At 44.0% G+C, this 72,089-nt stretch overlaps 7 non-coding genes across 7 annotated transcripts; 6 read left to right on the top strand and 1 right to left on the bottom strand.

Moving 5' to 3' along the window:
- Positions 1-27,468: 27,468 nt before the first annotated feature.
- Positions 27,469-27,543, bottom strand: Trnas-cga. The gene has a single exon. It is a non-coding gene; the product is annotated as a tRNA-Ser (tRNA).
- Positions 27,544-27,762: 219 nt separating this feature from the next.
- On the top strand, positions 27,763-27,837 carry Trnas-cga. Its single transcript has one exon. It is a non-coding gene; the product is annotated as a tRNA-Ser (tRNA).
- Positions 27,838-28,063: 226 nt separating this feature from the next.
- Trnas-cga lies at positions 28,064-28,138 on the top strand. The gene has a single exon. It is a non-coding gene; the product is annotated as a tRNA-Ser (tRNA).
- A 226-nt stretch (positions 28,139-28,364) lies between these two features.
- Trnas-cga lies at positions 28,365-28,439 on the top strand. The gene has a single exon. It is a non-coding gene; the product is annotated as a tRNA-Ser (tRNA).
- Positions 28,440-28,966: 527 nt separating this feature from the next.
- Positions 28,967-29,041, top strand: Trnas-cga. Its single transcript has one exon. It is a non-coding gene; the product is annotated as a tRNA-Ser (tRNA).
- Positions 29,042-29,267: 226 nt separating this feature from the next.
- Positions 29,268-29,342, top strand: Trnas-cga. The gene has a single exon. It is a non-coding gene; the product is annotated as a tRNA-Ser (tRNA).
- A 226-nt stretch (positions 29,343-29,568) lies between these two features.
- Positions 29,569-29,643, top strand: Trnas-cga. The gene has a single exon. It is a non-coding gene; the product is annotated as a tRNA-Ser (tRNA).
- Positions 29,644-72,089: the final 42,446 nt, after the last annotated feature.

Here is a 72,089-nt window from a genome sequence, read left to right as displayed (position 1 = left end):
TTACAGCACACAAAGCAATTAATGCAAGCTCCTCAGTTACTGCACACACATTTGCTGCAAAAAAAGAGAGTTACTGTACATGCAAGAGTCACTGTGCGTGAAGGAGTTACTGTGTATCCACGAGCTACTGCACAAGTGTGGCTTACACTGCACATTAGAAATACTGTGCATGTAAGAGATCCTGCACACACTATGGTTGCTACACTAGCTAGAATTGCTGAATGTGCAAGAGTTCCTGCACATTCCAGTGTAATTCTACATGCAAGTGTTACTGTGTACAGAAAAGTTGCTGCAAATGCAACAGTTACTGCACACACAACAGTTACTGATTTCGTTATAGTTATGGCATGTGAAAGAGTAACTATGTGTGAGAGTTACTGCATGCACAACAGTTGTTGCACATACAAGACTTTCTGTATGTACAAGATTTACTGCATGCACGAGCGTTACTGCACATGCAAGAGTTACTGCACCCATGGGAGTTACTGCACACACAAGAGTACAATTATTGTGCATGCAAGAGTTACTACATCCACAAGAGTTACTGCATGTCCAAGAGTCATTGTGCACAAGGATGACTACGCACACAAGGCTTACTCACTAGGTTACTGTATACCAGACAGATATCCAGATACAAAGAGGAGTTGACGAGTTGATATCACACTATGCATCAGTCTCTGAGTCATCACTTCCACATCACAGATGCAATAAAATTATTTCGTCTTTACTCCGAATCACAGCAGCAATGCTACCAACACAAATTGTGTTTCATTTTCAATGCTTTGATAACTGACCAACGATGCATAGTCCTTCCCTTCATTAATATCGATGCTATAGGGTCTCATATGTTGCCCCATAGTAGCATAACGCACACTTTTGTCACGACATTTATACATTCACAATTTCAGCTGATAACTTTCTGTAATGAAGAAACATATTTTACATCTTACATCGTAGCACCTTGGTTAAAAGTATCTCATTTTCTGTCACGTAGTTACCATCTGGTAAATTTCAAAGTTATAAATCGCCACGAACGCATTCTGTCATTTTGCCGTTTCCAGCACTTTCTATGGACTCCTGACCATTCGACTGTCATTCTGTAAGATCTTGTCTGGGATATGCAGTGTGCGGAAAAACAATGTGACCAAAGGAGTAGGCAGAAAGACGGCATCAAAAATAATAATAATAATCTGAGTATGGGAACTAGATGTCGCAGTTGAATATTTACAGCGCTATGCCAGCATGAAAGTGGTAGTCTGTTTCAACCTTTGTTACAACATACTTAGTTAGGTGGACGCTTAATTATTATTTACTTCGAGCTTTTTAAGACATCTTGAAACATAAAACATGGACATGTGGTTGTTTCTAAAGAAGTGCTGTCTGGAACGTTGGCTGAGTATGTGATGTTTCAAGTTTTTCTTGATATAATCCTGGAGACTGGTTAGAGTGTGTTTACGCATACATTTTTTTTAATTAACTTTCATTTTGAGTAAAGACGTCAGTACGTCAGATTTTAATTGCGTTCCTGTAGCGCCGTAAATATGGATTTCCAACCGCGAGTTGCTGCACTCGAATTCATGTCTTTCATACTGTCTTTCCTCCCTACTCTTTTGGGCAGATTGATTTGTAGCACCCGGTATAACGATGCCGGATGGCAAACCTTGCTCAACCACCACTGCCTAAATTATACACTTTTTTCGTACGGTACACATACGTCATTGAATGTCTTCCAGCCCGGTCCTCCGCCTATATTTCGCAGCGTCACTGCAAGGCCAGCACGCGAAATTCAGAATCACGAAAGCACCATCTGATCCGCATAATTACACTGTACTGACTGAGCACATTTACACGTTAATCACGAAAGCCGATAGCAATAATGTAGATGCTGAATTTAGTTTTAAGTTAATCTTATGTCTCCTTCAACTGACACAGCATTGTTGCTGCCTCAGATACTGATTGTTGCTACCAGCACTGCGGAATGATGGCAGTTTTTAATTTTCTCGTGAGTAATGGCAGTTTTCTGAACTAAAGAAAAACGGAAAAATAATTCACATGCAGGTGTTCATCATCGAAATGAGAGTGAATCCCTACTTGGTGCAGCGACTTAATTTTTTATATCTTCCCATATGAGAAGCTCGCGTATCCCTACAGTTGCGAGATGCGTGTCCGTTTCCACATGGGAATCACACTCCTAGTCGCTGGCCAGTTGTACCATTTTAATGGATCCGGAGGGTGCTGTTTCGTACTCCGCACATTCATGGACAGCTTTCTGACACAGCTGCCTCCTGCTGATGTTAACTTACATGAGAAGGAGGCGATTGTATGCGAAAACCTTACGGAAAACACGTAAAGAAATCGTCTAAAATACCTTCAAAATATTTTTATCCAAGCCAGTTAACTCACGTGATACTGTTTTATAATGCGCACCTGGATGACATGCGTTGTGCCAAGCGGTAAAAGGGGGAACGTGTTCACACTCCATGGTTTTGATGTTTGGAGTGGCTAGAAATATCCCTCTCGATTGAAGACGATATCTTAATCATGTATGTGTCACCAGCTATCGCTTGTCTAGACACAACAAAAAAGATAACAGTATGATCTGCTTTTTATCGATGTGAAATATAAACTCAGTGTGAGAACCAGTTTTACTTCGTGGCAATGTGTCCCGCTGTTCTCCCTCTGTTTCTATAAACAGCATTCGTCGAAGGGCAACAGATAAAAAACGATGCGTCGAGGGCCTTTACACAATGGAGGAGGACCGCATCCAAGTCGAGAATTAATTCACTGAAAAGGCGATGAAAAGAAAAAGAAACTTGTGTCAGCGATATCATTCGGTCGTATCGCTGGGCAGCAGCGATCGGGAGAACGAAGACCACCAAAGCTTTATTTTACGGTGCTTGACTGCGTTATACGCCCCTAGTTCTCGTATGTGGACAAACACCACGCTTCATGCGATGGACTATAGAGATGCAGAAACAGACGGCGCATGATTCAATCCCTGCTTGATGATATCTGAAACCAAATAGATCATACAGTTGTAGTCTCTGTACCTGGAATCAAGAACTGATTTCAACAACTGATCTCGTTGTTGCATTAGTGTCACGCATGTAGTAATTCAGTTAACCAAATTTCCCCAAGAGTCGCAGTATTAGTCCGATAACTATCCTTGTTACGTTTGGCTAGGTGTAACGACAGCAAACGTTTCAAACACTGTCCCGACAATTCGTTTTTTACACAAACGATAGAATTGTATTAATCCGACGATTTTCTGTTCTTGTTGAACTGTGGCTCATTTAGCTGGCCGTTTTCACAGGAGACCGAATATCGGTTTGACCGGAAGCACGTAGTTTTCTGGCCATTTACTGAGGAGTAAGTGTGATGTGTTTTATTATGCTTTGTGAAGTAATATCCGTAATGTCTGATTTTTACAGGGAATAAAAGGCTATGACTTCTCCTTAATCGAATACGGCTAACGATATAATATCGAGATAAGAAAGACGTGCCAGGATACGTTACTCGTAGAGGGAATTCATAATACTGGGCTAGAGATTAACGTTCTGTTGTGTCAGAAATTTTCGCCTTTCGTAGAGTTTTAGTTCTGACGACCGACGTAGCCTACATCCCTACTTTCATCAAAGCAAGGATTTTGGAATATGATGGCTGCATAGCTTGTGCAGTCATTTAGCTCGAAATTCTCCCTTTTGAAAGAGAGTGACCAAATTTTCCCCGGTGCTTCGTCACTGGGCAAACAGTAATCACTTATGTTACACGGGTGCTTCTGATGGTCGGCAAGCACTCGCACCTGCAGCAGTGTCGGCAACTCACCGCTGTAAACCCAGCCCCGGAAACGCGTATGGAGATGTAGTCACGTACCTTAGAACATTTACACATACAATTCCACTCTTCGCAGCAGATCTCGTTGTGTGATACAAAGCCGGGTCGCCATAAGATGGACGCTGTCGTCGTGTTTAGTACGACCGACTCTGCAACGCCACATACGTGGCCCCTACAATTGACAGAGCTTTTCCTTACACACTTCTCACTGAAACAAGCCCTAATACGCAATTGAAACATTTAAATGGTGTACATTTAATCGATCGTTAGGAACAGGGTGGTTTACAAGCGACAAACGTAGGGATTTCCTTCGCTTTATATTCTGTTCGGCATTAGAATCGCGCAACCTCTGTAGCCAAAGTATTTTCTTTCTAGTTGTTTCTTCCTCCGTGAAGTAGATCTGCGACATCGTTCACCCTCCGGCCTCGTACTTAAGCAGCACCGGAGTAGACTTGATGCCGACAGAGGAGAAATCTGTCATTAGTAGCTACTCAAGGGGAATGTGATGTGCGCGTTTGAATTCTACATGATAGAAAACTACTAGGAACTGAAGTGAACCTAATCTTTGACAACCATGACCAAATTAGGGCAATGACAATTGCTAAGCTGGAACTACTGTCTACTATTAAACACTTTACTTTCTGTTCAATACACTGACTTCATGTGCGAGAGCGTGTCATATACGTTGCCTTTTGGTGATAAGAAACTGTTAGCACATATTCATCCCGGTGCATTATCGTTATCATTGCTGGAAATAGACGACAACGTCAGGCAGATTATGTTACTCTTGTGCCATAGGTATATGTTGAGACGAGAAAGAAGGAAACGGTATCACGTTATATAACGCCTTCTCATTCATTTTTGGTTGTTTAACATTAACCAAAGTAGGTGAAAAACAATTAGAATGAGAGACTTGAAATTCTGATCAACGCACAAGAGAGGGTACATCTTGGTCGACAGGCCGGACTTCCTGGAAACAAATACCCTCGATGGGAGTAACAACAGAAGGTCGTTCCCACGTCGCCTGAATGGGGGACGTCAACGGAACAGAAATTTAGGGGCGCCTAAAGTTTTCTGCTGTTTAGTCTTTGCAACACCAGAAGGCTCAACGACTTCCCAACTTTGTATGTTTCTGCAGGAGTTACTGCAGCTGTGGGGGGGGGGGGGGGATACTAGGAGAGACACTAGCCACCTCAGCTTCCATTCTCGCACCATCGACCCTGTTAGTAGTGTAGGAGTCAGCACTACAGGATGCAGCAACCAACAGACTCACTTGAGGGGGTGGTGTGTGAGGGGTAGCTGTATCCGACCTCACTGTCCTGTATACGACGTCTCTCGTGTTCACTGTCTGCACTGCCAGTTTGGCAACAACAATTTCAGGGCTGTGCTGTGATGGTGAGACTGCAAAGTGTTGGTCCATTGCACACGGAGAACAGGTGGCACCAACCTCGCGAGCTGTAGAAACGAGACCAGCCAATCCCAGTTTCCGATGCTGTTCAGAGGAGACCTTCAACAAAAATACCTCCCTCTGAACATTAGGTCTAAGGTTCGTTGCAGAGAAAGCACGTCCCTACTTGCCCTTATTCGTTCCATGAGTGCGGCAATCAGAGTTCTGTAAATGAGAAGGAATGTTTTGTTTGACTACCATGTCCACTGAACGGATCCTGCTATAAAATTACAACCAGTATTGAATGGACTAGCTTCGCAGTGTATACCCCTCACATGACTATAAGAGAGAAATGTGAACTGTTACCAGCTTCTGGCGGGAGATTGAACACTCAGACGTTTGTATACTTCAGTTCCTCGTTACCAGGAAGCAGCGTACTTATTGAACCATCTCAGTGCTTAAACGGAACCTGAGAACATGGAGGCTAAAGCAACCTATCTACTTGTAGTTGATCCAAAAACTTAACGAAAAAGACATATCAGAATGAAAATAGACAGTATGAACGTGATCAGATGTTTCATCTATTGTATCAACGAGCCAGTCGTGAATCCCCAAAGATCCGGGCTGGAAGGAACCAGTGGGTTTGTCGAAACTGAAGCTGTCTCTACCTTTTCCCAGAACATCCATAGCCGATATTATGAGCGGACTACTCTGTTATCAGTGGACTCAAACAACAACTGACACTGACGTCCTGACGACGATGTGCTTCACACGACGACACGAAAGACACCGAGAGAAAGCTGTCCAGGTGCGTGCGTACTGTGGTGAGGCAGTAAACTGGCGACCACCCCACCCGGCGCTCGATGCGGAACTACCCCTGAACTGAGGCTGCAGAAATATCGTAGAAGAATCTGTATCTTATGACATCACATTTGAAACTCAGATTTCTCTGGTCACGCTGTTGCAGTGAAGGTTTCACGAGTTCCTGGATGACTAATTACACTACTAGCCTGTAGAATGTGGCAGACTCGTCCTTTGGCAAACAGTTTCTCCAAACATTATTCCACAAATATTTCTTTTGTGCGCGTTTGTATGCGTGTTCCAAGCGAGGTATACAGCTAGGGTGCCTGACATTCCCACACTATGACCATACACGGAATGTCGACAGAAACCACAAATCTGTAGCAATAGCCGTGGTATATTCGGCGCCGCGTTTACGAGAGGTAACGATGAAATTGTGGTCCATCTTACCAGATTTAAATTTTTGTGGTTTCGGCAAACCACTGCAGACAAGCAGAGTGGCTTTTCCTTGAACATGGGTTCCGTTGATTCTTGCCCCCATCCTTGTCTAGTGAGAGGACATGTCACTGTTCGAAAGGTCTCGATGACAAGAGAACTTTAAAGTTCAAACTTTCTTCCTTTTCTTCACGAACAGGTCTCGCTGTTTCGTTCGATACCTGTCACAGGCAATATGGTTTCACTGAAGTAGCTACACTTAGTAATCCGTATATCAGCTGAGGGTCCTGCTCAAACTAAGTATACGAGAGCTTAGATTATGTAAGGGCCTGTGGAGACATGTCGGCTGATGCAGACGACCCCAGTTTTCTAAAAATATATATTAGTGCCCAAGAATGTTCATCTCCGCCTTAACCGTTAATTTACGTCTGCCACTTTCCTTATACAGCCCCTACTGGCCTATTCTATGTCAACATCAAGAATTTGTAGTTCCAGTAGGACTGAGGCACGTCTTACGGTGCAGGGCATCGACAGTAGTCATTCATCTGATGTTTGGAGGGGGTGTAATAGGAATATCGGCGACACTCCAGGCCTTGGAAAATGAGACAAGGCAATTTCCAGCTTAGCAGGTGTGGAGTACACTACAAAGATCAAATTCTCACGTTTGATCGGTAAATGGCTACAGAAGTAGTCATCTGTTGTATAATTTTCCTGTACCATTTGTATGTGCAGATTTCATGTTAGTTTCCAGTCAGTGGTTAGTCCTGTGCATTTTAGTGAGTTACTAAACTGGACAGGATGGTTTCATGAGGCAGTAGTTGCGGGGGTGAAAAGCGGCGATTTGTCATACTCAATTGTACGAATCTTGGTATGGGTGGTTTCAAGGTATCTTTGGTAGTACCTGGTTAAGGTGGGGTCGTCAACAGATTGGAGGAAACGGGCAGGGTGATTGAACCCACCCACTCCTACCATTTCCATAAAGAGTATATTTTTATGTCAGCTTATCCACTAAATCAATATTAGCAAATTCGTCATCTCTGCACCTCTTACCATTCTGTGTGTTTGAGCGTAGAGGGTGAGGGACTAGTGTCTGTGCCCCTAGAAGAGCATTGCACAGTTCCTCGTCTGCAGCATAGCGACGTGCAGATGCATGTGCCTCAATGACTCCCCATCACATGTTGTCAGGTGTGGTGAGGTCAGGACTCCTTGGTGGCCATTTCAAGGGAGCCACTGTTGCTGATGAGCCACGACCTGTCCAACCAACTGAGAAATTGTCCCATATACACTTGTATTCGCGAGAGTAGCACTTGGCTAGAAATACTAAACAGCAACAACTGTGTACTGGCCTGCACCCTTTCCAGGAGGATATTGCTGCACCGACAGGCGTTACTCAGCCGGCCCACTGTTTCCATGCTGACAACAAGACAGCGTCCCTGCGCTCCGCGCAGCCGCTACGACAGTGCCGTCGCGCTGCCGTCAGCTTCTTCTCGACTAATTTTCTTGACTGCCACGTGGCAAGCTCACAAGCCCTCTCACTGCGCTCTCAGTGTGGTCTGCTAGCGTCGGTGTGATGGTGTATTAAGAGGTCAGGTGCTGGGCTAACACTGATTCAGACGTATCTGTGATTTCAGTCTTTCTCGGCTTATTCCACTGATGAATTCTTTTCGGGTTATCAGCCGAGTGGTGGCGTGGTGTTCGCCAGAAGATGATGGGTACGAAACTCATTGAAACGTTGCAAGAAGACGACGCCACCACTCGGCTGATAACCCGAGAAGAGTTCATCACTGATTATTAACAAGAAATTCCTACTCAATATTTACAAAAAATTCATGTCGCTCAACCTATTCTTTTCTTTAAAAAATGTAATCATTACAGTACTCTTCATTAAATGTTAATCCTGATCCAGTATTGATGGGAACTAGTTGTGATAGAATGACGTCAAATTTAAGATTATGACAATTACGACATTAGTGAAAGTTACTGCTAAAGCTAGCTAACTGCTCAACATTGAAATTTAAATCCCAAAATCCCTCTTAAAAATGTATATAGTAAACCCGTAACAAAATATATAATCACAAGTTGACATCAAATTTCAAAGCATTTTTCATAGAAAATCAGTTTAATATCAGAAATTATAATACACAGTGTAAATGACGTTGGGACTCCTACTCAAGTTTACACCCACAACTTTCACTCGTTGCACAATTTAAGATTTACTCAAGTACTGTTCGGAAGTACCAGTCGTCATATTTTATTTCACTCCTGTAGTGTGTGCTCTTCTTGGTGATATATTAAAAACATAATTAAATTCGCATGACGAAATTTCTCTTTCTTTGTCGCTGTGTGTTGTGCCTTTATCGAACTTTATATGGTAGACCGCTTTTCTCCCCTCTGTTGCCCATCTGAATGCGTATATTTCCCTTTACTGTTTGGAGTGAAGGTGGAACGCCACATTCACGCTGACGAGAAAGCCGAACAAGAAGTACGAGCTGGTCGCACAGGGCAAGATATGAAAAAAGTATAAACTTTCACTCGCTTACAAACATAAGAAAAAGTGCCAGTGTGTTACAATATGTTTAAATGACGTTCAAGGCTTTATGTGACGAGTTGGCGCATAAAATCATGCCCATTAGCGTACATTCAAATGCTTTTCTTCATGATCAGACCCAGCCTTTGATATGTCGTCAAGCATGTGTTTGCAACCCCTGGACTCGCACATCCACAGTGTATATTCTAATACGGGGAGACATTTTAACTGAAAGTGGCTTGTCCGGTGTCTGCCGACAAAGACGTCGTTTCAGTGTGTATGTTGTTCAGATATACGATTCTGTGTTTATTCGAACATGCATGCATGCATATATGCATGTATGTCCAGAACAACATTGCATTGTACTTCTGAAGAACACAGCAAGTACAATTTTATACTCTCGTCCAAGGAAAAAACTTTGACCAAAATTTTAGTCACATCTTTACTTTTTGTAGATCCTGTGTGACAGGTCCGGGTTGTCTGGGAGAAAGTTTGTATAGTCCTTTGTAATCAGCAGGCCTAGAAATCATAAACAAATTAACTTGTGCATCTGAATGTAACCTATAGATGCTAATAACTGTAAGTAATGCTTTTAGGTGTACTTAATGACATAAAGAATTTTTGGTACCTCCAACCGTTCAGTGCTTAGCTTTTCCGATTTTTATGTAATACCACACAATTCCTTCCGTTACGATTCCTTGAAACTTGAGGATATATCCTACAAACCGATTCCTCCTATTACTCAGATTGTACGAATACTGATTTCTAACCGTTCGACCGAATACTTCTTCATTACGTACTCGATTTAGCCATCTTATCTTCAGCATCGTTCTGTATATCATTTCAGATGCTGAATCGATGAGAGCATGACAGCTTTCTTTCCGCTTGCCAACGGATGGAGGGCATGTGGGCTAATGTTGCAGGGCCAGACCTTCTGCCAGTCACATGGACTGGTCCCCTCTAACTAAAGAACAGGATGCTGCCCGTTGTCGGGAACCATATGCTGGTCTGGCTCCTGCATAGACGCCCCTTGCACGTTGTAGCATCTACGGTATGGGCACATACACCACCCCACCTCTGTATGACCTTGTTGCTAAACAGTGGAGGTGGAGGTGGGATTGGAGTATTGTAGTCTACAGTGTGCAATATTTTTCTTGGTGCATAAAAGACATGAGGGTATCACAGGTTCTCTGTATTCTCCCTTGCACTGATAATGGCCAGGTAAGACTGGCTGCTCTAACGTCTATATGTCTACTGAATCTTTTTTTTTTTTTTTTGAGATTCTTATATAAAATTTTCTAATTTGGTGTTTGTATCTGAGGATATACAGTTAAAACTGAATGAAGCGATTACCAGTGATTGTAGATATAAAACAGAGAAGAAATTAATTTTTGATTCTTTATAGGTGTTTTGTATGAAGCCCTTGGTGACACGTACAACATTTAAGCCTCCAACCATTTCACGCCACACATTTAGAAGCGTATGTGGAGTTTGTGGCGTAGCAGAAATGTGTGATTTGTGTTCTGGAATGGTTTCCGGCAAAGGTGGCGTACACGCAAGGTATTTCGCATGATCCCACGAAAAAAGACCTTGGGTGTCAGGCCCAAAGATATAGGAGGCAGAGAACGCAACGCCGCCATGGCAAGGTCGACGGATTCGTCGATTTGGGAGGTGCAGCTTCAAAAATGTGGAGCGGCTTTGGATTCTCTGCTCTTGCACAACGATGGAAATTCTAAAGTTTATGTTACATTGCCTGTAATGCTTATGACGCTCACATCCCCGCTGTCAAAATTAGGAACAGTTTGAGCACAAACAGGATTTCAGCTCACGCAAATCGCTAACCGCCTGCGGTCACAGCTAGGATATGACGCCAGCACTCGTGGCCGCACTTCCCACACACACACATAAGCATGTGGAGTATTCTTGGCGCACATCCGCAGTGATCTCGTTACGCAAATAAGACATAACATGTCCTTAAACAGCAAGTGAATCGATACTGTGTGGAAACCTGTCTGTGGTGGACTAGTGTGCTGACTACTGTGCTGTTCTCTCCCACGTGATTTACGCAAACTGAATTATAATGTGTAATGGTTACTCACACCTGTCGATAGCCACCAAGGCCATATGTCACAGGCTCCTAATACTACTTAATAGTTTACGGCTAAAATACATCTTCACATCGATGTCCCAATAGAGAATCTATAGTTTTTAAAATGTTCAAGGAAATTTTGATCCTCATGTCAGACAGGTACCCCACTAACACAATCACATAAAGCCCTATTTGGGAGGTAAGATCCGATCAGGTGTAAAATGGAAAGCACAGAGAAAATCCGATGATGCTTTGCACAGATGTGATTGGCAGTGAGTCTAGTATGGTAATTGATCGCATCATGTCACTCTTTCCAGTTCTGACCGCACAGTGAGCACGTAAAGACGACTCGAAAATAGTGTCTGCCATCAAGTATGGGTGCATGCCCTGTGTTTCGCCTGATTTCATGCAACCCTGCCTAACGTACCTGTCGTGCGTTTCCTTCTGCTGTGGCAACGAAGACGCTCCAGCAGCGTTTTGGATGGGCAGTTTTGATCGGCCACCATACATCCCGGACTTGATTCCCTCTGAGTTTTTATCTCTGCTCATATGACCTGCTCGCTTTCAGGACACCCTCTTGGAACAGACAGAGAGCTGCAGACCAGCTCAGAGAATTGGCGGACAGCACAGGTGGCTGCTTTCTGTGACAAGGATGTCGGAAAGTTGGTACAACGCAACGACAAATATCTAAATCGGGGTGCCGAGTGTGTACAGAAGTATCGCGATTGCGTAGCTAACTGTTACAAACAAGACACTTTATATTATCACTGTGGTTTCCATTTCGCGGCCGATCGCACCTACTCTCCGAATAAATGTAAGGGAGGAGGGTATAGAAGGATGGATTGGGGGCGGTTTATAAAATGACTAATAAAATTAAGAAGCCATTATAGTGGGGGGAGGGACAAAAGGGTAACTAATAAAGGAATAAGAATAAAAATGTGAAGTGACTGACTTTTTTTAAATTAAGATACACCTATGGTAACTGGGCACTTTTAAATGTTAAACTAGGATCAAATATAGCATATGTTGGGTCATTGTGTGGGAATGATATGTCCAAAGTGGAAGTATGGCTCAAGTGTGTATCGGTATATTCTCCGTGTGGATTCATGTATCATAGTATTTTATGTGTTAAATAGTTGTGAGACTAAAATTTATTCCATAAATTTAAGAAAATAAAAGGTTTTATTGAGACACTCAGTTTGTCCTTTGGTTATTGATAGAAGTTTGGGGTGAGGTATATTGATTCCTCATTAAAGTAGTATATCTCAGAGGGAGGAAAGGGTACTTCAAACAACATCAATGACTAACTGGACTGCTATATTTATGGATGCAGCGGATGTTATCGACAGATTTGTTACAAGATATGTTTATGAGCAGGCAACTTCATGGTATACTGAGATAAACAGGTACTGCAAAGATGTAACAGCTACCAAAGAAAATAATTTGCTTCTAACCTTTCATATCCTACAGGACACTGAGTCCAAAGATTTAAAAAAAGTCACCTGGTTGTAAGAGGAATTTCTTTGTCCAAGACAATTTGACAGCCAACTGTCATTCACTCAAGATGGTGTACGCAGTAATTAAGCAAAGCAGTAGGCTCTGCCAGAACCATCGACTCTGTGTCTAACAGTGCATTTTAATTCGACAGTATGCCATCTTAGGAAATTTATAACACTTGTAAGTAAGCATTACAAATATAGATTCTTATATGGTCACGTCATTTGTTATGTATTTCACTGTTATTGTCTAACCTACTTTCAAAAGACACTTTATAATGGCACTTTGAAGACGATATCATGATTGTGTAAGTGTAAATGTAACACTGTAAATAAACAACAGTCTAACGGCGGTATTGACTTTAATGAAAAAAGATTAATATATACAATATATACATCATTTAGCCTAACGTAGAAATGGTGCAGAGCATGCAGCGTGTCCTTCTGTGCCGTCACAACATTGCCCTCGTCGATCTCGAGAGACGTGGTACACGCATGAGGGAGACGAGTCTGATGCCGAATCAGATGATACAGAGGAGTCAGCTGCTCCACAGCCCAGCGGACGTGGTTTGGAACGCCACCTCAACCCTCCCACTTGGCGCCGCTTCACTCCTAATGATCGCGCCTTTACACGCCTGACGTCTGCAATACGTAGCAGAGCGTGATGCGCACTTTCTTAAAGGCCACATAAGAGAGAGTTGTAAAATTCTTGCGTGCTCCGAAATTTCCGCGCTCTATCAGCGCAAAGTCGTGTCAACGTTTGTCAGAACCTCGGGTTTGCCCTCCGAACTCAGCATTCCAAAATGGAGGCTTATCACGCAACTGACCAGAGACTATGGTACAACACTTCTGGGTTCACCTTAATACGGTAAGGATCTCCATCTGCGCCGTATTCAACACCCAACGGAATCAGAACATTTTCACCGACAGTCGTGTGTGACGTAATGTGACAGCCACTACACTGTGGTCCGTGAAGTCGGCGGGGATGGCATCGATAGCCAAAGTCCTTTCACACGTCCGTTCAGACTAAATATGTGACACCTGTTGCTAGAAGAAACAGTAAAATAAGTAAAACTGACAGAAGCAAAGAACGGACAATTTAACTACTGAAACTTCCTGGCAGATTAAAACTGTGCCGGACCGAGACTCGAACTCGGTCCCGAGTTCGACTCTCGGTCCGGCACACAGTTTTAATCTGCCAGGAAGTTTCATATAAGCGTTCACTCCGCTGCACAGTGAAAATCTCATTCTGGAATTTAACTACTACCGACAGAAATAATAATTAGGAAACTGGTCTACAGGACGCAACACACAGTTAGAACAACCACCTGTCAAAATAGTATCCAAACATTTCCGTAACAAATGAATCACCTGTTCCTTAAAAAATTCGGATAGATCTAAAGTGCGTCACGTACTGGACGACGCACAAAGGAAAATGGTCACGTGAAGAAAAGTTCACCTTATCCATTTACCATTATCAAGGATTTCAATTCCTTCAATGGAAATGTCCTCCCCAAAAAAACGTATAGTTCACACGGGAGCCAGATTAAGCACATGCAAAAAAAGAGCCAGAAAAATTTACAGGAAGAAGCTAGCCGCAAATCCGATACAACCCTATTAATATTCAAAGGAAGAAGCGTATGAGCCAGCACACTTTAACAAACAAGAAGCTAAATTCGATCTCATGGCTGGCTTAATTACGTGACCAGATTGTGCCAGGGTCCATTTTCGAGTCCGCTGACGCGTCCACGTAGGACCGAGCGGCTAGCCGGGCGGGCTTATCATCACTTACTCAGCACCGATTCAGTCAGTTAATATCGCTCCTCTGAAACACTACCAGCACTTCACTCACTCAAAGTAATGAGTGCTATCCACAAGGCACCTTAACCGGACTCCTTTCCACATTTCTGCACGGCTTTTGATACCGTTGCTCCCAAAAGACGTAGTCACATTGCGTGCCTATGGAGTATCGTCCCTGTTGTTCGTCTGTAATCGTGTATCGCTGTCGGAAAGTCAACATAAGCTCAAAACCAGTTCGTTTTGTACCAGCGCGATGTAGACGAAGGAGTGTCACGCATATGATCTGCGGGTTTGGGGTGGCAATAATTCAGACAAAGATATTTTTGGTTGCGTCGAGAAAAATTCAATTAAAAACTTTCTCCTGCGAATATAAAAATAACTTGTGTATGTCCATCTACATAGCGAGGAACGATAATCATAATAAAGTACAAGAAATTTCATTTCTCATGCACGATGTTCGAGAGCGGAAGTGTACAGAAATAGGCTGGCGGTGGTTCGACAGACCCTCTGCCAGGCACTTTAGAGTCAATTACGGAGTGGCCATGTACACGTGTTGTCCGCCTACACACTTTATCTGGTCAACACTTGTTTGTGGTACAGGCACTGGTCTGATGGTACTTCACCTGCTGGTATATCCTTTGCACTTCTATACAGCCACTGCCGTGATATCAATTTCAGCCTTCTTACGGTAGTCGAGCGTTGGTCCCCCTCTGCAGTTTCAACCTCCAGTAATTCCCTCATTAGAAACTCTACAATTCCTTGAAGTCTCAGTGTGACCTCTCAACCCAACCAATCTTTTAAGCAAGTTACCGCTTAAGTTTCCGTTTTTCCCATGTCAATGTAGTACTTCCACATTAGTTACTCGATCTACACATCAAATATTCAACAGTATTTTGTAGCGCCACTTTTTAAAAGCTTCTGTTCCCTTCTTGCCTAAACTGCTGTTCAACATAAGACAAATAGCTTCAGGAGAAGTTCGTAAGATTTCCATTTACATTCAATGGTAGTATATTCCTCTTTTTCAGATACGCTTTTCTGCTCTTCAAAATCTCGTTTACTGCTATTACTTTTTTATTTTGTCGCCCTTTGTTTCCTCCATCTTCAGTTATTCTGTTGCCCATAGAGCAAAGGTCATGCCTACATAATTTCGTAAATTAATTCGTTCTGCAGCGCCTCATTTAATCTCATTACATTCCATTATCACTCTTTTACTTTGCTAGAAAATCATTTACAACCGGTTTTCAAGATATTATCCATTCAGTTCTATTTCTGTCCCATGAGTTTTGGCGTCGCTGGCGGAACTGTGTCATGCAGAATGCTTAAGGGTTTTGCTTCTCGCCCCAGAACTTTCATTTCCTCACAAAACTTCTCTTCCTGTTCCTTTACTTGTTGCTTAGTAAACAGATAGTTCAGCGTGGAGATAGGCTGCAGCTCTCCATTTCAGTACTGTTTCTGGTTTGATGTGGTATTCCAAAGGACCCCTGCATGGTCTGCAGGATTAGGATCTGTTTGCTTAGTGAACCATTCAAGGCGCGATAGAGTGCTTGAAGGTTCCTAAAAGCAGGAACGTTTGTGTACCGACCTGGAAGATGTAACTGTCCATAGCACACTCGTCACGAATGGGTAGGATGAAGGACAACAATTGGTCACCAAGAATGTTGATATAAACTACCTGATTTATATTCGTGATATTCATGGTACATTATCATAACATCACAGAAGCGTCTGCAACCTGAGCAGTGCCCTCAACACAGGGCGAGTTAAACAACTCACTGGACTGTCAGTGGCCTTGACACCTCACATCATTTGAAAGACGCGACCGCTCAGAGCACACTGCACTCGCCTCCCCCTTCCTTCCCCCCCCCCCCCCCCCACACACACACACACCTCAGTCAGCCTCTGGACAGTTCCTGTGCTGTTTGGTCCACTGGAGACGTGCAGCGTTATGTGCCACTGTGAGCGATGGCCTTCTTATAGGTACCGAGCTCCACATCTCCTCTGTGTGCAGCTATTATAGGAAATGTTCGCTTGGAAACTGGTTGACATGGACTTCGATTGACTGGCAGAGAACTGTTGTACTTAGAATCAAAGGACACACCTCCAACGTATTCCACTCTTCTAAATTTCTCACTACCATGCCCTGCAAAGATAGCCACCTTGTCTATGATGGATTTTGATATCTAAAAACTTTTTGAATTCATGCAGTTGCTCCTGTCACCTAACAATTGTTTTAAAATGTTTATGAATGTTCCTAGCTAGGTCACCCAATCTCTGGGAAAACATTTACAAGCTTCACCAGCACATTTGTGAAGAAAGTAAAATATGAATTAGGAAATAATTAGTTCAGGAAGTTTTTCAATTAACCGAGTACAACACCGATTCTTGGACGCTTCATATAATTCCAACCAGCTGAAGCAAATCTTATAACATTGTTTTCAGGAAAGTTGTACTAAAAAATTAAAGAATTAGATTAGAATAAAACGTTTTACTTGTTGCACCTTATCATATTCACCGTGCCTAGAGATTTCACAAAGGTTCCAAAATTTATGTTCAACTTTATTTGTGTCCTCGTAAAATTTTTGAGAACAGATAGTAAAACCTGGGTGTTCACTCATGTCTTTCTGCAGTCTACTTCCATAACCGGTTTCAGGCTCTGTCTCAGGCTGATACCGATCTTCGGCCTGACATGGCTGCTTGTCCTGTTCCAGAGGTTGCCCCTCAGTCTGCAAGATCCGGGCAGTCGCAGAGGGTGGGCTTACTGGTAGTTGGGAGCTCCAACGTCAGGCGCGTAATGGGGCCCCTTAGGGAAATGGCAGCAAGAGAGGGGAAGAAAACCAATGTGCACTCCGTGTGCATACCGGGGGGAGTCATTCCAGATGTGGAAAGGGTCCTTCCGGATGCCATGAAGGGTACAGGGTGCACCCATCTGCAGGTGGTCGCTCATGTCGGCACCAATGATGTGTGTCGCTATGGATCGGAGGAATCCTCTCTGGCTTCCGGCGGCTATCTGATTTGGTGAAGACTGCCAGTCTCGCTAGCGGGATGAAAGCAGAGCTCACCATCTGCAGCATCGTCGACAGGACTGACTGCGGACCTTTGGTACAGAGCCGAGTGGAGGGTCTGAATCAGAGGCTGAGACGGTTCTGCGACCGTGTGGGCTGCAGATTCCTCGACTTGCGCCATAGGGTGGTGGGGTTTCGGGTTCCGCTGGATAGGTCAGGAGTCCACTACACGCAACAAGCGGCTACACGGGTAGCAGGGGTTGTGTGGCGTGGGCTGGGCGGTTTTTTAGGTTAGATGGCCTTGGGCAAGTACAGAAAGGGCAACAGCCTCAACGGGTGCGGGGCAAAGTCAGGACATGCGGGGACCAAGCAGCAATCGGTATTGTAATTATCAACTGTCGAAGCTGCGTTGGTAAAGTACCGGAACTTCAAGCGCTGATAGAAAGCACCGAAGCTGAAATCGTTATAGGTACAGAAAGCTGGCTTAAGCCAGAGATAAATTCTGCCGAAATTTTTACAAAGGTACACACGGTGTTTAGAAAGGATAGATTGCATGCAACCGGTGGTGGAGTGTTCGTCGCTGTTAGTAGTAGTTTATCCTGTAGTGAAGTAGAAGTGGATAGTTCCTGTGAATTATTATGGGTGGAGGTTACACTAAACAACCGAACTAGGTTAATAATTGGCTCCTTTTACCGACCTCCCGACTCAGCAGCATTAGTGGCAGAACAACTGAGAGAAAATTTGGAATACATTTCACATAAATTTTCTCAGCATGTTATAGTCTTAGGTGGAGATTTCAATTTACCAGATATAGACTGGCACACTCAGATGTTTAGGACGGGTGGTAGGGACAGAGCATCGAGTGACATTATACTGAGTGCACTATCCGAAAATTACCTCGAGCAATTAAACAGAGAACCGACTCGTGGAGATAACATCTTGGACCTACTGATAACAAACAGACCCGAACTTTTCGAATCTGTATGTACAGAACAGGGAATCAGTGATCATAAGGCCGTTGCAGCATCCCTGAATATGGAAGTTAATAGGAATATAAAAAAAGGGAGGAAGGTTTATCTGTTTAGCAAGAGTAATAAAAGGCAGATTTCAGACTACCTAACAGATCAAAACGAAAATTTCTGTTCCGACACTGACAATGTTGAGTGTTTATGGAAAAAGTTCAAGGCAATCGTTAAATGCGTTTTAGACAGGTACGTGCCGAGTAAAACTGTGAGGGACGGGAAAAACCCACCGTGGTACAACAACAAAGTTAGGAAACTACTGCGAAAGCAAAGAGAGCTCCACTCCAAGTTTAAACGCAGCCAAAACCTCTCAGACAAACTGAAGCTAAACAATGTCAATGTTAGCGTAAGGAGGGCTATGCGTGAAGCGTTCATTGAATTCGAAAGTAAAATTCTATGTACCGACTTGACAGAAAATCCTAGGAAGTTCTGGTCTTACGTTAAATCAGTAAGTGGCTAGAAACAGCATATCCAGACACTACGGGATGATGATGGCATTGAAACAGAGGATGACACGCGTAAAGCTGAAATACTAAACACCTTTTTCCAAAGCTGTTTCACAGAGGAAGACCGCACTGCAGTTCCTTCTCTAAATCCTCGCACAAACGGAAAAATGGCTGACATCGAAATAAGTGTCCAAGGAATAGAAAAGCAACTGGAATCACTCAATAGAGGAAAGTCCACTGGACCTGACGGGAGACCAATTCGATTCTACACAGAGTACGCGAAAGAACTTGCCCCCCTTCTAACAGCCGTGTACCGCAAGTCTCTAGAGGAACGGAGGGTTCCAAATGATTGGAAAAGAGCACAGATAGTCCCAGTCTTCAAGAAGGGTCGTCGAGCAGATGCGCAAAACTATAGACCTATATCTCTTACGTCGATCTCTTGTAGAATTTTAGAACATGTTTTTTGCTCGCGTATCATGTCATTTCTGGAAACCCAGAATCTACTATGTAGGAATCAACATGGATTCCGGAAACAGCGATCGTGTGAGACCCAACTCGCCTTATTTGTTCATGAGACCCAGAAAATATTAGATACAGGCTCCCAGGTAGATGCTATTTTTCTTGACTTCCGGAAGGCGTTCGATACAGTTCCGCACTGTCGCCTGATAAACAAAGTAAGAGCCTACGGAATATCAGACCAGCTGTGTGGCTGGATTGAAGAGTTTTTAGCAAACAGAACACAGCATGTTGTTATCAATGGAGAGACGTCTACAGACGTTAAAGTAACCTCTGGCGTGCCACAGGGGAGTGTTATGGGACCATTGCTTTTCACAATATATATAAATGACTTAGTAGATAGTGTCGGAAGTTCCATGCGGCTTTTCGCGGATGATGCTGTAGTATACAGAGAAGTTGCTGCATTAGAAAATTGTAGCGAAATACAGGAAGATCTGCAGCGGATAGGCACTTGGTGCAGGGAGTGGCAACTGACCCTTAACATAGACAAATGTAATGTATTGCGAATACATAGAAAGAAGGATCCTTTATTGTATGATTATATGATAGCGGAACAAACACTGGTAGCAGTTACTTCTGTAAAATATCTGGGAGTATGCGTACGGAACGATTTGAAGTGGAATGATCATATAAAACTAATTGTTGGTAAGGCGGGTACCAGGTTGAGATTCATTGGGAAAGTGCTTAGAAAATGTAGTCCATCAACAAAGGAGGTGGCTTACAAAACACTCGTTCGACCTATACTTGAGTATTGCTCATCAGTGTGGGATCCGTACCAGGTCGGGTTGACGGAGGAGATAGAGAAGATCCAAAGAAGAGCGGCGCGTTTCGTCACTGGATTATTTGGTAACCGTGATAGCGTTACGGAGATGTTTAATAAACTCAAGTGGCAGACTCTGCAAGAGAGGCGCTCTGCATCGCGGTGTAGCTTGCTCGCCAGGTTTCGAGAGGGTGCGTTTCTGGATGAGGTATCGAATATATTGCTTCCCCCTACTTATACTTCCCGAGGAGATCACGAATGTAAAATTAGAGAGATTAGAGCGCGCACGGAGGCTTTCAGACAGTCGTTCTTCCCGCGAACCATACGCGACTGGAACAGGAAAGGGAGGTAATGACAGTGGCACGTAAAGTGCCCTCCGCCACACACCGTTGGGTGGCTTGCGGAGTATCAATGTAGATGTAGATGTAGAACGTAAGCATTACGGCCTGCAATTGTAGTAATATTTTAATATACTAGCTTATCTTGAGTTACTTAAGTACTCCAGTCCACATATTTAATTTCATTACTCATCCGATACTGGTGTGATTTCATTCCTAATTAAAAATGTTCTTTCTTACGGATTACATGAACGGCTCCAGCAGTTGTTCAAAAATGAGATCTGAGTTTTGTCAAACCAATCGTTCACCATAGAGCGACTACCGACCAGAGACCTGAAAATTACATTTCCTGAAATTCAGTCTGTCTACATCCTCTGTTTTGCTCCTCCAAACTCCAATCTGACACCACCATCTTCATTCTGGTAGCGAAATTCTGAAATAGATCAGTTCAGCTGCTCCTCTGCAATTAACAATGGAATTCCCATTGCGCTCGTAATTTTACCGCCCTTCCTTTCAATTTCACCGAAGGCTGTTTTGACTTTTCTATTCCTGAGTCACTCCTTCCGACAATTATTTATCTCTTTTTCGATTTCTTCACATTTCATGCAGCCATTCCACTAGCTTTCATGCATTTCCTGTTTATTTCATTCCTAAATGACTTGTATTACCTTATTCCTGATTTTGCCTGCACGTTTCTGTACTTCCTCCTTTCGTCAGCCAGCTAAAGTATTTCTTCTGTTATCTTCTTTCTGTTTCCTCTCAATTACCTTTTTTTTTTAGCTATGTTTCTCTTTCGAAATTGTGTAGTCCCTCTTTTTATTAATGTCCATTCCTCTTCAATTGAATTTCCTTCTGAGCTATTCATCGGCGCTGTAATTATATCCTCAGAGATCTTCAACCACATATCTTTATTCATGAGCATTTCTGTATCGCAGTTCTTAGCGCATTATTTCTTCCTGCCCAAATTGTTAATCTTTAGTCTGCTTTTCGTCATTACTAAATTGCGATCTGAGTCTACATCAGCTTCTGCGTGTACCTGATTCTAGTACTGATTCCATATCTCTTTTGATTTCGAAATCTCTGCCTGACCATGATGTCATCTAACTGGACTCTTCCCATATTTCCGAGTCTTTTCCTAGTACAGGCCTACCCCTACCACTCGTAAATACTGAACAGAGGCTTCGCTATTACTACCTGAAATCTACTGAATAACTCCATTAGTTTTTGTCCTCTCTCATTGTTAGTGCCAAGCCCATATTGTCTGAATTTTATTTTTCGTTTTCTGTACTGCTTATCGACGTACCGGCAAGAGTCGCCTGCAGTAACGTATCACCACTACAGTGATTTTGGGTTGGGGCGTACGCTGCACCCCCTACTGTGTGGACGCGCACGTGTCCCCCGCTGGTCTCCCTCGCCCTGTGTTGTTGTGACGTCCACAGCCGGGCTGGCGGAAACTGTAAGCGGCTGAGACCGCAAACAGGACATTAACTGTCTGCTAACCGCTAACCGCATGCAATCGCAGTGAAGACATGACGCACTTCCCACACACACACACACACACACACACAAACACGTAAACGCATCGAGTATTCCTGGCGCACATCCGTAATGGTCCAAATACGCAAATACTACTTGAAGGCGAGCAATCACGATCCTGCGTTAGTAGCTTCCCGCAGATCGAGAGATTTATACCAAATATATTAATAAGCGACGGTACTAATCTCCTATTGCGCACAGAACATGTCACTATTCAAGAAGAAAGGAAAAAATCACGGGAAACTGAAAACAGTGGAATATCACCAAGATTGGCAATGTCTTATAAAAGCTCAAAATTTTGCGCGGACTTTAATGCGAGATGCTTTTAATAGTGTCCACAACGGAGCTTTGCCTACACATCTGGTAGAAAAACCCAAAGAGTTTCTGGTCGTATGTAAAGTACATCAGTGGGAATACACAATCGGTGCCATCTCAGTATGATGACAGTGGTTATGTTACTGATCAAAGTGCCGCTAAAGCGGAGTCACGAAATGCGGTAAATATTACAAAATTCGGTCAATAACAGCAGCCGACTTGAGTAAGTTAGAAGTAGATATCCTCGATGTAGAGGAGCAACTTAAACCACTTAATAAAGGCAACTTTTTCGGCCGAATTGTATACCAGTCACGTCCCCTTACGAGTATGGTGCTATATATTTAGAAATCATCTACAACCGCTTACTCGACAAAATTACAGCCCCTAATGAATGGAAAGTTCGACACGTCACACCAACAGTCACGAAAGGAAACAGGAGTAATTCCCTGAATTATTGCCGCATACCAGTAACGTCGATCTGCAGTAAGATTTGGAACATTCACTGGGCTCGAACATTATGAATTGTCTCGAAGAAAACGGCCTATTGAGATATACTCACCACCGATTCAGTAAATATCGTTCTTCTGAGGCACACCTAGCTTTCATAGTAGCGACTGCTATCGACAACGGACTTTGAACTGGTTCCTTTCTTGATTTCCAGAAGGCTTTTGATACCATTTCTCAGAAACGGCTTGTAATCATTTTGTAAACCCATCGAATTTTGTCCTAGTTGTGCGTCTGTTGACTCATCAGTGAGAACACTGAATTTAGTGTGTCTCAGTTTTCTTGGTACTTCGTTCTGCGTTGTTATGGCTCTCTCCTATCACATTGTTTACGATCTGGAAACATTCAGTTCAACGCAGTTGAGTAGCATCTGAAATTTTAGAATCAGGCAAACAACTCTCGACTACGTCCTCCAGCTGATTTACTACAATCAAGAGAAGACTGTTCTGCCACGAATGCTGTCAAGTAAACACTGGATGATTGAACAGTGGAAACACGCTGTATGGAGTGACGAATCACGGTACAGAATGTGGCGATCCGATGGCAGGGTGTGGGTATGGCGTATGCCCGGTGAACGTCATAGGCCGGCGTGTGTAGTGCCAACAGTAAAATTCGGAGGCAGTAGTGTTATGGTGCGGTCGTGTTTTCCATGAATGGGGCTTACACGTCTTCTTCTTCTGCCTGGAACTATCATAGCACAGGCATACATTAATCTTTTAAGCACCTTCTTGCTTCCCAATGTTGAAGAGCAATTCGGGGATGGTGATCGCATCTTTCAACACGGTCGAGCACCTGTTCATAATGCACGGCCTTTGGCGGAGTCATTGGACTAAAAAATCATCTCTGTAACGGACAGGCCTGCACAGATTCCTGACCTATATAGAACAACTTTGGGATGTTTTGGAGCCCGTCTTCGTGCCAGGCCTCACCGACCAACATCGATACCTCTCCTCAGTGCAGGACTCTGTGAAGAATGGGCTACCATTCCCCAAGAAACTTTCCAGAACCTGATTGAACGTATGCCTGCAAGAGGTGTCATCAAGGCTAAGGAAGGGCTAATACCATATTGAATTCCAGCCACGAACTTGTGAATCATTTTCAGCCAGGTGTTCACATAGCTTCTTAATGGAAAAAATAAAAGGTATTCATATGATGTGGGCTATAAACTGAAAGTAATAGCGTATGCAGAAGAACATGGAAACAGAGCAGCTGAGTGGCATTTCGGCCGTCCACCAATAGAAATGGTGGCTCCATCTTTGTGTGGGCTGTCTTCCATGGAACAGACTGGGCCCTCTGGCCCAGCTGAATCAATCGTTTGCTAGAGATGGTTATGCTCGGTAATTTGGTGAACATTTGCAGCTATTCATGGACTTTATCTTCCCAAACAACAATGCGTCATGTCACCAGGACACAATTGTTCGCTACGGATTTGAAGAACAATCTGGACAGTTAGAGCGGATGATTTGGCCACCCGCACAGCCCGACAGGCGTCCCGCCCAACATTTATGGGACTAAATCACTTCGTGCACAAAATCCTGTGCTGGGAACACTTTCACAGTTACGGGCGGTTACAGAGACCCCATGGCTCAGTAGTAGTGCAGGGGCTTCCTACGTCCTGTTGAGTCCTGCCTCGTCAACTCGTCGGACTACGCCAGGCAAGAGGAGGTCCGGCACGACATTAGGAGGTGCCCCATGACTCTTGTCAGTGTCAGTGTGTTACTGTTACTAATGGTAGGTGGAAACCAAGTGTTTAGCTGATTTACTTTCCTCTGGGCGACATTCCCTACATCTACACGTAATAATTACTGAGTAAGGCAGTGCATGGCGTAGGGAAAAATCGTGTCTGTACTATTTATTTCCTTCCATACCCCATTCGCGTAAAAATGACTGTCCGTAAGCCACCATACGCAGACTAACCTCTCTCACCTTACCCTCATTCCACCAACGCGAGATACACAATGAGGTGGGATAACTCATTATACCGTGTGGGACCTCCTTTTGCCCAGTGTAGTACAGCAACTTAATGTGGCATGGCCTCAACAAGTCATCCCTCCAGAAATACTGAGGCATGCTGCCTCTAACAGCCTTCCATAATCGCAAAAGTGTTGCCAGAGCAGGATTTTGTGTATTGACTGACATCCCTGTTATGTTCCATATGTGTACCATGGGTGGCAAGAGCATTCTCTCGATTTGCACAGAACGTTCTTCAAACCAATCGCAACAGTTGTGACTTGGTGACATGGTGCATTGTCGTCCATACAAATTATGTCGTTGTTTGGGAACATGAAGTCCACGACTGGCTGCAAGTGGTGTCCAGGTAGCCAAACATAACCATTTCCAGTAAATCATAGGTTGAGTTGGACCACAGGACCCAGTCCATTTTACCTAAAGACATCCCACACTATTATGGAGCCATCACCAGCTTGTGAAGTGCCTTGTTCACATATTGGATCCAGGGCTTAGTGGGGCCTGTGCCACACTTTAACGCTAGTATCAGCTCTTACCGACTGAATCAGGACTCTTCTAACCAGATCACGGTCTTTCAGTCATCTGCGGCCCCACCGAGAGGGTCACGAGCCCAGGAGAGGCGCTGCAGGCGATGTTGTGCTGTTAGCCATGAGCGGATACTACAAAAGGCTCTACAGGGAGGCAATCGAAATCGCTAAACACCCTAACAATTTCAATCGAAAGGAGGAGGGCGTGAAATTAAACGGCATATGGATGCCGGTGTTAAAGAAGATGTGTACCACCGGTCCACTAATGGGTGATGACAACGGCGATCGACGGCGACGTACAACAGCTCATTGCACAGACGTGACGTCACCCCGCGGTGCGGGAGCGAGCGGACACGGAATTTAGCGGCAGTCAGTAGCGAGCCAGTGGGTGTGTTGGACCTTCCATCGAGCTACGGACCCCCTTGAAGATGTCTCCCGCAGTCGGAGACGAAACGTTGGGAACTGACACAGAATTCATCAACCGACCACGGCGTAACAGCCCGGATAATTATAATGGACAGTCTGGATGATTGACTGATCTGGCCTTGCAACACTAACCAAAATGGCCTTGCTGTGCTGGTACTTTGAACGGCTGAAAGCAGGGGGAAACTACAGCTGTCATTTTTCCTGAGGGCATGCAGCTCTACTTTATGGTTAAATGATGATGGAGTTCTCTTGGGTAAAATATTCCAGAGGTAAAATAGTCCCCCATTTGGATCTCCAGGCGGTGTTACTCAGGAGGATGTTGTTATCAGGAGAAAGAAAACTGGCGTTCTATGGATCGGAGCGTGGCCAAGATAGATACAAAGTCCATGCCTACCACAGTAGTACAAGTTTATATGCCAACTAGCTCCGCAGATGACAAAGAAGTTTGATGAAATGTATGATGAGATTAAATAAATTTTTCAGATAATGAAGGGAGAAGAAAATTTAATAGTAATGAGTGACTGGAACTCGATAGTAGGAAAAGGAAGGGAAGGAAACGTAGTAGGTGAATATGGAATGGGAGTAAGGAACGAAAGAGGAAGCCGCCTGGTAGAATTTTGCACAGAGCATGATTTAGTCATAGCTAACACGTGGTTCAAGAATCATAAAAGAAGGTTGTATACATGGAAGAAGCCTGGAAATACTGCAAGGTCTCAGATAGATCATATAATGGTAGGACAGAGATTCAGGAACCAGGTTTTAAATTGTAAGACATTTCTAGGGGCCAATGTTGACTCTGACCACAATCTATGGGTTATGAACTTTAGATTAAAACTGAAGAAACTGCAAAAAGTTGGGAAGTTTAGGAGATGGGACCTGGATAAGCTGAAAGAACCAGAGCTTGTATAGAGCTTCAGGGAGGGCATTAGGGAACGTTTGACAAGTATGGTGGGAAGAAATACAGTATAAGAAGAATGGGTAGCTTTGAGAGACGAAATAGCGAAGGTAGCAGTGGATCAAGGAGGTAAAAAGACGGGGGCTAATAGAAATCCTTGGGTAACAAAAGAGATATTGAATTTAATTGATGAAAGGAGAAAATATAAAAATGCAGTAAATAAAGCAGGCAAAAAGGAATACAAACGTCTCAAAACTGAGATCGACAGGAAGTGCAAAATGGCTGATCAGGGATGGCTAGAGGACAAATGTAAGGATGTTCAAAAATGGTTCAAATGGCTCTGAGCACTGAAAGGAGAAAATATAAAAATGCAGTAAATAAAGCAGGCAAAAAGGAATACAAACGTCTCAAAACTGAGATCGACAGGAAGTGCAAAATGGCTGATCAGGGATGGCTAGAGGACAAATGTAAGGATCCAGAATGAGATTTTCACTCTGCAGCGGAGTGTGCGCTGATATGAAACTTCCTGGCAGATTAAAACTGTGTGCCCGACCGAGACTCGAACTCGGACCTTTGCCTTTCGCGGGCAAGTGCTCTACCAACTGAGCTACCGAAGCACGACTCACGCCCGGTACTCACAGCTTTACTTCTGCCAGTACCTCGTCTCCTACCTTCCAAACTTTACAGAAGCTCTCCTGCGAACCTTGCAGAACCAGCACTCCTGAAAGAAAGGATATTGCAGAGACATGGCTTAGCCACAGCCTGGGGGATGTTTCCAGAATGAGATTTTCACTCTGCAGCGGAGTGTGCGCTGATATGAAACTTCCTGGCAGATTAAAACTGTGTGCCCGACCGAGACTCGAACTCGGGACCTTTGCCTTTCGCGGGCAAGTGCTCTACCAACTGAGCTACCGAAGCACGACTCACGCCCGGCACTCACAGCTTTACTTCTGCCAGTACCTCGTCTCCTACCTTCCAAACTTTACAGAAGCTCTCCTGCGAACCTTGCAGAACCAGCACTCCTGAAAGAAAGGATATTGCGGAGACATGGCTTAGCCACAGCCTGGGGGATGTTTCCAGAATGAGATTTTCACTCTGCAGCGGAGTGTGCGCTGATATGAGTACTGGGCGTGAGTCGTGCTTCGGTAGCTCAGTTGGTAGAGCACTTGCCCGCGAAAGGCAAAGGTCCCGAGTTCGAGTCTCGGTCGGGCACACAGTTTTAATCTGCCAGGAAGTTTCATATCAGCGCACACTCCGCTGCAGAGTGAAAATCTCATTCTGGAAACATCCCCCAGGCTGTGGCTAAGCCATGTCTCCGCAATATCCTTTCTTTCAGGAGTGCTGGTTCTGCAAGGTTCGCAGGAGAGCTTCTGTAAAGTTTGGAAGGTAGGAGACGAGGTACTGGCAGAAGTAAAGCTGTGAGTACCGGGCGTGAGTCGTGCTTCGGTAGCTCAGTTGGTAGAGCACTTGCCCGCGAAAGGCAAAGGTCCCGAGTTCGAGTCTCGGTCGGGCACACAGTTTTAATCTGCCAGGAAGTTTCATATCAGCGCACACTCCGCTGCAGAGTGAAAATCTCATTCTGGAAACATCCCCCAGGCTGTGGCTAAGCCATGTCTCCGCAATATCCTTTCTTTCAGGAGTGCTGGTTCTGCAAGGTTCGCAGGAGAGCTTCTGTAAAGTTTGGAAGGTAGGAGACGAGGTACTGGCAGAAGTAAAGCTGTGAGTACCGGGCGTGAGTCGTGCTTCGGTAGCTCAGTTGGTAGAGCACTTGCCCGCGAAAGGCAAAGGTCCCGAGTTCGAGTCTCGGTCGGGCACACAGTTTTAATCTGCCAGGAAGTTTCATATCAGCGCACACTCCGCTGCAGAGTGAAAATCTCATTCTGGAAACATCCCCCAGGCTGTGGCTAAGCCATGTCTCCGCAATATCCTTTCTTTCAGGAGTGCTGGTTCTGCAAGGTTTGCAGGAGAGCTTCTGTAAAGTTTGGAAGGTAGGAGACGAGGTATTGGCAGAAGTAAAGCTGTGAGTACCGGGCGTGAGTCGTGCTTCGGTAGCTCAGTTGGTAGAGCACTTGCCTGCGAAAGGCAAAGGTCCTGAGTTCGAGTCTCGGTCGGGCACACAGTTTTAATCTGCCAGGAAGTTTCATATCAGCGCACACTCCGCTGCAGAGTGAAAATCTCATTCTGGAAACATCCCCCAGGCTGTGGCTAAGCCATGTCTCCGCAATATCCTTTCTTTCAGGAGTGCTGGTTCTGCAAGGTTCGCAGGAGAGCTTCTGTAAAGTTTGGAAGGTAGGAGACGAGGTACTGGCAGAAGTAAAGCTGTGAGTACCGGGCGTGAGTCGTGCTTCGGTAGCTCAGTTGGTAGAGCACTTGCCCGCGAAAGGCAAAGGTCCCGAGTTCGAGTCTCGGTCGGGCACACAGTTTTAATCTGCCAGGAAGTTTCATATCAGCGCACACTCCGCTGCAGAGTGAAAATCTCATTCTGGAAACATCCCCCAGGCTGTGGCTAAGCCATGTCTCCGCAATATCCTTTCTTTCAGGAGTGCTGGTTCTGCAAGGTTCGCAGGAGAGCTTCTGTAAAGTTTGGAAGGTAGGAGACGAGGTACTGGCAGAAGTAAAGCTGTGAGTACCGGGCGTGAGTCGTGCTTCGGTAGCTCAGTTGGTAGAGCACTTGCCCGCGAAAGGCAAAGGTCCCGAGTTCGAGTCTCGGTCGGGCACACAGTTTTAATCTGCCAGGAAGTTTCATATCAGCGCACACTCCGCTGCAGAGTGAATATCTCATTCTGGAAACATCCCCCAGGCTGTGGCTAAGCCATGTCTCCGCAATATCCTTTCTTTCAGGAGTGCTGGTTCTGCAAGGTTCGCAGGAGAGCTTCTGTAAAGTTTGGAAGGTAGGAGACGAGGTACTGGCAGAAGTAAAGCTGTGAGTACCGGGCGTGAGTCGTGCTTCGGTAGCTCAGTTGGTAGAGCACTTGCCCGCGAAAGGCAAAGGTCCCGAGTTCGAGTCTCGGTCGGGCACACAGTTTTAATCTGCCAGGAAGTTTCAAATGTAAGGATGTTCAAAAATGGTTCAAATGGCTCTGAGCACTATGGGACTTAACATCTTAGGTCATCAGTCCCCAAGAACTTAGAACTACTTAAACCTAACTAACCTAAGGACATCACACACATCCATGCCCAAGGCAGGATTCGAACCTGCGACCGTAGCAGTCCCGCGATTCCGGACTGCAGCGCCTAGAACCGCAAGACCCAAGGATGTAGAGGCGCTTATCACTAGGGGTAAGATAGATACTGCCTACAGGAAAATTAAAGAGACCTTTGGAGAAAAGAGAACCACTTGCATGAATAGTAAGAGCGCAGGTGGAAACCCAGTTCTAAGCAAAGAAGTGTAAGCAGAAAGGTGGAAGGCGTATATAGAGGATCTATGCAAGTGCGATGTTCTTGAGGACAATATTATAGAAATGGAAGAGAATGTTGATGTAGATGAAATAGGAGATATGATACTTCGTGAAGAGTTGACAGAGCACTGAAATACCTAAATCGAAACAAGGCCCTGGGAGTAGACAACATTCCATTAGAACTACTGACAGCCTTGGGAGAGTCAGGTCTAACAAAACTCTACCGTCTAGTGAGCAAGATGTCTGAGACAGGCGAAATACCCTCAGACTTCAAGAAGAATATAATAATTCCAATCCCAAAGAAAGCAGGTGTTGACAGATGTGAAAATTACCGAAATATCAGTTTAATAAGCCACGGCTGCAAAATACTAACACGAATTCTGTACAGACGAATGGAAAGACTGGTAGAAGCCGACTTCGGAGAAGATCAGTTTGGATTCTGAAGAAACGTTGGAACACGTGAGGCAATACTGACCCTACGACATATCTTAGAAAATAGATTAAGGAAAGGCAAAACTACGTTTCTAGCATTTGCAGACTTAGAGAAAGCTTTTGACAATGTTGACTGGAATATTCTCTTTCAAATTCTGAAGGTGGCAGTGGTAAAATACAGGGAGCGAAAGGCTGTTTACAATTTGTACAGAAACCAGATGGCAGTTATAAGAGTCGAGGGGCATGAAAGGGAAGCAGTGGTTGGGAAGAGAGTGAGACAGGGTTGTAGCCTATCCCCAATGTAATTCAATCTGTATATTGAGCAAGCAGTAAAGGAAACAAAAGAAAAATTCGTAGTAGGAATTATAATGTACGGAGAAGAAAGAAAAACTTTGCGGTTATCCGATGACATTTTAATTCTGTCAGAGACAGCGAAGGACTTGGAACAGCAGTTGAACGGAATGGACAGTGTGTTGAAAGGGGGATATAAGATAGAAATCAAGAAAAGCAAAACGAGGATAATGGAATATGGTCGAATTAAATCGGGTGATGCTGCGAGAATTAGATTAGGAAATGAGACGCTTAAAGTAGTAAATGAGATTCACTATTTGGGGAACAAAGTAACTGATGATGGTCGAAGTAGAGAGGATATAAAATGTAGAGTGGTAATGGCAAGGAAAGCGTTTCTGAAGAAGAGAAATTTGTTAACATCAAGAATAGATTTAAGTGTCAGAACGTCGTTTCTGAAAGTATTTGTATGGAGTTTAGGCATGTATGGAAGTGAAACGTGGACGATAAATAGTTTAGAGAAGAAGGGAATAGGAGATTTAGAAATGTGGTGCTACGGAAAAATGCTGAAGATTAGATGGGTAAATCACACAAAAATCTGAGGAAGTACTGAATAGAATTGGAGAGAAGAGAAAGTTGTGGCACAACTTCACTAGAAGAAGGGATCGGTTGGTAGGGCATATTTTAGGGCATCAAGGGATCAGCAATTTAGTATTGGAGGGCAGCGTGGAGCGTAAAAATCGTAGAGTGAGCCCAAGAGATAAATACACTAAACAGATTGAGGAGGGTGTAGGTTGCAGTTGGTACTGGGAGATGAGGAACCTTGCACAGGATAGAGTAGCATGGAGAGCTGCATCAAACGAATGAAGACGACAACAGCATTCAAGTTACGTAAATGTTTCCATCTCACGTAAATAAATAACTCTTTTAATACCATGTGTGCATTTGCGTTGTAGAAAGAGGAGACTGGGTACCCACAACAACATCGTCTCTCTTGCTTCCTTGCAGTACACCGCTCTACACCGTTCAACTGCTGTCCCATGACTTTTGGCGTCTCTGGCGGAATTACAGTGTCATATACAAATCATCAAGATTTTACTTCTGGTCGCTGAACTTTCATTTCCTCACTAATCCCCTCTTCCTACTCCTTTACGTTTCTCTGGATGTACAGACTGAATAGCATAGGGGAAGGCTACAACTCTGCTTCATTCTCTTCATCTCATTCGACTCTTCAAACGTCAGTATTGTTCCTGGTTTATGTGTGAACTGTAGATAATTGAAAAGATGTTGTTACAGTCAGTATTGTCAGAAGCTACCTCTGAATCTATAACCGCTGTAAACTACGAAACCACATACGTAACACTGCTGTGTTTAAAGCTTCAAGATATGAGAGTATTTTACTATCTGTACTGAACTATCGCCTGGTGTGAAGCAATAGCGAGGAAGCTTCATCATAGTCCGATCAAATAAATCAGAACCGTTCAATCGCCATTGACCACTAATAAATAATGATGGTCAGATTTCAATGAAGATTTCGGAATAAAGGGACACCATTTTAGTTAGCAGAAAAACCGTCGCCCTACGTTCTCCGTGGAGCCAAGCGAATGCCATTAAAGGCTACACAATCCATATGTTTAGCGCAAACTATGACAGGCCGCCAATTTTAAGCACCACGAACAAAAAATCTGTCGTTCCTGGAGGACATGACCGTGACACCTTGTGACACCGACTCTAGCCTAGATAATAGCCTTAGTTCGTCTACGAAGAAGATCCACGAGTTCCTTCAGATGTGTCATATCCAGTAAGAGCCCATTGTTGATGGTCATATCCCTCAGATTAACAAAACAGTGGTGCTGTTGATTGTTAAGTTTCATCTGGTATAGTCCAGACATTACAGGTGACGACTGGACTATAACAGATGAATAGTAGTAATCAACAGCGCCGCTGTTTAGGACCTGGTTCCTTAGTGGCCCACTCGAGAGGTGATAGGGTGCGAGAATGACTGCAAAACCAGGAATGTGTCTTGTGGATATGTACAATCTCTTGTGGAAAGACGTGATTGTCCATAGCACACACATCATGAATACGTTGAAGTAAGCTTCCTTGTTTATATTGATGGTAACCTCCTCCACACAGCTCACTGGACCACCGGTACCCTCGATGCCTCGCTTTGTTTGGGGAAATGGCGACCCTTCAGCCAACACCACACGCACACCCAGTCACCTACTGTCCGGTTCCTGTGCTGTTTGGCCCACTGCAGGCGTGCAGCATTATGAGCCGATGTCAGCTGTGATACTCTTAGAGGTATTCAACTCCCCACCTGCACTGCACACAGCTCCCTACGAAATGTACACTTGGGAACTGGTTGAGATGGACCTCAGTTCTCAGACAGGGGAATTTCATGTCAGATGTGAAAATTATTGTCATTGAAAATCCGTGCTATTCGTCTCTGGATATTTTTACGACTGTTCTTATGTCACGAGTTACAGTTGTATGTAGGCTGTTTAAGTTTCTATGTTGGTAACGCCACATAGCGCTCTGTATGAAAATCACTGACTGTGCTGTGTGCAGTTTATGGCTGGTTTGCATTGTTGGATTATTCGCTATTGTAGTGTTGGGCAGTTGGATGTGAACCGCACGTAGCGTAAGTTGGAGGTGAGCCGCCAGCAGTGGTGGATGTGGGGAGAGAGATGGCAGAATTTTGACAGCGGAAAATCTGGACGTCTGTCCATCAGAAAGAGTAAATTTCTAATACTCCATATCATGAACTGACATATATATATGATGACTTTTCAACATTATTAGGGTATATACATTGTTTGTTCTCTATCAAAATCTTTCATTTGCTAACTATGCCTATCAGTAGTTAGTGCCTTCAGTAGTTAGTATCTTTTATTCAGCTGGCAGTATTGGCGCTCGCTGTATTGCAGTAGTTTGAGTAACGAAGATTTTTGTGAGTTAAGAGATTCATGAAAGGTATAGGTTACTGTTAGTCAGGGCCATTCTTTTGTAGGGATAAAAAAAATGTCGTGTGACGAGGGCCTCCCGTCGGGTAGACCGCTCGACTGGTGCAAGTCTTTCGATTTGACGCCACCTCGGCGACTTGCGCCTCGAGGGGGATGAAATGACGATGATTAGGACACCACAACACCCAGTCCGTGAGCGGAGAAAATCTCCGACGGAGCAGGGAATCGAACCCAGGACCTTAGGATTGACAGTCTGTCGCGCTGACCACTCAGCTACTGGGGGCGGACTTTTGTAGTGCTTATTGAAAGTCAGATTGCGTTGCGCTTAAAAAAATTGTGTGTCAGTATAGTGATGATAAGAATAAGTAAAGAGATAAATGTCTGAGAACGTTCAGTTTTGCTCAGCTGTTTGAAAATCAAATAATGTAAGAGGTTTATCACCACAGTAATACATAATTTTCTGAGGGGATGTTTCACAGCCGCGTGGGATTAACTGAGCGATCTAAGGCTGGACTGTATCGCTGGTACCGGTGGAGGTTCGAGTCCTCCCTCGGGCATGTGTGTGTGTGTTTGTCCTTAGGATAATTTAGGTTAAGTGGTGTGTCAGCTTAGGGACTGATGACCTTAGCAGTTAAGTCCCATAAGATTTCACACACATTTGAACATTTCGAAGTTTCACAGTCACTAACAATATGTTTCATAACACTTACCAGAAATTAAAAGTCATAGCTGCAAAAAATTGAATTGTGGCTCCTGTTTTTATCAAAGCCTTGGAGCAACATTTCTGATAAATGAGCGCTTCTGAGACAATCATACGCTACACTTACTCATGTGTGCACAAATCACTACCTGTGAAAGTGGGTAGGTAGCAAGGTCAAGTAGTGTCCTTCCTCCTTGCAGTTTCTAATGTGAAACCAGCAAATAGCCACATGTCAGATGATCTTTTTAGGTAAGTCCAGGGAGTGTATCAGCAACCGAATTTAGCCATGTAAAATTTAAATTACGTTTATTGCGAATGGTAAACACAATCATAGCATACTTCGACATATCAAGTGTGTATCAATTAGCAAGTAAAGGTCCAAACTCTTGGCATCGCCAGAACGCACATACCTGGGCGACAGCAGCTAGGAGGCGCCGCTGCCGCCAGCTTGGCGTTGTGTGCTGGCCACACCCCACATGGCAGCCTATCAGCGCCCGCTGCTGTGCTATAAGCCTGAAGCACAGGTGCCCGGACGGATTCGAGGGTAGGTTCCCTCACTTCCTGATCGAGGACCCACACTGCCTGGGCTACACTCAGGGTGTATTTTCGACGTGGAGGAGCCCCAACCGTGCCTGTCGTGTTGTTGCCCGTCAGCACGCTGTCACTGCTGCCCGCCGTCCGGTCGCCGCTGCCGCCGCCGCCGGGTCGCCGTCTCTCGGTGCTCGCTGCTACTGCTGCTGCTGCCGCCGCCACCGCCGCTGCTGCCGTCTCTCGGTGCTCGCCGGCGCCTAGTGCTCGTCGCCACCCCCCATTTTAGTTCCTTTTGTACTTCGGCGTCTCCTGTTGCCCTTGGGGACTGCCTGCAGTCATGGACACCCCAACTACCACCATCATCTGCCCATCTCCTACTCCCACTGTAACATCATAGAGTGCTTCCTCTGGGATTAACCTGTCTCATCCACCTCCCCTACTCACAGTCTCCCCCTCTCCCCCCCTGCAACAACCACTGCTTCCCCTGCCTGAGTCACCACCTACCGCACCACAGTCGCCACCACAGAGTGCCCTACCCCCTCGCCTGGTGCTACTGCCTAACAGGAGGGCCCTGCCTTCCACCACCTCCCCATCCATCCAGTCCCTCATCCCTCCTCCCAGGCAAGACCCACATAAAAATCTTCCAAAAATCCACTGCCCACCCCACCTCCCTCTGACCCCACCATGGATACCACCCCACCTCCCTCCTCTCCAGCCCCCTCCCTGTATACCTTCGTCCTAGCCAACCCCGATCCGAAATTCCTGGATGCTCGCACCGTCACCCTTGAAATCCAAAATTACATCCCCACTGCACCCATCACCCAACTTATCCCTCACAGAGACTCTGTTCTCATCAAGTCTCCCTCTCCCTCTTTCCATACTGATCTCCTCCAGCATCTTGCGTGCATCACCTTTGGGCCCCATGCATCCCTCACCCCCTTCCTTACATCCTCCTCTCCTCATCTGTCCCAACCGCCTCGTCGTCCACCGACCCTCACTGCTGTCATTACAAAACTCAGTGCTGTGGTCACGGAGGCTGAGGTGTTGGCAGAACTGAACGCCCACCTTGCCTTGAAAGTCCACTTGGCCCGCCGTGTTTACAACTCCTCTGGCCCTACTTTCATCATGCAAATATTTACCGAGTCCACCTCCTGCATCGACCACCTCCTCACGCAGGGATCCCTGATTTTCAACTGCTGCCACCCTGTTGACCTGTCCCGTTTCCCTCCTCAGTATTACCGCTGCCAGTGCTGTCTCCTGTACAACGACCACCTCACCCAAAACTGCAAGAACCCACCAACCTGCCCCCATTGTGAAGCCTCCCACTTCCTTAAACAGTGTCCCAACCTCGCCTCCCCCCTTCCTGCAACACCTGCAATGAACCTCACCCCACCTACTCCTCCAAATGCAAAGCCAAACCCCCTCCCACCAACCCTGAACTCACTGTCCCAGTTCGCCCCGTCTACTCAACCATCCACCCTCACAGTTCCCTCCATCCTCCCCCTACAGCAGAAGACGTCATCCAGCTCCTCACCATTGTCCTGCAGAACATCCACCGCTCCCAGCGCCCCCACAAACTCCAGCAGATTTCCCTTGCTGCTCGCTTTGTTTTCCACTTAAACACCTATGCCACCTACTCCCACAACCAGGCCCACTTTACCTTAACCTGCCTTGACACCCTCGTTTAGGCCCCTGTCTCCCCTTCTCGCATCCTTCCCACCTCCAACCTCCTGGCACATCAGCAGTATCGTCTCAACATTTGCTCTCTCCCTGCAAACAAATACCTCTTCATACATACACTCTCCCAGCACCACGTTGACTCCTTCATCCTTAATGAAACCTTCCTCCAACCCCACCCTGTTGTCCGCACCTCCCCCTATTTCCTTCACTGCACTGACAATCCCCTACCCCTAGCCCAAGGTGGGGTCGCTATAGCCCACCTCAAGCATCTCCCTGTCCAGCCACAACCTGTCCTCAATGACCCGTCCGAACTCATCAGCCTATTTTTTCCCTTCCTCACCATCACGTGGGCCACCGTCTATATCTACCATGCAGCTCTCCCCTTTGACTTCATTTCCCATGTTGACCATACCTTCTCCACCTATGTCATCGCTGCTGACCTCAACATCCACAGCTGTGACCCTGCCACGTTTCGGCAGTGGCATCAGTTCCTTGCCACCCTCCATGGTGACCTTGTTCTTCTCCCACAGCATACCCATCCTGAAAGTAACTCCACCCTCGACGTTATCCTCGCTTCCCCCAACCTCCTTGGTCGCATTGCTGTTTATGTCCTCGATCCCATCGGTAGTGACCATCTCCCTGTCCTTCTCACCATCCCATCTACCCGTCCCGCCCCTGCAGCCACCCACACAGCTGCCCCTCCAAAGCCTGTCCATGACTACCACTGAGCCAATTGGGATGCCTAACAGGAATCCATTGCCTTACAGGTCGAAAGCCACCACTCTGCTGACATCACCCATGCCTCTTCCTTCCTCCAGAAGACCATAACTGACGCTGTGGAAGCTCATGTCCCTTCCACTCGTCCACTCTCACCGCCCAATGGTTCCTCCACAGGCACTCCTTCTTCTGCGTGAATCCTGCAGGCTCTACCACTCCTTCCTCCACACCCATGACTGGGATACTCTCACCCGCCACTGGCAATTACAGCGACACATCTGGAAACTCCTTACAACAAAAAAACGCCGGGACTGGCGCCAGACATGCACACGCCTCAACTCCATCCTCCCTGTCAACTCCTCCAAGTACTGGTCAGCCTTCCACTGCCTTACTGGTAGCCATCCCACCCTGCACTACCCCATACTCCATGACGATCGACCCTTTCCTTACAACCTCAGTAAGGCTAACCATTTTGCTTCCCACCTATCCGAGGTCATTCCTGACGATCCTCATTTTGATTACTCCCTCTTCCCCACCATCCTTGACCACACGGACTCCTCTGTCCCCGTGCTCGCCCCTATCGGGCCGCCCCTCAGACATCAACACTCCCATCACTGCACCATCACCACAATCGTCCTCCGCTCCAACGCAACACCGCCGTTGGTCATGATGGCGTCATCTACTGCCACCTCAAGGAATCCCACACATCCTTCCTGTCTGTCCTTGCAGCCTTCGACAATGTCCTCCTCTCCACTGGATTTTACCCCGACCTGTGGAAGACTTCCCATTTCCTGCTGTTCCCTAAACCTAACAAACCCCCCTCTGATACCTCTTCCTATCGTCCCATCTGCCTCACCTTCATGTTCAGTAAGGTCTTCGAGGGCATCCTCTCTCACCGCATTCACCGCCACCTTAACCAACACCACCTCCTTCCCCTTACCCAATGTGGCTTCCGGCCTTCCTTCTCCGCCGACGACCAGGTCCTTAACCTTACCAATATTCTTTCCCTCCAAATTAACTCCCATTGCTCTGTTATCTTAGTTTCCCTTGCTCTCCAGAACGCCTATGACCGTGTCTGGCATCCTGGACTCCTCTTCAAACTCCAGACGTATGCTCTCCCCATCAACTTCATCCATCTCGGTCCTTCCCTCCTCTCCTGTCGTCCCTCCTATGTGACTATTCACAGTTCCTACTCCAGTACTTTCTATCCCTCTGACGGTGTGCCCCAAGGTTCTGTCCATTCCCCTCTCTATCTCCTGTACACTGCTAATATGCTCAAACCGTCCCCACCTGTTCATCTTCTCCAGTTTGCTGATGACACCGCCTTCCTAGCCCTTTATCCTACCCTTCAATAGTCCCAACATACCCTCCAAACCCACTTTGACCAATTCACCACTTGGTGCAACCAGTGGTTCCTCCGTATCAATCCCTCCATGACCCAGGCAATGATCATAGGCCGCACCACCTGCTCCGTCCACCTCCATGATTTCTACCTCACCATTTATGGCTGTCCTATCCACCTACCCTCAAATACCTTGGCCTCACAATCGACCGCCACCTCATCTGGACTGCCCATCTCCTTACCATCAAAAACAAAACCTCACAACCGCCTCCACCTCCTGAAACTCCTGTCCGGCCGGACGTGGGTTCTGCATCCTTCCACCATCCTTGACACCTACAAATCCTTGATCTGCCCCATCCTCTGTTATGCCAGTGTAGCTTGGATTTCCACCCCTCCACAGTTCTATAAAGCCCTCCAAATCCTCGAACGCCTTGCACTCCACCTCGCCTTCCACATCCGCCTTCCATCCCCCATGAGCATCCTCTACAACCTCATCCCCCTCCTCCACCTTCTCTTTTTCCTTGAACACATCCGCACACTATGTATTGTCCGCCACCTTGATCCCCCTCACCCCCAGGTGTCTCCCTTCCTCTCCACCCCCAACCAGTTGCCGCGCCTTTACCATAGTGTCCCACCCTCTCTCCATCTCCACACCCTCCACCTCAACTTCCACCGTCTACCCCTCCCAGATGATGAGCTTTGCCCTGACATCTACCCTTCCTACCAAATCTAACCCCATCTTCCTGCCTCCTCCTCAGGGCTCCCTCTCCTCCCCCTTCCTCCTCCTGAGCGGCTTCCCCCTCCTACTTCCCTCCCTCTATTGTGCCCTCTTTCAGTGTCTCTGCACTCCCTCCTGCCCTGTCTTCCCTCTTCATCTCCTGCCACACGTATCTCCTGGCCTCTTCATGTACCTGCTGACACCCCTATTCTCTTCATCCCGCCGCTTCCCCTGCTGCCCCTTGCTCTCCCTCCTTTTCCATCCGCTCTGTCCTTTCCCTTAGCAGGTCCCACCTGGCAGTTTTATTCTTCGTCGTGTGTGCTACAAGTGGGTTTTAAGTGTGTTGTTCTGGAGTTTTTTTAATACTGTGGCCGACTTTTAACCTGTGCATGTCCATTCAGTGTCTTCTATGTGTTTTAAGCATCGCCAACTGTGTTTCTTAACTCCCTGGTGACTTTTTTTAACTGTCCCCTGTGAATGTATCCACGTCAGTCTAATTTTACCTCCATTTTCTCCCTTTACTCTGTTTTATGGTCTGCTTTTTTATCGCCTTATGTATGTAAAATTTTCTTCTTATTTTAGTTGTCATGTCGCTTGGCTGAAGAACGCCGGATTGTGCCGCTGACAGCCCTCCCCTGCCCATATGGGGCAGGGGAATGAAATCACAATAAAGCAAAAAAAAAAAAGGTGCCCAAACCTCACCCGAGTGCACAGTACGTAGGAGAGTGGACCAAAGTGCGCGAGAGGCTGGTGTAGCCGACTCGGACAAGTCTGTTACAGTAAACAAATACACTGGTGACTAAGGAAAACTCACTGTACGTCAACGCTTTCAGGTCCGGTAAGCATAAACTATCAAACCGATTACGTGACTACTTATAACAGGTAGACCAAACTGCCCTCACACCGAGGTGAAATAATGTTTAGGTGGACTGATACAAGAAGGTGAAAATGAGCGCTGATTTTTGTTTTGAAAATGTTGGTTTTAGTCTATACCCACAGTTTGTTTATTTTGCCTCCCAGCCACCAGTTGCGGTCCACACTACCATCCTCAGGCCATCCTCTGGCACGCATTCATGATCCTCCCTTCCGAAGTAACTGTGTCAGATTTGACACGTTACATCTACTTGGGAAGTAAACGTAACCAGTAGCAAAATAAATAAACTGCTACTGAAGACTAAAACAATAAAATTTCAGTATTGTATTCGTCGTTGTTCGACTAAGAGTGTGTGAGGAATATGTATTTTTATATGTAAGTTGAGGTGGAAGGGAAAGAGAGGAAGCGGGTGGGAATGGGGTACTGATGTCAGCTGCAACGAGGCTTTATGCAGAATCAGCAGCGACGAGTGGAAAGTGTGTGCCCAGCCGTAGGCCGCCTCAACGCCACTCTGCGACTGCACTGCTTCTACAGAGAAGACCGACAAATACGAGAACCACGCAAAACAATACCGCTGAGGAGGCAAGAAACAAATGTAGAATTTGCCCTTCATAATTCTGAACACTTACAAAGCATTAATGTAGTGAAAGGAATGTATGGTCGACCTCTCCAGACAGGATGTGCTGGGTCAGACTAACTTCCAATAAGCGTTTCACATGTGCTGATGTCGTGACGTCACAGACGTGTATAACCGTGTGAGGCGTGCAGCGACACGGCAGTTTTCTACGGCAGGTGCTTTTTACGTCTGCGTATGCCTGTCAGACGCTGGTTACGCCGTGACGAGTTTTCTGCACTGTGTATGATGGAACTGTTTACCAAACCACGGAAAAACACTCGAAAAAAGTACAGAATGTTATAAAACTAAAATATATTTAATACAAATGAAGAGAAAGGAGCAGGTAAATCTCGGAAGACGGACATGGATGCTTTGTTCAACAAAAAATGCGATACGCCATTCATGTCTTACATTTCCTGCTGTGTAAGAGGCTGTAGACATCAGAATGTAGGGCATTGGCTTTCACCTGAATGACGGTCATTATCTTACTCCTAGGAGACTATAAAGTAATTCGCCAAATTATTTACATCAAAACTTGAGAAAACAGCGTTCGGAAATGTATACGGTTGGGCCCCACCGACCCCTTGTCTGGTAGCCCAGTGGTAATCTGTTGTTTTTAATAACGACGATGGAGATATTTCTTGTGAACTTGAACTTTTTGTTCATATTTAACACGGAAGGAATTTCGAGAACATACAACATAAGAAAGTCATCATCAGAAACTTAGTTCCATGCTGTAACGGAGTTTGTGGCCCAGAGCAATTTCCGTGGCACATTATCAATGTTGCATCTCCTTAATTGCTAGCTATGTCAAGCTGTCGAGTTACAAACTAATGATCTGAGGATAAATGTGGTTGTGATGAGACTTGATGATGAATTTAGCCTTCAATATAACTCGCCAGTTTATATGGTGGGGCAAATAAAAGTGGCCCAGAGGACAGAGTTCCAGGTTACGAAGGAACACAGCAGGGTGAAGGAAATGCAGTACTGACCTGTCTGTAGCAGATGTCGCGAGTGACCACCGTCCACCTCTTGGCACTTGTGGGTCCTGGTCAGCCAGCTGCTGAACGTGGATCGAAGCTGGACCGCTGGGATTGATGCAGTCTCATCCCAAATGCTCTGCTGCAGTCCTTGAAGACTATGAGGGTTGTTGCGACACACCCTAGACTTGAGGGCTCCCAACACAAAATGATTGCACAGTGACAGATCAGGTGAAATGGCTGGCCAGCTACGGTCGTGACCAGACTGACCTCCGCTAAAAACTCTGTCACACGTGACTCCTAGATTTGGCTGGCTGTATGGGCAGCTGCTTCATCCTGTTGAAACTAACTGTAGGTGTTTACCTCCTCCGTTAGTGCTGCCAGAAATGATTTCAAAATGTTGGCAATGTATCGCCCCGAAGTCAGACTCTGATGAAAGCAGATGGGGCCAATAACGTGGCGTGCAGACATTGCACACCTAACCCCATCGATGCGATAATGCAGCTGCGTTTTATGGAAATTATATGGATTCTCCGCTGCACAGAACCAGTGATTCTGTGAGTTGACGTAACCTCTCAGGTGAAACCAGACTTCGTCACACATAAAGAAGCCAATCACAAAACTAGAGGCACTAAGGGGACTCTGCTGGTTCTCATGCGCAAACAACAGACACTCAGTAGGGATGCATGTGCAGGCCCAGCTATATTCGTCAGCATGATCGACGTGTCATTCCAGTTTTTTGCAACAGGCGTCGGATTGATTTGATAGGTGTAAGGGGTCCGCAGGCCCTTACTACTAGGTTTGCACTCACACAGGTCGACAAGGCAACTATCGATTAGTGTGTCGGGTCGCGAGAGCGAGAGTTGAGTCAAGTCAGTGCGTGTTGTAGGTTCCCGCGAGGCGGGCAGAGCTGAGCAGAAGCCAGCAATTGATAGAAATTACCGACAAAGGGAGTGGCCATCGTCGCGGTTCAACCCCTTTGTGTTAGTATTATACAGGTAAGTGAGAAAGTATAATTAACAGAGTGATTCAGTGATATTTATGTGCCGTTATTGAGATTCCGCGTCTACCGCGCCGGCATTATTTGGATTACAGTGTTGGATTACAGTGATTGTATGTTGCGTGTGACGATTATGAATAGCGAGGAAGCCTGTGCTGAGATTAGCTGTTATTAACAGTGTATTGAAGAAGGCAGTGGCTGTCTCCTTATCTTTGTGGTTTTTGATAAGAATATAGGTTTTGTTTAGTGAAGCTGTGTTTGTTGTTCTTCTTGCCACCAAACAGTACATTATTACAGTATTTGCGAAGGACAAAATGGAATGTAACAACTCCGTAGCAGTCCAATCCGATTGCCAGCCCCATTAGGCACACGGTCACATTAATTAATATCTATTTGGGCTGCTATTCAGGTCCCGAACGAACGGGCTATAACAAAATATAAGGCAGTGTTACACCCTTGGCTTACCGTGAAAGGACTAGTGCATTTTTCGGACGAGTAGTGAAGAACAATAGATAATTTTACCTTGCTTAACGCAAGAAAGTGTTTTTTCAATTTGGATCGAGACAGAGTAGGAACTGTAAAATCGCGACAAGGAACAGTGCATTTTTGAACAATACGAGGTAATAATATCTTACGATTGTGACTAAACTGTTTTTTCTTGCCATATTAAATAGAACTACAGTGTCAATAAACTGTGTTATAATGTGCAAATGCATAAATCCGCGCGAAAAACTGTGAAAAGTGAACGCCAAAGAAAGACACGTGTGAACAGTAAAATAGCAAAACGAGCCAAGAATTCATCACGAAAGATTTTAAAGAAGTGTTTAGCGGTAGTATTTTGACTGAAATTGCTTTTCGAATAGTGAAAATCGGACAGCTTCGTGTGGACCCATAAACTGCTATGCGGACGACAATGTATTGTGGCGACGGAATTATTGAGTGACGTCACGCAGACCCGTGTAGCAGTTGCACCAAAGAGCTTCGATCCGCGAGGTGATTTCACACGACATCCCACCACGGAGCGGCCGGCTGAGCGACGCGACTTCGAGACACCGAGTGCAGTCCCGGCACCTAGCGGCCAAACTACAAACTACTCCCGCCTGCAGCGCCACAGAGCAGCCGACGGAGAACTACGATGACTTGCAACAGCAGCGCAGCCTCACGCAGCTCCAGCGGCAGTACAGCGCCACGTCCACCTCAAACGTCAAAACATTGCGACTCGCGGTAACGCCAGTTGGTGAGTGAAGACGACTGGTTGACATAACATTAAATTGCGGTGTGCAGTCTTCACGATAAATAAACAATTTTTAACTGATATTTACATTAGGACAAGTGCCCAATTGTAGTAATTTCCGAAAAATTTGCGAAGCATACTCTGAAATATAGCATACTTATTTATGCACACTGCACTGTCTAAATGGTAATTATACAGATATGCTCATTGTTTTTGGGGATTTTACATTATAGATTTTATGAGTGTTGTGATTATCTTGTTTAAAACATTTTTACATAAACTGTGTATGTGGAAGTTGTTATTGGAAATAGGTTTTTGAGAGTGGTAATGTTCAGTACTCATGCATGTTGTGTCATTTTGGGGATTAACTGAAAAGACTGCAGGTACTGTTTGATTAGTTTCATGGTAATTAGGAGTGTTTTGGGTTACTAGAGGTTATTTTGTATTACTTGCCTGTGCATTAAAAATAAATCAAACATGTCTACTGAAGATAAGCAGGTTTGTGAGGCAGTAGTTGAAAGGAAAATGGTTCAAATGGCTCTGAGCACTATGGGACTTAACTGCTATGGTCATCAGTCCCCTAGAACTTAGAACTACTTAAACCTAACTAACCTAAGGACAGCACACAACACCCAGCCATCACGAGGCAGAGAAAATCCCTGACCCCGCCGGGAATCGAACCCGGGAACCCGGGCGTGGGAAGCGAGAACGCTACCGCACGACCACGAGATGCAGGCAGTTGAAAGGAAAGGGATAGGACAGGAGGACAGAGATGATTCAGGAATCAGTGATTGTGGATTGTCATTAGATAGCCCATTAGCACATTCAACTAGTTATCCCGAGACACCGGGACAAAAGACGAGAAATAAGCCAGTTTCAGAGGATGCCGATAGAAGGTCGATGTTCGTAGACTTCATAAACAAGACTAACGAATCACTAAAGGGTTTACAAGAAACTAGCGCATCGTTAAAGGAAGATTTACAAAAAACTAGAGAAGAGGGAAGAATATCCCGAGAAGCGTTAGAGAAGAATTCACAAGAAACAAGAGAATCGTTAGAGAAGCGTTTACAAGAAACTAACGCATCATTAGAGAAGAATTCACAAGAAACAAGAGAATCGTTAGATAAGCGTTTACAAGAAACTAACGCATCGTTAGAGAAGAGTGCACAAGAAGCTAGAGAAAGGGAAGAAATATTTCGCAAATCATTAAAGGAAGATTTGCAAGAAACTATAGCACAAGAGATCAAAACATCGCAGATGAAGATGGAATGTAATCTGAAGAAGGAAATACAGGAGCTACAAGAACAGTTGAAAATGGATATCAACGAGAGAGAGAATAAGCTGCAGAAGAGTATAGACCAAGTCCAGGGAGACGTGGAGAAGGTGGAAGGAAAGTTAACAAAAAAGATAGAAGACGATATTGAAGAAACGAAAGCCGAATTGGGAGAAAGAATCAACGAAGTGGAAACAAATTGCAATCATCGAATCGCCGAGGTGGCGCAGATGCAGAAACAAAGCAATGATGCGGTTAAGGGGATAGGAGATAGGCAAAACCAACTAGCTGTCAATCTGAGAAATGCCATAGCCGTGCAACGAGAAGAGGATAACAAGAGGGTTGAAATGGAGGTCAGGCAGTTACAACAGGGAGTGCAGCAATTGGAGAGCAAGACAGAAGAAATTGATAAACGAATTAGCAACGCCACCTTAGCCATTGGGGGAGGTAAGGTCGTTACATTGATGAGCAGTGATAATCAGTGTGTCCAAAATAATACAGAGCAGAAATTTAGACCGAAAGGAGGGTTGCACCCAATGATATTTATGATATGGCTAAAAGGAGTTTTCCCAGCACATCTTAAGGACTCAGACAAGATTCAATTTGCAATAGATAGAATGGAAGGTGAGGCCTTCACTTGGGGGGGTCAGGAAGAAGGAAGGGACTACTAGTTATGATCAGTTTGAAGAGGAATTCTTGAAGAAATACTGGTCCAAAAGCCATCAATGTGCAGCAATTGAGGACCTACTCCATCACAAGTCACTTAGTACATGGAGAGGAACGTTGAGAGAGTTTGCCGAACATTTGTGGGAATTGAACGAGACCATGGAACAACCCCTGAGTGATGACGTAATGATATCTGCGATAAAAAGAAGACTGAATCAGAAGATGCAAGAAACTGTATCTGGGAGCCTAATTAAAAATAGGGAGGCCTTGATGGAGATACTGGAACAGTTGGAATCTGTTCGATCACAGGGACACAATCAAGCTAATGATCGAAACCGAGAGGGAAGTAATGACCCAAGGATTCATTTTAATCATTCGTCTGATTACAGAGGAAGAGGCGGAGGAACCGAAAAACTGAATGACACTCCAGGTGAGGTCCGGTCAAGAGTGAGGGCTACCAGGACCCGAATAAACCTGCTAAGATATATTTAGGACATTAGCTGTAAAATGGACATTTCAAAAAGGGAAAGGTTTATTTACATTGTGTTTTGTGATGTATTACAATTAGAATTGCATATTTCATGTCGAAGATTATCTAAGAATGAGTATAAACCCTGTAATAACTAATTTGTAGTATAGTAATTCATAGGTCCTGTGTTTAAATAATAATTTTTGAGTGTATATGTTGTGTGTTTCATTCAATATTGGACTAGAGAGGACTATTGCTGGTTGATATAAAAATTTTAATTTGGACAATGCCATGTTTATGAGATGTATAACCTTTTGTAAAAATTATTGTGGAGGCAGCCCACTACCGGAGTCGAGGGATTATTTGATGAATTGTAATTTCACTAATTATTTACACTGTGTGTTTGTTCAAATGTAGCAATGTTTCATTCCCTTGCCGATTCTTTTTCGCCTGCGGCTCTAAAGAAGTTTTCGAGGGCGGGGATGTAAGGGGTCCGCAGGCCCTTACTACTAGGTTTGCACTCACACAGGTCGACAGGACAACTATCGATTAGTGTGTCGGGTCGCGAGAGCGAGAGTTGAGTCAAGTCAGTGCGTGTTGTAGGTTCCCGCGAGGCGGGCAGAGCTGAGCAGAAGCCAGCAATTGATAGAAATTACCGACAAAGGGAGTGGCCATCGCCGCGGTTCAACCCCTTTGTGTTAGTATTATACAGGTAAGTGAGAAAGTATAATTAACAGAGTGATTCAGTGATATTTATGTGCCGTTATTGAGATTCCGCGTCTACCGCGCCGGCATTATTTGGATTACAGTGTTGGATTACAGTGATTGTATGTTGCGTGTGACGATTATGAATAGCGAGGAAGCCTGTGCTGAGATTAGCTGTTATTAACAGTGTATTGAAGAAGGCAGTGGCTGTCTCCTTATCTTTGTGGTTTTTGATAAGAATATAGGTTTTGTTTAGTGAAGCTGTGTTTGTTGTTCTTCTTGCCACCAAACAGTACATTATTACAGTATTTGCGAAGGACAAAATGGAATGTAACAACTCCGTAGCAGTCCAATCCGATTGCCAGCCCCATTAGGCACACGGTCACATTAATTAATATCTATTTGGGCTGCTATTCAGGTCCCGAACGAACGGGCTATAACAAAATATAAGGGAGTGTTACATAGGACATTAAAGCATTTTCTGGGGAGCTCCATTCACATTTTCTGGTGTCCAGGCATGTTTAGGAATGTTTTGTGACTTGTTCAAAACAGATACTGTCTGAGGCCATTTTTGGACAACGTGGCGTGGCGTTTCTAGCTGGCACTTTGACACCATTAAACTTCTCGACAAACAACTAACCACACCATTCCAATGCCTTCTTGTCACGTTACTTTTCACAACGGACACCAGCTGCTCCTCTGTGAGCGCCGTCGCCTCCTTTGCGCTGCTCCACTCGCACTGACACAGCTCGCACTGCGCTCTCCACTGGTCTGCATCGCGTGGCCGGCACATACGTGGTGTCTGCGTCACATTCACGTCCAATCGTATCCATTCGTCCGCGCCATTTTTATTTACCCCTGCCTGCATACTTACAGGGTTTGCTTGCATTTCACGTATTTTGCCCAGACTGGAATGGAATGACGTTAACTCGCGGCTTGAGGATGAAGTGAGATGGAACAGCTGGAAGTGACTGAGAGATGGACATACGGAGACTGCAGTTTTATGTCAATTTCCTCCCCCAGGTTCCAGTTCTGGAGGTCACACCGTATTACTGTGTCTCCCCCTACCCCAGGCCCAGATTTGTTAGTTGCTGTACTTTTGTTAGTATGTGGGATATTATTGCCAAAATTCATTGCATGAGTTTTCGCGCTCCAATTATTTTTTCTGTACACTGGTTTAGTTTGGTTAATTGTATGTTGCGAACAAATGAGATTAATTATTATTATACTGGAACTGGCTTCTTATTAAATGAATAGTTTTGTTACTGTAACTCAGTAGGATGCACAACGTATCCACCTCTGCTACAATTATCGTAAAAATGTTCTGAAGTTATTTCTGTTATCAAAAATAATGAAGCTACCGTACGCAATGCTTAATGAACCTCAAACCTTGCAGTGGATTTTTCGTCAACATTAATTATTAATCAGTGCCATGGCTAACACTAGAGCATAAGACTATCACTATTAACCAGAAAATGATTTCTCTATAACTTTTACTGGCGCATAATTTTTGCTTAGCAAGGTTTCCTTTTGAAACATGAAAGTATTTTAACTTTGACACTGTTAAGGTTTACAGTAATAGCAGCCCGCGTGCGCCTGTGAAACAGAACGTAAAATCTGCTGCTTTGTACCCCGATCTCGAACTGCTGGGAGAAATAATTTTAAATGCACTTTTCACCTGACCGCTTATTGCCGTATGGTTGCCCTTATTATCAGATTTGAATCTGCCGCGGCGGCGGCTCGCTCCGCCGTGTCGCAGCTCTGCACCGCGGACACGACTTAAAAAGCTGAAAGTGTCGCAAATAGATGTGTAAAACACCAGGCAAGCTTTCTAATAGTACCATACGAATTCTCATTACACAACTACATTTGAAACTCGAATAACAAGTTCACGCACCATTCTTTATACTCAGCGCCTAATAGCGACCTGCTTACAATCTCGACAAATGAAAGCTACCTACGTGTTAAACATAGCGTCACAGGTTCCTCCTCTCTATGTGACTCCAAGAAGACGACAACGACAATATTATTCTTACACCACTATTTATAAAGTGACTGATTGTCATGAAATCTTTGAGTTTTTCTTCATTAATTCTTTTCTGTGGCGGTTTCAGAACTCGCTGACACAGATATTATTTCAAAAATCCACTACTTAATCCTTTACAAATACTAAATATACCATAATTGGCTCTATTCTATTATTATTCAGAGCTCACAGACGTAATCAGTGCCTGTATATACATAAATAAAATTGTAATTGCATAGTTATAAAGCATGTTTTACGTGGAAACGTTATAGTGTCTGATGTGAAAGATAACTTTAAAGGTGAGAGTGAATATTATAGGTTTACAGCAGATCACATGTGGTGGTTGTGGAGGTAAAACGGAAGTTGGCAGGAGCATCCAGCCTGCTCAGCTGCCGTTCGTACATTATCAGCATTACCTCACCTTCCATGCTGTGTTGCAGTGATACAGTTGATGTGATACTCATTGTGTCCCACCATGAAGACATGCAAGACCACTTTAATATATCATGCTGTGCGGAAACGTAGGGTGAAACGAAGCCTGGTGTTTGTTAAGGAGACGCTGAACTGTGGAGAACATAAGTGGCGTTAGCCTGCACGGACCCTGCAACACTGGTATCTACCAGCACGACAATGCGCCTCACTCATATCTCCAGTCCTGCCGAAGTAGCTCAACCAACCTGGTTGTGACATCTAAGAGCTAATCCAGGTTGTTTATCGTGTTGTGTTGTGGCCAAAAGTAGCCCCTGAGGCCTGTTCACGGCACCCTGATGAGAGCAGTATACACCAGACCTGTTCCTACAAAACCAGCTGATTTAACCTTTGCTCAGAACGACACCCATCTACTCAGTTATTGTGTTATCGGGATCACCACTGCAGGGTGTTCCTCAGTTCACCTGGCGCAGACATGCTGATTTATTGGCGTTTCATGCTGGACAGAATCATAAGCCAAAATAACCAGTGGTGTTTGGTCGGAAAACACAGAATTTGCTAGATACAACAAGCCTGGTCTGCTGCCTTTTGGACAACTTTACTGGGATGTGTTGTTTCAGCAGGACAGCTCTTATTGACTAACTTTCTGAATCACACAGCTGCTCTAGCGCAGATGTTCCTTATATCCTGTATTACGGTTAAAGGATCAGTTTTTAAATATCCTTTGTGGCGAACTGTAACTTAAAGTAATCCATGTTGTTCTGTGAGGGAACACTAAACTGTGCTGGATTCTCCAAGCTGTATTACTGTGCTACTTTTGGGAGTGATCCTTCAACAGGACAAGACATTTATACACTTTCACTACTCTCCAATACGTACCACAGTTCCCTCGGAAGTAACAAATCAGATACACTGTCAGTCTCGTGGCTTGGGGAACTTAAACATGACACGATCCTCCTGTGTCTGAGGAATTACTGAACTCTGCAGGTTTCCAGAGTGTTGTCCTGCCTCTGCTGGGTGAGTAGGAGACGATGTTCCACGAGAACACCGCCCTTTCTGTCGCTATCTGCGATAAGTGGCACAAGTTGTTCTGATGTCCATCAGCTCCCCTGGCAGTGACATGCTACCTCACTTTTGAGTATCATGTTTTAGAGGAAACACTAAGCAAGCAATCACTGATGATTGATCAATGAATAATACAGCATGGTCAATGGTACTTGGTAACAACCTTAACGAATTGTCTACTTTGTCTTTGCCATATTTAGAGAGTGTGTGTGACTGTATAGATACCATTGTACGTACATTAATTTCTCTTACTTCGTTCTCGAGGTTCCTACTTGAGACGAGAAATAGCTTCAACGTAAATGTAGCACATTTTTCCTCGAATTCCTTTTCTGTCAATTTACCTAATAGAATTTCGCGCCAGCCGCTGTGGCCGAGCTGTTCTAGCCGCTTCAGCCCGGAACCGCGGTGCTGCTACGGTCGCTGGTTCGAATCCTGTCTCGGGGGAATGGATGTGTGTGATGTCCTTATGTTAATTAGGTTTAAATAGTTATCAGTCTAGGGGAATGATGACCTTAGATGTTGTCCCATAGTGCTGAGAGCCACTTGAACCATTTTTTTGAGAATTTCACGAAAACAACTTCGTCCTTCTTCCAAACACTGCGGTCTGAATTCCACAACCACCTCTGCTACTTCTGCGTATGCCCAGTCCTAGCACTCCTTCTGATTTTGCTCCATACCCGCTGTCATGGCGACTTGACCAGGTCTCCAGCAGAAGTCTACATCTACATCTACATCTACATGGATACTCTGAAAATCCCATTTAAGTGCCTGTCAGAGGGTTCATGGAACCACCTTCACAATTCTCTGTTATTTCAATCAAGTACAGCGCGTGGAAAAAACAGCGCTTATGTATTTCCGTGCGACTTCTGATTTCCCTTATTTTATTATGGTGATCGTTTCTTCATATGTAGGTCGGAGTACACTCCTTGGACATGCCCATTCAGGATCAGGTTCTTCCTGTCGTTCAATATCAGCATAGCTATACATTGAAACGTTGTGTATTTCTGTATCATCCGTATTAAATATCTGAATTGTTACGTTATACACTGAAGAACCAAAGAAACTGGTACACAGGCCTAATATCGTGTAGTGTCTCCGTGAGCACGCAGAAGCGCTGCAAAACGACTAATGTCTGAAAGAGTTCTGGGGGAAATAACATAATGAATCGTCCAGTGCTGTCCATAAATCCGTAATAGTACGAGGGGCTGGCAATCTGTTCTGAACAACACATTGAAAGGCATACCAGATATGCTCAATAATGTTCATGTCTGGGAGTTTGGGGCGAGTGGAAGTGTTTAAACTCAGAAGAGTGTTCCTAGAGCCACTCTGTAGCAATTATAGACGTGTGGGGTGTCGCATTGTCCTGCTGGAATTTCCCAAGTTCGTCAGAATGCACAATGGACATGAGTGGATGCAGGTGACCAGGCAGGATGCTTACATACATGTCACCTCTCAGAGTCGTATCTCGACGTATCAGAGGTCCCATATCACTCCAACTGCACATGCCGCACACCATTACAGAGCATCCATCATCTTGAACAGTCCCCTGCTGATATGCAGAGTCCATGGATTCATGAGGTTGTGTCCGTCCATCCACTCGATACAACTCTTACTTTTCATTTTCTTTGGTTGATAATATTAAGTTTATGACACTAGATAAGTCATTAGGTGCGAGCACTGTTAAATCAACGTTGTCTCGAAATCACAGAAGTTTTTAGCAACATACTGGCTGAAAGAAAATATGTGTACAACGAAAAACCAGCCACTGTGGGATATTTCACTTTTTTATTCACTTGATAGCTAGTTTCGGACCAGGACCCATTTTCTTCCTTTTACAAGTTGCCACCTGCTCAAGGAAGATGCGTGACTTATAGCGATTACAAGGCAATTGAGCGACTGCTGTCAGGTACGTCGGTTGTTCTTGAACATTAGCCAGATTATCTGAAAAACAATTTGAACCAGAGGCTCTGTCTTGCAGTTCTGATCGGCACACACGAGAGGAGTCACGCATCACATCTGGATAAAGAGGGAAGAAATCCTGGCCACCAATCGGCTTAATGGGAGTAACGGGAGAAAGCCGGTAAGAGGTCGTAGGAAAGGGTGACTCTAACGGAACAGACAAATTTAGAGGCGTCTCAGTTTTTCTGTTGTTTAATCATTGCAACACCAGAAATCCCAATGACTTCCCAACACCTGTATGTTTATGGAAGATGCTAGGACACACACCAGCTATCTCAACTTCCTTTATCGCACCATCGATCCCACCAGTAGAGCAGGAGTCAGCACTACAGTATATAACAACCAACAGACTCTCTTCAGGGAGCGCTGTGTGAGGAGTAGATGTACCCAACTCCTCTCTGTTCTGTATACGACATCTCTTGTGTTGCACTGCGGACACAGCCAGTCTGCTAACAACAGTTTCACGACCCTGAAACGAAGATCACACTGAAAACTCAGCAGCAGGTAGATGTGCATTCATCTGTTGCTCCATTGTACCTGGCCAAGACGTGGCAACAATTTCGTGGGCAGTAGAAACGAGATCAGCTAACGCCAATTTCGACGCTGTTCCAATATCCCCCACTAGCATATTAGATCATAGGTGGCCACTTTAGCTGATGAGAAAGCACGTCGCTACTTCCTCATTATATGTTGTATGAATGCGGTTCACACAAAACTGTAGATGGGGAGGAGTGTTGTATTTTACTACTATCTCCACTGAACGGATCCTACTGTAACTCTGTGGAGGGTATTGAGTGGACTAGCGTTTACATAGTATACCCATCACATCACTCCAAGAGACCAAAGTAAACTCTTGTTAGCTTCTGGCCAAACGATGTGTTACACACGAAGCCACGAAAACACCGAGGGAAAGCTGTCCCGGTATGGGCGTACTGTGGTGAGGCAGTAAACTGGCGACCCTTCCACCCGGCGCTCGATGCGGAACTACCCCTGGACCACGGCTGCAGAAATATCGTAGAAGAATCTATATCTTATGACATCACATTTCCAACTCAGATCCCGCTGGACACTATGGTACATTGGAACACGAATTCCTGTGTGACTAATTACGCAACTTGTCGATAGAATGCGGCAGACGAATGCTTTGGCAACAAATTTCTCTGAACATTATTCGACAGATACTCATTTTGTGCGCATTTGTGTGCGTGTTCCACGTGATGTGTACAGCTGGAGTGCCTGACATCCCCACGCTATGACCATACACGGAACACCAGCAGAAACAAAAAATGTACAGTAAAAGCTGTGGTACAGAGGTAACGATCAAATCACGGTCCATCTTCCCAGATTTAGGTTTTTTGTGGTTTCGCCAAACTACTGCAGGAAACAGTGCGGCCTTCTTTTAAATACGGGTACTGTTGATTTCTGCCCTCATTCTTCTGTAATGAGAGGCCATGTCCTGACTCGAATGGTCTCGACGTTAACAGGAGTTGAAACTTTAAACATCCCTCCTTTTCTTCGAGAGCAGAACTCACCGCCTCCTTCGAAAACTTGCGTGTTCAGTACGGTTTTGCTGAAAAAGCAACAGACAGTGATCTGTATATCAGTTAAGGCTCATGCAGAGACTAAAATCACGAAACCCTAGGTTATGTATGGGCATATGCAGACATGTTAGCTGATGTTAACGACAATCTCATTTTCATTAAAATGCATTCGTATCCAACAACGTTCACCTCCGTCTTAACCGTTAATTTACGTCTTATGCATTCTATAGTAATTCGCTACTCGCCTGTTCTCTGTCAATATCACGAAAATGTAGTTGCAGAGGGTTGGAGCCTCATCTTACGGCGCTAGGCAATCGACAGTAGTCATTCATTTGATGTCCACAGGGGGCGTCATAGAACATACCAGTGACACTCCAGGCTGTGGAAAATGAGACAAGTCAATTCGCAGGTTTGAAGTTGTGGAGTACAGTAGACGGATGCAATTCTCATGTTTGATCAGTAAGTAGCTACAGAAGTATTCTTCTGTTGTATACTTTCATTGCATAGTCTGTATGTGCAGCTTTCACGTTAGTGTACAGTCTAGGGTTAATCTTGTGTATTTTAATAAGTTATGTAAGTAGGCTGTTTATGTTTTCTTATTGGCAACGTTACGTAGCGCTCTATGTGCTAGTTTGCATTGTTGTCTGCCATTGTAGTGTTGGGCAGCGGCAGCTGGATGTGAACAGCGCGTAGCATTGGGCAGTTGGAGGTGAGCCGCCAGCAGTGGTGGATGTGGGGAGAGAGATGGCGGAGTTTCGAAGTTTGTAATACTGGATATCATATACACTCCTGGAAATTGAAATAAGAACACCGTGAATTCATTGTCCCAGGAAGGGGAAACTTTATTGACACATTCCTGGGGTCAGATACATCACATGATCACACTGACAGAACCACAGGCACATAGACACAGGCAACAGAGCATGCACAATGTAGGCACTAGTACAGTGTATATCCGCCTTTCGCAGCAATGCAGGCTGCTATTCTCCCATGGAGACGATCGTAGAGATGCTGGATGTAGTCCTGTGGAACGGCTTGCCATGCCATTTCCACCTGGCGCCTCAGTTGGACCAGCGTTCGTGCTGGACGTGCAGACCGCGTGAGACGACGCTTCATCCAGTCCCAAACATGCTCAATGAGGGACAGATCCGGAGATCTTTCTGGCCAGGGTAGTTGACTTACACCTTTTAGAGCACGTTGGATGGCACGGGATACATGCGGACGTGCATTGTCCTGTTGGAACAGCAAGTTCCCTTGCCGGTCTAGGAATGGTAGAACGATGGGTTCGATGACGGTTTGGATGTACCGTGCACTATTCAGTGTCCCCTCGACGATCACCAGTGGTGTACGGCCAGTGTAGGAGATCGCTCCCCACACCATGATGCTGGGTGTTGGCCCTGTGTGCCTCGGTCGTATGCAGTCCTGATTGTGGCGCTCACCTGCACGGCGCCAAACACGCATACGACCATCATTGGCACCAAGGCAGAAGCGACTCTCATCGCTGAAGACGACACGTCACCATTCGTCCCTCCATTCACGCCTGTCGCGACACCACTGGAGGCGGGCTGCACGATGTTGGGGCGTGAGCGGAAGACGGCCTAACGGTGTGCGGGACCGTAGCCCAGCTTCATGGAGACGGTTGCGAATGGTCCTCGCCGATACCCCAGGAGCAACAGTGTCCCTAATTTGCTGGGAAGTGGCGGTGCGGTCCCCTATGGCACTGCGTAGGATCCTACGGTCTTGGCGTGCATCCGTGCGTCGCTGCGGTCCGGTCCCAGGTCGACGGGCACGTGAACCTTCCGCCGACCACTGGCGACAACATCGATGTACTGTGGAGACCTCACGCCCCACGTGTTGAGCAATTCGGCAGTACGTCCACCCGGCCTCCCGCATGCCCACTATACGCCCTCGCTCAAAGTCCGTCAACTGCACATACGGTTCACGTCCACGCTGTCGCGGCATGCTACCAGTGTTAAAGACTGCGATGGAGCTCCGTATGCCACGGCAAACTGGCTGACACTGACGGCGGCGGTGCACAAATGCTGCGCAGCTAGCGCCATTCGACGGCCAACACCGCGGTTCCTGGTGTGTCCGCTGTGCCGTGCGTGTGATCATTGCTTGTACAGCCCTCTCGCAGTGTCCGGAGCAAGTATGGTGGGTCTGACACACCGGTGTCAATGTGTTCTTTTTTCCATTTCCAGGAGTGTATTATGACTATTGAGGTAAATACATTGTTTGTTCTCTATTAAAATCTTTCATTTGCTAACTATCCCTATCAGTAGTTAGTGCCTTCAGTAGTTTGAATCTTTTATTTAGCTGGCAGTAGTGGCGCTCGCTGTATTGCAGTAGTTCGAGTAATGAAGATTTTTGTGAGGTAAGTGATTTGTAAAAGGTATAGGTTAATGTTAGTCAGGGCCATTCTTTTGTAGGGATTTTTGAAAGTCAGATTGCGTTGCGCTAAATAATATTGTATGTCAGTTTAAGGACAGTCTTGTATAATTGTTCAAAGAGGACGTTACATATGTCGACCCTTAGCCTAGGATACCTCACTGGAATCTTCTGATTTTTTCTTGTAGTTTGTGTAATTAGTGTAGATTTTGTTTATTGGTATTGCGTAATTGTAGAGTGAATCTCCTTTGTAGTTGCAGCCTTTCATTGTTGTACAGTAAAACAGTTGTGGCATGCATGTAGATTTGCACCAAGTATTCCGCAGCTGCGCTGCAATTAACTAGATATTATTTTCAGTGCTATGTTAATGTGTTCTCTTATTGTTGCTCTTCAAATTGTGTTTTTCTGTGTTGTCGTGTGAAATATTGTGACAATAATGTCGTGTGAAAAACGTAATACTAGGCTCCAAAGTAAACTGAGAAATGACAGTGAAGACGAAAGCAGTGTGTTGGCCCCACCATGTAATGAATTAACTAATATTCAAAGTAGTAATTTGGTAACTGTGCACAGGGAAATGGAGCGGGCGGCAAACAATGGCGTAGGCAGTGAAACAATTAGCGAACAGGGAAGCATTATCGATCGATCGCTCGGCAACAGCTCGCCTCAGGAATCCGAAATGACAGGACACAATTTTACAAATACTGTAGTTTCAGGTTTTGCTCCCTCACCCTTTCCTCAAATAAGTCAAGGCACATTTTCTGCTTGTCAAAATGTGAATGTTGCTGGTGCAAATGCACTGCCGAAAAGCGTAGAGGAACAGATTCCAGACACTAATGCATTGTTATTACAATTAATGCAACAAATGGGACAAAATCTTCAAAAGTTAGACACAATGGAACAAAATCAGGGACAAACACAGCAAAAGCTTCAAAAGTTAGACACAATGGAACAAAATCAGATACAAACACAGCAAAAGTTAGACACAATGGAACAAAATCTTCAAAAGTTAGACACCACACTTGAACAAACACGTGAAGATTTAACCACTGAGTTACATAACATCGAATCGAAATGTCAAAAGGTCTGTAATGACGTAAAAACACAAATTTGTGAGCATTTCCAACCTATTTTTTCGCATCATGAAAATGCATTACAGAATCACGAAGCAGCCATAAAAGAACTGCAAACTATTGTTCATGAAAATCATGAGACCTTGCAAGCTAAAATTGACTCAGTTGCATCTACCAATTCGGTTACGCAACTTGCAAAAACTCAGGAAAACTTAAAGGACACAGTAGATACCCTGAAAATTGGTTCAGAAAGACACATGGGGGAAATAAGTACACTATCGGAGAAAGTAGCCGAACTTTCGGATCAGGTCACTAACTTATCTACAAAGGTAGATGATGATCTGAATGACACAAGACCCGTAGGCTTCACTGGCACAGAAGAGTATGAACAAATAAGAAAATTCAAACAAAATCAAAATCAAATCAATACACAGTACAAAAGAGAAATCCGGGAAGTACAAGATCAGCTGACACAGGTAATACAAGAATTACGTGTTTCAGAGGCCACTCACACTCCAATACGGGAAGAGGAACTTAGAAATACGGAAAAGCCACAAAATAATAACACAGGGCATTTCGTAATTATGAAAGAAATTGGCAAGGTACACTGAATTTTGAGATGGAACCGCCGACACGACGTAACAATGACCGATATGCTACTCGCCGACACGATGATTTTGACTATAAGCTGTTCATTACTACACGTAAATTCAAAACGTTTAAGAATTCTGCCAGCAACATTCATCCAGAAGCGTGGCTCCATCAATTCTCTCATTGTTTTCCTCCTATCTGGTCATTGGAGCACAGGTTAGAATTTATGTGTGGCTACTTAGAGAATGAACCAGCTGTAAGAATGCGATCGGTCATTCACGATTGCCACAGTGAAGGAGAATTTTACCATGCCTTCCTCTCAGCATATTGGTCTCAAGCCACACAAGACCGAGTAAAACATGGCATCATAATGATGAAACATTTCGAACAATCTGAATTTTCCAGTCTTGTGAAATATTTTGAAGACATGTTGCACAAGAATCAGTACCTGTCAAACCCATACAGCCCCTCAGAACTCATCCGCATTTGCTTAATCAAACTGCCTGAACATTTACGACATATTATTTTAGCAGGACGTTGCAAAGACGACATTGAAGCTTTTCAGGGACTGTTACAAGAACTAGAAATTGACACTGACAATCGCGTAACGCGAAAACGGGAACACAACAACTACAGGTCACATCCGTCGTAATTCCGCGATGAAAGAAATAATAACTGGACACGACAAGGCTATTCTCACAACACAAATCGTGAACAAAACAGACACCACCCGTATGACAACCGTTGGCAGAGTGGTAGTAATTACAGGGAAAGATCACCTCTCTGCGGTAATGACTATCACAGAGACAATCAGAGAAACAGACAATATGGGAACCAAAATAATTATTATCAAGGGAGACAGAATAACTTTAGACGCAACGGTCCAGCGCGCAGTTACGACTCAGGGAGAAATTCTCCACCACGTGACCGACAAGAAAGAAACTATAGAATCTACCGACATGACGACAGACGATATGATCGTAACGATAGACCTGAACTGCATCAGAACTGGCGGGATTTAAACAGAGCAGGGCCCTCTCTCCACAGTGAATTTGTAGAAGTTAGGTCTCCAAATCCCAATAACGACGCGCGCCAACAGAGAGACAATAGGCAATGACTCATACCGCTGGCAGCCACAAAACGTACTTATGAAACTGACGACGCAGCAGCCGTAGCTAGTAATTGAAGACATTAGGGACATCTTACTCCAGGAACACGACGTAAAACATAACAACATTGCATATCCTGTGATTCACATTACTGTAAATGACGTAAAATTTACGGCAGTACTTGACTCTGGCAGTCCCATTTCAGTAATTAGTGAAATAGCTTTTAGCAAATGCAACAAATCGAACGATTGCCCCACACTTCCGTTACGTAAGATTAAATTACAAGGTGCAATCTTTGGAAAAAGTGTAGATGTACGCCAACAAACCAATTTAGAATTCTTTTGCCATGCCACAGCTTTTCTATGAACTTTCTTATTGTTCCATTATTGTCGACGGAAATTATACTGGGAGTAGACTTTTTGAATGAATACAAAGCAATCTTAAGCTCTCACGATGCTGAAATAAGTTTAGAGAAAGAAGGTAAGTCAATAGCTTTGAAATTTGAAGACTGGCTCTCAAACCATGATGAGGAAATTAATCGGCTTTACCTTCTGTTAGACAACAGTTCGGAATTTTCTGCGGAACTAGACACTAACAATCACTCTGCAAGTACTGACAGGGATGATATCGACGGCATATTTGAAATTAATGAGTTAATTCAGAATAAAATTCAAACAATTGAGAATTGTAATGACACTGATAGGCAGGACCTTTTTGAGATTTTACAAGCACATTCCACAGTTTTTACTCACAAAACAGGAACAATCAAGGGATTTCAATACCAATTTCGTGTTCGTGAGCATACTAAATTTTGTGTTAGACCATACATAATTCCAGCACATTATAGGGACCGTGTTAGAACAGAAATACAATCTATGCTTGACGAGGGCATTATTGAGCCTGCAGTAAGCTCATACAACAATCCGTTACATGTTGTTGAGAAGAAAAATGGATCGATCAGGCTTGTCTTAGATTCGAGACAAATCAATACTATCATTATTCCTGAAACAGACAGGCCGCAGACGGTGGAAGAACTTCTTCAAAATTTTAATGGTGTAAAAGTGTTGTCTTCCATTGATCTCAGATCCAGCTTTTATCAGATCGAACTTCATCCAGAATGTAGAAAATACACAGCTATCCTTTGTTTCGACGTTTGTTATCAGTTTCGGAAACTTCCTTTTGGTTTGAACATTTCTTCGGCAGCATTCATTCGCGGGTTAAATTCCATATTACCTGAGTTCTTAAAACGTCACATCACCTTATATGTGGACGATATTCTAATAGCAGAAGCTTCATGGGAACAACATAACCGCATCCTCAACAGTTTGTTACGTATTTTTGCAGAATCTGGAATTACAGTTAACTTGGTAAAGTCTGAATTCGGTAGGTCAAAGGTGAAGTTTTTGGGACATATTATTTCTTCTGAAGGCATTCAGCCGGATCCTGAAAAGTTAGAAGCAATCAGAGCCATTCCAGTTCCATCCACAAAAAGACAAGTCCGCAGTTTTCTAGGTCTCGTAAATTTTTACCGTCGTTTTCTGAATATGCAAATTCTAGTTACACCAAAACTTTGTTCTCTCACTGGAAAAAATACTATTTGGAACTGGGACGAACAAGCACAGTTGGAATTCAATTCTTTGAAAGAAGCGTTACTTAACGCGCCAATACTAGCTCATCCAGATCTGTCACAAGATTTCTGCCTTAGCACGGATTCTTCTAAAGTCGGTCTTGGTGCCCATTTATTTCAAGAAGCCATAGAAGATGACATTACTGTTCAGAAAACCATTGCTTTTGCTAGCCGAGTGCTAACAAAATCTGAAAAAAATTATTCCGTTACTGAATTAGAAGCTTTAGCTATCGTTTGGGCATTTAACAAATTCCATTTCTTTCTTTCTGGTAAGCACGTAAAAGTATACAGTGATCATCATGCATTACAATTTCTTATGTCTTCAAAATTAAATCATGACAGGTTAAAACGTTGGGCATTGTTTCTGCAAGAATTCCGCTTCACAATAGTCTACATTCCCGGCAAGGAGAACATTGTTGCGGACGCACTGTCACGCGCACCGGCTGGGCTTGAGAAAAGTAACACAGAAGGCAACCTCGAGAAAAATTTCTGTATTCTTTACATTCAGAAAGTCGCCTTTGAAAACTTCATCACCACATCTTTAAAGGACATTGCTCATGAACAAGATAAAGACCCGATTTGGAAAGACATCAAGAGCAAATGGCATGAAAAGACACACACACAGATTCGGCATTATTATCTGGTGAGAAACAACATACTGTTCAAACGCTGCACTGTTGATGACAAGCTATGGGTACTTTGCATTCCAGACGATTTTGTTAATAAGCTCATTTGGTACATTCATTTCAGCTACGCACATTTTGGTCCACGAAAATTTTATCATATTCTTCGAACGACTTGTTATTTTAACAATATGGAAAACAGAATTCGAAGAGTCTTGTCTATTTGTAAACTTTGTCAAAAGGCGAAACCATCTACTATCTCCCATCGTGCTCCGCTGTTTCCTATCATTTCTTCTAAATTAAAAGAATTTGCTGCTGTTTATCTCTTGGGACCGCTTGTCAGAACATCTAATGGATTTTCGTACGTTCTAGTCGCTGTTGAACTTACTTCAAAATTTGTTTCTTTCACACTGTTACGTAATGCCACTGGACGATCTGTATCCAACGCCTTTGTTAAAAATTTCTTACGTGAAGTTGGACACGTCAGTAAAGTCATTTCAGATAACGGACCGCAATTCAGATCTGCTGTTTGGTCACGCATGCTTCGGAACCATTAAATCAAACCTGTTTTTATTTCATTGTACTCACCACATTGTAACCCGTCTGAACGGATTATGAAAGAAATCAATAGGCTTTGCAGACTTCATTGTCACAGAAAGCATCAGCATTGGGACAGATATTTACACTTATTTCAAAATGTGCTGAATGAAATGCCTCATGATTCCACTGCTTTACCACCTACTCTTGTACTGAAGAATGAAGAACCACCAAACAGAATCAGAGAACTTGTACCTTTCCCGAATACACGTAAACTTCGACACAAAGACATAATTGATTTGGCTCTTAAAAATATGAAATCTGCAGCAAACAAAAGGAGAAAACTACACGGTAAAGCAAATGCAAAGAAATTATATATTGGTCAGAAAGTTCTCATTAAAGCTCATTCATTGTCACATAAGAAGAAACACTTGAGTCAAAATTCTTTCTAGTTTACAATGGACCTTACAGAATCCGACGTATACCACATGATAATTGCGTTGAAGTTGAAACTCTGCATACTAGGAAGAGTAAAGGTTTACACCACATTTCACATGTAAAACCGTTTATTGAAAGATAATCTGCTTTTTAACTTTGTCTTTGCCATAAAACGTTTCACTTCACATTACTAGTATGCTTTAGAAACTGTTACCATGCAACAATGTTTAAAGTTAAATATCCAGTCAAGAACCAAGAGAACTTATTTAAACAGAAATTACTAATGCATTGTTATTGCGAACAGACGACACAGTGTTATTGTGTGTCTACATTCTTGCTTGTTAGTTGCACAATTACGTAACAACTATCAGGCTTACATACTTAGATCATTTACCAGTATTGCTAATGAGATTTTAATGCAACATTTTGGTGTACTTGAAAATACATTCTGAATTAAAGTACTTTCTGGGAGATACCAGATGACACAGTGGTTAGTTAATGTGACAGCTACACGATTATATCACGACGTTACTAACGTGTGACACAATTTACATTGTTGCTTTTGCGGTGTTTCTGTTTTATATCTGCACAGTTTTCTGAATTCTTCTGGAAAGAAAAACATGTTTTAGTAGTAACTTTTGTGGTACAGCTACAATGAGACAGCCTTTTCTGTAGCACAACAATACGTTACAGCACAGTAGTTTCTTCATCACAACAATAAGCGTAATAACTAAGATATCTATACGCAAAGCATTTCACTTTTGTGTATCATGAGGTAAGTACATTGACTTCTGAAGAACTTAGCTTTCGGAGGACAATAACTACGACACTTCCACAGAGATTATCTTACAGCAAGACGCACATTTAGCGCTACAGGACACGCATTTGAGTGATTAATTTTGTACTTAAAACATTTATTTTTAAAGATTTTTGAATTACAAAGAAAGTTTTCCGTGATACATTTCATTCCATTGCTGTAATCTGTAACACCTGAGGGTATAATTACATTAATCCTCAGAAGGGTACACGCTTACTTTGTGTACCATGTGTTTGGCAAGCACAAGGAGCCCTAGCTAATATGGTATTTGCTTATACAACTTTACACATCGGTACCATATTCCTCTAATACATAAATTACACAGCTATCTGATCATTTAACTGAGAGACAAACACTTTTTTTACTACATCAGTGACAGATGTTTACGTAATTACACCGTTGTATAACTTCACTCTTACGAAATTGTATTTTGTCTTTACTTTGTGAACTGTTCATATTTTTTCAGACCCATTGTGATATTATGAGAACTTTGAATGATATATTTGGTATGGGATCACGATTTTTAAAGTACGTTTGAGGCAGATGACACTTTTGACATGAGCAGAGAGTTATTTTAGGTTTTGAAACTGTTGGAGGAAGCTACGACGATTTTGATATTTGACTGAGGTGTTATGATGTTATTATTACGACGACGATGTGTATTATGCTGCTGAGGTATGTTTATAATTAATAGGCTGAGGCTATATGAGTTATTTGATTAGGCTACATATTTATAATGATGAAATATTGAAGAGTGTCGATGAATACGTATATGTGTAATAAGGTAAGGAATAATGAGTAGTGGTTAGGGACTCTGATTTGTGAAAAAGGTTGTTGGAAACCAAGAATCGCACTTTAAGAGTTATGAAATGTGTGTGTATATGCGTGAATGTATCACAATACCAACGAAAATTTTTTGAACACTGTTACATCAATAGGATTTTGCTTCTACACATTTGTAACGCAAATTCTTGACCTGTGAAATATTTTGTATATGAGACTGTGACTGTAGCGGAAACTGCTGTCGTAAATATTTCCGTAAGAAAGTTAAGTGACCACCTTCACATAATGCGTCGTGGGCACCCAGCTGTGCGGCAGACGTCCGAAAAATAAAAGCCATTAGTGTGCCTTTCAGCGGCACAGGCAGAAAAAAAAGGGGGAGGCCATTATCCTCACTATTGACATTTCCTTGTTGAAAGCATACTGTGGAGCTCGTAATTTATGATATTTACTTAAATGCCTAATGAAATGATGAGAAATATTTTACATCTATTGTCTTTGTAGTTGAGAGATTGCTTATTTTGTTTAATATCAAGTTTCCAGCTGTGTTGCAGCATTAGTTTTATAAAATAAAATTAAATGCATTTGCTAATGTGAACACTTTCTGTCAACAGATCTATTAAATAATTATTTTATGATCCACATTCTTCGAAAAAGGAGCTCTTGGAATGGAAAGAACAATAAGAAGGGACTAATAACAGTAACTGCATATATAATTTTCTTTTCAAGTACTTGGTAATTTTTTGTAGAATTAGTTTTTGTGGTGCACCACTTTAATTACATAGACATTAAGATGTGAATATACATTTCCCTTTTCTGCATTGTTGTTTTTACTGTAATATTTTTTCTGCTTGAGCTATGTCATGTTTAGATATAAGTCACTGCTGTTTGCCAGGCACAGTGTTACTGAATTTGACTTTGTGTTACTCTTCTAAGCTAGTTTTACTACTGATTTGTTTTTCTTGTTGCTGCACATTGGCTCATATTAGTTGTAGTGTTGCATTGCTTGGTAATTTAGATTTACTGTAGCTTGCTTAGCAATTTTCCATTTTTTTTGTCATTGCTGTTTGTGTTAATTGTTTTGTACTGCTGCATTGCCTCGTCCCTTAGTTTAGCATCTGAGCTCAGTAGATTTAAGTTAGCTTAAGACGGGGTAGACTATGTAAGAAACTAACTATGATGAATTGGAAGAAATGCATTAAGAAGTTATAAGAAAATAATTTGGCCAAAAAAAGTAGTGCACAGTGGAGAAAAACTATTTTTGAAAGAGGATGTGAACAGAATACAGAAAGTATGCTTGGATAGGATTTTTTCGGTGGAAGCAAAGGTTGAAATAAGATGAATGATCTATGGAATGAAGTTTTGGGTTGGACTGCAGTACCAAATGTTACACTGAAAACGAACCCTGTCCTTCCCTTTTGTGTTATCCCACTATGTGTTTGTGTACCCTTGTGTATTTGTTTTCTTCCTGTCTCTGTGTAGTTTCACAGAATTTTTTTCTTCTTCTAATACTAAGTTACATTCACAATGATGAGGAATACTGTTATCCTCAAATATAATTGGCATTAATAATATGTTATTTACCTTGTAAATATGCTTAGACATTATTTATCTGTTCTGTTTTGTTGCTAATGTGTGAAGTTGATGCTTCAAAATTTATTCTGATCTTTTATGTATGTACTCATGTCATAATTCCTGTAACACTGATGTATATGTGTATTTCTATTCTTTTGTAAAGACTGTATTACTACAAATGTTATCTGTATTGTTATGTGCTTTAATTATGTATTTTGTACCTTTATAATTGTATTCTAATGTTATAAAATTGTAATTGATACCAGTTCATCATATTATAAACTTGTTACTTACATTTCACTGCACACTTTTCTGTTGGTCATAGTATATGGACAATATGTGAGAAGTAGGGACTGTTAGTGTTTGCACGTGTGTTAATAATTCAGCAAGGGACTGGAAAACAGCATTGCTGGTTCTAAGGACATTTCAAACAAGTTTTTTTGTGAGTGGACAAGTGGTGGTTTATGGACTTGCTATATTCTCCGCAAGATTCTTCGATGATGATTGTGCACCTGCACAGTCGCAACAGATGGCTGCTGGCCGTCTCTACATGGACATGGACTACAGTGGGTCTGCATCTTTGCTGACTCACCAATATCATTATTTCTACAAGGACTGCAGTGGGTCTGCACCTCTGGTGGCCCACCAATACCGTAATCTCTACCAGGACTACAGTGGGTCTACTCTGTGATGACCTACCTACCAATATTCTTCAAAACTTTGACTGACCTGCTGTGGGTTTGCTCTGTTGTGGCCCATTACCTGTCACCATGTCAAGAGTCAGCACTGTCTTTCTGTTGGAAGGACAACACTACTTCTTCAAGACTGCGTGGAAATCCACTACTTCTGTGTGTAATTTCTTTTACTAATGAGACTTTGTAAAAAAAACTGTAATTACTATTATGATGAATGATCAGGACTGTCTTTATGGACTGTGCGAAAATTTTAGCTTTTGACCAACATTGTATCAATAAGTGTGTGCATTTGATTTCTTTGTTATTGTAATTACGATTATGAAAAATTTTAATAAATATGTATTGGCCAGTGCCCAAAAAAATTTGTAAAATTTTTTGTGGGGAGCATGGGGGCTATGTAAGTAGGCTGTTTATGTTTTCTTATTGGCAACGTTACGTAGTGCTCTGTGTGCTAGTTTGTATTGTTGTCTGCCATTGTAGTGTTGGGCAGCGGCAGCTGGATGTGAACAGCGTGTAGCATTGGGCAATTGGAGGTGAGCCGCCAGCAGTGGTGGATGTGGGGAGAGAGATGGCGGAGTTTCGAAGTTTGTAATACTGGATATCATATATTATGACTATTGAGGTAAATACATTGTTTGTTCTCTATTAAAATCTTTCATTTGCTAACTATCCCTATCAGTAGTTAGTGCCTTCAGTAGTTTGAATCTTTTATTTAGCTGGCAGTAGTGGCGCTCGCTGTATTGCAGTAGTTCGAGTAATGAAGATTTTTGTGAGGTAAGTGATTTGTGAAAGGTATAGGTTAATGTTAGTCAGGGCCATTCTTTTGTAGGGATTTTTGAAAGTCAGATTGCGTTGCGCTAAATAATATTGTATGTCAGTTTAAGCACAGTCTTGTATAATTGTTCAAAGGGGACGTTTCAGTTAGTATTTATTTATCGTATGGCAGCAGTTTTCTCCTTTGGTGTCCTAGACGTGTTAACTAGATGTGCAGCTATGGCATTTGGTCTTACAGCTGCTTTTTGTCGTTGTGCTAGTGGGCTGCTACCTAGTTTTCTTAGCATAGACCATGCTTGCCACTAGATGTTTGGAAATTGAGGCTTTCTACAGTTTCCGTCCACTTTTGTCTTCTGGCAGCATCCAAGCTGTGAAGCAGTTCATCCGCTATTTCCTGATCTCCGTATTCAAGGAAGCTCTGGTATAGTTCTTCGCTCGTTTGGGACCATCCAGGGATGTATTCTTTGCGGTGCCCTCTTGGCATACGCTTCTTGGCCATGCTTATCATGGCACCAAAAAATCTTTGGTAATTTTTGCTAGTAGGTGGTATCCATCCCAAACATTTGTCCAGATCTGTGGAGAACCCAGTCCAATTGGCTTTTTTAAAATTCCATCGTGGGCGAGGTATAGAGGTAATTAGGGGAATTTGAATTCCTACCTCTATTTTGATTGGACGGTGCTGACTGTGCGGAAAGTCGGACAGAACTCTACGCGAGGCCGTGAGAGGTTGGTCTCTGTTGTTGGACGAGACGAAACACAGGTCAGGGTTGCATTCCTGTCTCCAGGCAGCTGATTTAAACGTAAATCGATCCTTAGCATCGAATACATGGTATAAGTATTCCTCTTCTGCCCATTTTGCTAGTGCTTCTCCATTTGCATCATTATCTTTATACTTCCACTGTTCATGATGACTATTGAAATCCCCAACGTATGCAGCAAGATGTGGATGAGTTTGAAGAACGTGGGCTGGCCAAGGTGTAGTAGGTGGCTTATAAATATTGGAGACGGTAATGCTTCCGATTTTTGTGACAACGTTATGAATGTCTTCGTTGGTGGATATAGAAATTAGGAAAGCGTTTTCAATATCTTGTTTGACATATGTGGCTACTCCATAAGACCTATGATAGGTTGCTTCCAACAGTTCATAGCCTGGTATTTTGCCCCTTTTATTAAGTTGTTGCACTGTATCACAATGAGTTTCCTGTATAGAAACCAAGTCAATGTTGTCATTTTTTAATAGTTTTGATAGAAATTGGCACTTAGCATAGCTTATGCCTTCTATGTTTATGTGACAAATTCGAACCACAGGTCCGAGTTTCCTGGTCAGAGGGACCTGACAAGGGCCGTTTGGTCTGTCTGGTGACATAACTCTTACTGAAAGTTTCTTATAGTCAGGAGATCCTCAGATTATCTGACTGCCAGTATGTGCTAGTTCATTTAGCGTTACCCAGGGTGCACGTGTAGTGTTACACTACGGACGCGAACTAGCTTTACACCCCATAAGTTAGTTAATTGGATAGGATGGTTTCTTAAGGCTGTAGTTACGAGTTTGAAAAGTGGTTGTTTGTTTTATACGATTGCGTGGGTCTAGGAATGACTAGAGTCAAGGTGTTGCACATGATTGAGGTGGGGTGGGGTGGTCAACACATTGGGGGGAATGGACGTCTGAACCCGGCTGCATTTATGTTTCCATAACCAGTACATTTTCTTGTCAATAAGAGTGGGGTTCACTTGGAACTTCTCCTTCATCGACTATGTTCTGCAACTTATCCACTACCTCAATAAGAAAAAATTTGTCATCTTTGCAGCTCATAACCTTCTGACTATGTGTGTGTGTATGTACAGGGGCAGGGACTAGTGTCTGTACCACTAGCATAGACAGAACACTACCGCCTGTTACTGCTCTCACCCAGGGAAATGTATAAATTTTCATCGCTCCAGTAGTCATTACATTATCACGCAATGGGTAAATAATTGTTTATTTCTTTCTTTGTCACTGTGTTTTGTTTCTATCGAACTGCAGATGATACAGCGCTCTACTGTCTGCTCTTCTCATCTGAGAGTGTGTACCTGCCTTTAGTTTTTCGAACGAACGTGGAACGCCACATTCACGTTCAGCAGAAATTGGAACAGGAAGTACGAGCTGGTCGCTCAGGGAAAGAAATGGAAAATATGAAAACATTAACTCACCAAAAAACCCAGGAAAAAATGCCAGTGTTCTACCACCTACTTAATTGACATTAGAATACTTATGTGGCGAGATGGTGCATAAATTTATACGCGTTAGAGTAAATTCACTAGCATTTCTTCAAGATTAGACCCTGATTTCCATATGTCGTCAACCACGTGTCTGCTACCCCTGCACTCGTACATACGTTGTGTATATTCCCCTACAGGGGAGACATGTTGCCGGCCGGGATGGCCGAGCGGTTCTAGGCGCTACAGTCTGGAACCGCGCGAGCGCTACAATCGCAGGTTCGAATCCTGCCTCGGGCTTGGATGTGTGTGATGTCCTTAGGTTAGTTAGGTTTAAGTAGTTCTACGTTCTAGAGGACTAATGACCTTAGAAGTTAAGTCCCATAGTGCTGAGAGCCATTTGATTTGCAGACATTTTAACTGACAGTCACTTGCCCGGAATCGGCGGATAAATGCGATGCTGAAGTGCCTTTGTTGTTCAGAAATACGATGCAATGTTTCTTCGGACATGCAAGCGTGCATATATGTATGCATGTCCGAAAGAACATTGCACTGTACTTCTGAAGAAAACAGGTAGAAGAGTATGGGACTGACGTAAGAAAATCTCTATCTCGAAGCTAAACTTTGACCGTTATTTTAGTAACACTCTTTGCACAGTCGTTCGTAATCTACACGAGTGGATATCATGAGCAATGTGTCTCAAATTGCCCTGCGAATCAGTATTAAACCTATGGATGCTAATATCTGTAAGTAATGTGTACAATTGTAGCTAATGACGTAAAGAATTCCTGATACCTCCAACCATTCACTGCTTAGGTTCTTTGCTTTTTCTGTACTACCACACACTTTGTTCCATTATCTGACTAACGATTCCTTGATACTTGAAGACGTTTGCTGTCAGTCGATTCCTTCTATATGTTTCATCCATTCGATTATGTAATTTTTCGTTAAGAACTGGATTTACCCATCATACCTTCAGCATTATTCTGTATAGGCTGCTGCCCCTCTATGGGAACCATATGTTGGTCTGGTTCCTGCACAGACGCCCCTTCCACGTTGTTGGATCTGCAGTACGGCTGTGTGCATCACTGAGGCACGCACGCCACCCCACGGCGGCGACGGTCTTTTCGCCAAACAGTGTCGGTGGAGGAGGGATTGGAGTAATTTAGTGTACATTGTCGAATATTTTACTTCGTGCATAAACGACATGAGGGTACAACAGATTCTCTGTATTCTCTGTTGCACTGATAATCACCAGGTAAAATTTGCTACTCTGATATCTATATGTCTACTTAATCGATTTAATCTTCTCCTTATACTCTTATATAAAATTTATAAATTAGTTATTTATATCTTTAAAACTTAATGAAGCGGTTACCAATGGGTGTAGCTATTCGGAATGGACGAAATTTATTTTTAATTCCTTGTAGGTATTTGGCTTGAAGCCATAGTGAGGCTCGCATCATGTAAGAGACAAAGGGTGTCAGGCCATACATTTAGGTTCAAAATTGCTCTGAGCACTATGGGACTTAACATATGAGGTCATCAGTCCCTTAGAACTTAGAACTACTTAACCTAACTAACCTAAGGACATCACACACATCCAAGCCCGAGGGAGGATTCGAACCTGCAACCGTAGCAGTCGCGCGGTTCCAGACTGAAGCGCCTAGAACCGGTCGGCCACACCGGCCGGCCATAGATTTAGGTCTAGATGGCAGAGAGCGCAGTGGCGGCATGACAACGACGACGGATTCAACGTTTTGGAAGGTGCCGATTCAAAGGTGTGGAGCACCTTCAAACTCACTGTTCCTGCACAACGATGGAAATTCTGAAGTTTATTTTTCGTTTTATGTACTGCTTATAGACCTACCGGCAAGAGTCGCCTGCAGTAACGTGTCACCACTGCAGTGAGTTTGGGTTTGTCTGTGCGCTGCACCCCCTACTGTGTGGACTCGGCCCGTGTCCCCCGCTGGCCTCCCTCGCCCTGTGTTGCTGTGACGCCCACAGCCGGGCTGGCGGAAACTGGAAGCGGCTCAGACCGCAAACGGGATGTTAGCTGCCCGCTGACCGCTAACTGCGTGCTGTCACAGCGAGGACAGGACGCACTTCCCAGACACACACGCACACGTAAAAGCGTGGAGTATTCCTGGCGCACATCCGCAAAGCTCCACTTACGCAGATACGACTTGGAGGCGAGAAATCGCGATCCTGCGATAGTAGCTTCCCACTAATGGAAAGATTTACACCAAACATGTTAGTGAGACACGGCTGTATTCTCCCTTGGCACACAAAACAGCCACTGTTGAAGAAGAAACGAGAGAAATCACTTTAAAAAAAGCGCAGTATCACCAAGATCGGCGATGTTTTAGTGAAAGTCAAAATTTTGCCGGACTTCAATGCGGTATGCTTTTAATAGTTTCCACAACGGAAGTGTGTCTTCACATCTGGCATAAAACCCGCCAGTGTAAACATCTCACCCACACATGTCGCGCGATCGCATTGACGGGGCTTGCAACCGGCAGGGTCAAAAACGTACTAATAGACGTCCACCATTTAACAGTAAATATAATGAAGCTGTGTTATAAGCAAAAAATGCTCAACACATTGTAGAACAACTTTTATTCTCAAAAGAACGA

Source organism: Schistocerca piceifrons, unplaced genomic scaffold (genome assembly GCF_021461385.2).
Source record: "Schistocerca piceifrons isolate TAMUIC-IGC-003096 unplaced genomic scaffold, iqSchPice1.1 HiC_scaffold_1872, whole genome shotgun sequence".
Classification (NCBI taxonomy): domain Eukaryota; kingdom Metazoa; phylum Arthropoda; class Insecta; order Orthoptera; family Acrididae; genus Schistocerca; species Schistocerca piceifrons.
The sequence above is the reverse complement of the archived record's forward strand: the minus strand, read 5'-3'. Positions and strand labels throughout refer to the sequence as shown.